At 36.9% G+C, this 72,089-nt stretch overlaps 2 protein-coding genes across 3 annotated transcripts in view; both read right to left on the bottom strand.

The window, feature by feature from the left end:
- Positions 1-24,786: 24,786 nt before the first annotated feature.
- Positions 24,787-56,213, bottom strand: LOC149800942 (long-chain fatty acid transport protein 2-like). The gene is made up of 10 exons (XM_089955012.1): positions 55,830-56,213; positions 47,780-47,890; positions 47,216-47,428; positions 44,634-44,792; positions 44,095-44,219; positions 34,849-35,040; positions 33,901-34,000; positions 31,469-31,670; positions 30,622-30,719; positions 24,787-30,192 (listed from the first exon to the last, which is right to left on the bottom strand). The coding sequence occupies exons 1-10, from the start codon at positions 56,194-56,196 to the stop codon at positions 29,882-29,884; spliced, it is 1,878 nt and encodes a 625-aa protein (XP_089811138.1). The 5' UTR covers positions 56,197-56,213; the 3' UTR covers positions 24,787-29,881.
- Positions 56,214-62,866: 6,653 nt separating this feature from the next.
- The window catches only part of LOC149800941 (BTB and MATH domain-containing protein 38-like), a 10,714-nt gene continuing 1,491 nt past the window's right edge, over positions 62,867-72,089 (bottom strand). The window contains exons 1-3 of one of the 2 annotated variants that reach the window (XM_089955011.1): positions 69,450-69,645; positions 67,130-67,248; positions 62,867-63,613 (exon numbers count right to left, since the gene is read on the bottom strand). In XM_089955011.1, coding sequence (XP_089811137.1) covers positions 63,162-63,613; positions 67,130-67,248; positions 69,450-69,460 — 582 coding nt within the window. In that variant the 5' untranslated portion in view covers positions 69,461-69,645 and the 3' untranslated portion in view covers positions 62,867-63,161. Of the gene's footprint in view, positions 63,614-67,129; positions 67,249-69,449; positions 69,646-72,089 lie in introns of those variants that run through there. The other variant, XM_089955010.1, reaches the window with a different exon arrangement.

Genomic DNA, 72,089 nt, shown 5'->3' with positions numbered 1-72,089 from the left:
ATCAAGAGAAACTTTCCAGTAAAGTGTTGCAGAAGGGTTTGAACTACTTTACGCAAGGATATATACACGAGATCAAAGTTTTGGAGTTTGAAAATAAGATTCGCGTAGAAACCAGATGCTGGCTTTCTATGAAGAAGAAGCAGCCTCATCACCATCTGCACATCGAAATCATGGAGGAAAAGTGTGGAGATGCATACTGTTCATGTAAAGCGGGGTAAGATTTAATGTTTTGTATTTTTATGAACTATTTTTAATGTTTGAACTGTTTAATACCCTGAAGTAATGGCAACTGTTATAGTATAAGTCATGCAGTTGATGTGGGCGTTCGATAGCAACTATTTAAGTAATGTGTGTTATTTATTGCAATTTGAGTGCACATACCTTAAAGTGGCGATTATTCACTTTATTTGGATCCTCATACATCCATATTTCTTTAGAAAGTCATTATATACACACTGTTCGAGAAGTACATTCGGCAAAAACAATTGTTAAATTACGTAAATGGATATATTTCGATGAGATCAACCTAAAGGTGTTAGCGTGCTGTAATCTCACAATGAAAGCTACAGCTGTTAAAAATAAAAATAGTATTGTCATGTTAGCTGTTGTTTTCACCCTATGTCCTTTCTTCTTGACCCAATTTAGTACCTGGCCACCTTTGTAAATTTCCACAGTGATCAATACTTTTAGTCTGAGGTCATCCGTACACGACGTCACGTAATTTGGGCGGATTTTTGTGTACCCCGTCACAAAAACTCAGCTCCCTCGTATGACGTTACAAAGCGTTGACACCCCCAACCAATAAAACTTTTCAAAATTAAAATTGGTTTGAAATTCCTTTTCATTAGAAAAACAATACGACACTGCATTCTAAATTATTTCTCCGGTAGATGGTGCTGGTGTTGGTTTTGTGGCGTCATATTTTTAAATACCTCAACCCCATCATCAAACTTGCTCGATCCGTCTCGGTGTATGACGTCATATATGGATGGCCTCTGGTAGTTTTTTGATGATATTTAATGTGCAAAGCCTTCATTGAATAGACTTTGCATAAACTATGTTACTATTCATTTTCAGAAAAATGAATATTTATTTTCAGAGGAGTAAATTCAATTGCATGAATATGATGACATACAGTATACTAAAATACTAAGCTCATATATGTCAGGAATCTCATGCAGCAGAACTAAAGACAAACAAAAAACAGTATCCGACATGTTTTATTTTTTATTTATGTCACTGGGAGGATTTACTAATTGCAGTTATCAAAATTGTAACTTCGACACTTGTTGTTTGGAAACCTAATAAACAATGTATAAACACTTCCTCTGGCATTTCACAGAGTGGTACAATCAGTATGTTTTGCAATATGCACCAATAAATTATTTTTTACTAACTAATGTGTATGATATCTGAAAAATGTATTGTTGCAGGGTCAGTGGGCATTGCTTCCATGTAGTAGGGCTAACTAAGTCCCTACAGGGTTTCAAACTACATAACTTCACCACTGTTCCTGACCAGTTGAGCTGCACAAGCATACGTCAGCAATGGCATGTGCCAAAGGGATGGAAAATAAAACCAGTGCCACTTAACCATGTCGTTGCTGCTAAACCGACATAGAGTAGGAAAAGGAAGCCAGTGGTTTACCAGACAGATATAAATATAAAGTATTAATTTAAAATAATAATGATTTACCAACAGAAATACTTGTTTAAAATCTTATTGTAGGTGGAACAAATAGTTAACTATATATTACTCTCAGATTAAAATAAACATAACAAACAATAAAGCTTTAATACTTTGTTTTATTCATCATGCTGATACGTAATAGAAAAATATTCTTCATGTAAATGTACAATACAATGTCATCAAATAGAACAAGTAATAAAGTGTGCATTGAGAATATGTGCAAAAAGCATAGATGTCTAAAAGGGGCACTGATATAAAGTAAACACAGAAACAACATTGTTTAACACGATTATTTCATTACATTTCTTTTACATTTAGAGTACCGAAAGTGGATGAAAAGGGCAGGTCTCATCTCTCTAGTCTGAATGGAGGGAACACCAAATATTCCTAAAGTATCAACACCTCTAGGAGTGGTGCAAATCGGGTCAATATTATGGTATCAGGTACTATCCAATCAAAGTATATTCAGTGTTCATCCTTAACAAAAACATCTTGAAACAGTGTTAAAAGATAACACAGTCCATATTAAGTTGGCCTTTTGAAACAAAGATGTAGGAATACAATGTGACAAAAGTATGTACATTTTAACTTTACATATGAGACGTTCTATCTGTACCCTATGGATGGCAATTTTGTTTGTCAAACGTGTCTCAGAAGCTGTCATTTGCCTACTTGCCGATGCAAATGGTGGAATGTTTATTTTCAAACCAAGTTTATTTATTTCTTTTGCAATGTTAACAACCTTATCTACCATTATGGCATCTCCTTCTTTAATCTAACCGATTGATTTTAGAGTTTTATTCATATAATAAAAAACCAGATTGTTCTGTAATTTATCCGAAATTGACCCTGCAAATATTTCTGAAACAAACATTACACAACCATTATGATCATAACCTATCAACCCCTTTATAATTGTTGCAGATTTATAATCACTATATAACTGGCTCTGTAGGCAAAGTGCACTTGGAATTTGAGTTTTAACTTCAGTTCCATCTATAATAATAATGGTAGAGGGAACATCTTTCCTATATTCAGATGGCATTTTTTAAAATTAAACTATCTCTACGTGGCCAAACTGAAAGTTGGCCAAGATTTAAATACAAAAGATCGAGCCATGTGTTAAACACAACACTAGATGACTGTGATGTGAGTCCAAACCGTGTCGCCAAATAGTTTAAACCAAAACCATGCCGAAAGTCTACATATTGTTAAAAAGAGTCAATCTTCCTGGCTATAGCTTTTTGTATCCCTTCGTCCTGGTTCATATTCGACTGGACACTCTATATGGGCTACAAAGGCCAATAAAGCTAAAAATCTTATGTATGTGATTCCTGAGTAATATTGAAACAGATTTTTCAGAGTGTTTTCCTTATATTTCACAATTGCTACACTCAATGTTTGTTTCTTGGCAATTATTTTCTTCAGATGTCAAATTTCTTTCAGCAGGAAAATACAGAAAAAGTTGGTCGAGCTAAATCTGATATATTCTTGACTAGATAATGTAGATCGAGAACAATCGTGCCGTAAGATTATATCTTGCGTTACATTTAGGATACTACGTCACCTTTTCATTGAGTTTTTACATAGATACTTCTTTGATATTTTATATCTTGGTGATAGAGACCACCCACAAGGGAAGTCCTGATGAATATCAGCGAAAGGAAACAGCGAATAAAGGGGCGTACTATCGGTACCGGGTATGAAAAATCAGGCAAATGTTAATATATTGTAATACTAGTTTGTACTGATTGTGTTCCAACTTAACAGGATTTTGATTTTAACGTCTCTTGGACAGTATCTAATTAGGGACCTGTTATTACTGTAGAAAAGGTGTAAAGAAACTTTTTCGAGCCATTTTCGAGTCATTCGCAATTGGAGAAAAATGGTCGAGTACAACATATACGGTCAGAAGATGCCATCATACCTAATGAGTTGGGTCATTACGTCCCATCTTAAGAATTTTGACATGGACCAGTCTTGGATTTTTTTATCTCTAGGGGATAGATCTATCCACTATGGAGGTCCTGACGAATTTCATCAAGAGGAAACTACCATTAAGGGATGTCCAATGGCTGTCGGGTATGAAAACCACGAAAATGTTAATAGATTGTATTACTAGTTTGTACTGATTGTTCTCCAGCTTTGAGGATATTTATTTTAACGTATCTCAGACAGTATCTAATTAGGGACCCGTTCTAACAGCAATCAAGGTGTGAATAAAATTCGTAGAGACAATTTTGAGAAACTAGCGGCTAGATAAACGAAGTCGAACAGAACACATGTTGTAAGATTATAACTTACGTTTACATTTGGGCCATTACGTCACCTTTTCATTGAGTTTTGATAGGGGCCCTTCTTTGATATTTTACTTCTAGGGATAGCGACCACCAACGACGGAAGTCATGATGTATTTCGTTGAGAGGAAACAGCGGGTGCTCCATGTATGAAATACACGCAACTGTTAATAGATTATATAACTAGTTTGTACTAAGAGTACTCCAACTTAGATGCTTTTGATTTCAACGTCTCTTGGTCGGTATTTAAACTGGAACCCGTTACAGCAGTATGAAACATTAAAGAAAATTCGTCAAACCGATTTTAGGAAATTCTTGGCTAGATAAAGGAAGTCCAGTACAACGCTTGCCGTCAGAAGATGAGATCATACATATATTGCTGGGTCATTACGTCCCCTATTAAGAGTTTTGACATGGACCTTTCTTTGATATTTGATCTCTAGGGGATATAGTCCATCCACGAAGGTAGACCTAACGAATTTATCAAGAGAACTAAATAAGGTGAACGGGAAGTACCTGGTATGACATGTTAATAGATTGTATCACTAGTTTGTACTGATTGTACTCCAACTTAGAGGATTTTGATTTCAATGTTCTTGGAGATTATCAAATTAACGGTCCTTTCAAACAGTTGGAAAGTTTTGAAGAACATTCGTCGAACCGATTTAGAGAAATTAGCAGCTAGATAAAAGAAGTCGAGCAGAACACACAACTAAAGATTATATCTTAGGTTTACTATTGGGCCAATATGTCATCTCTTTGTAATGTTTTGAAATGGACCCTTTGATATTCTATCTGTAGGGGATAGAGTCCAACTACGAAGGATATCTTGACGTATTTCGTCGAGAGGAACCAGCGAAATAAATGGCGCCTTGTGTGTCCACGGTATGAAAAATGCGCAAATATTTATAGATGGAATCTATAGTTTTAACCAGTTGTACTCCAGCTTACAGGATTTTGATTTCACCTGCTCATAGACAGCGTCTAACTAGTGATCCGTTCTTATAGTAGTAAAAATATAAGAAATTTCGTGGAGCCAATTTCGAGAAATTCACGGCTAGATGAAGGAAGTCGAGTAAAATACATGGCGTAAGAAGAGGATATCTGACATATTCAGTTGAGCTATTACGTCCCCTCTTACGAGCTTTGACATGGGCCCTTTCTTCGATATGGTATCTCTACTAGAGTCCATCCACGATGGAAGTCCTAACGAATTTCGTCGAGAGGTAACATGGAAGTAAACGGCGTCCTATGGGTACTGGCTATGAAACAAACCTCAGTTCTTAATATATTTGATTAATAGTTGGCACTAATTGAGTTTCTACGTTGAAGAGTTTGATTTTATTGCCTCCTTGACTTCATTTAGTTAGAGACCCGTTCTTAAAGTACGAAAGTTTTGAAGAAAATTCGTCGAGCCCATTTTGAGAAATTCGTGGCTTGAAGAAGGAGGTTGGGAACAACACATACGTTGGAAGATTATATCTTAAGAACACAGTTGGGCAATTACGTCACCTCTTTAGAGTTTTGACATGGACCCTTCTATAATATTCTTTCTTTAGGGGATAGACTACATCTAGGAATGAAGTACTGATGAATGTCGTTGCGAGGAGTCAGCGAAATAAGGGAGAGTATGAAAAAACGCAAAAATTAATAGATTGTATCAATAGTCTAATAGGATTTCGATTTCAACGTCTCTTGTACAGTATCCAAATCGGAACCCAGTATTACAGTATGAAATGTTTGAAGAAAAGTCTTCGAGCCGATATCGAGATTTCATGGCTAGAGACAGGAGTTTGGTTGATATGTTGTCTCTGGAAGGAAGTCCTGACGAATTTCATCGACAAGAAATAGCGATATAATGGGCGCCCAATGAGTGTCGAGTATGAACAATACTCATATTAATATATTATTTCAATAATTTGTACGATTTGTACTCCGTTCTAACAGTAGAAGCATTAGCAGAAACATGTTCTAGCCTATTTCTATAAAATCGTGACTAGATAAAGCAATTAGAGCTCTACACATGCTGTAAGATTATGATACATTTCCATTTGAGCCATTATGTCTCCTCTTTATTCAGTTTTTACATGGACCCTTCTTTGATATTTTAACACTAGGGAATAAAGTCCACCAACGAAGGGCGTCCTCACATTTTGTAGAGAGAAAACAGCGAAATAAGGGCGCGCCATATCAGCTGTGTCTGCGTAGATTCAAATCTCGGGTTCGGCCAATGTGGGTATGTGAGATTGCTTGCCAGTAGCTTCTCGTGGGTCAGTGGTTCTTTCCGGAATTTCCCCGGGTTCTTCCTCCACCATTTATACTTGCCGCCATGTATAGCCTATCGTGTGCTGAAAAATGGCGTTAAACCATACAATAAAATGAACAACAACATACATACGGCAAGTATCGTTTTGTATCGATATGTGTGTCGTTTCAGCAAATGTATCGATGCATCGATATATAGATGAATCTTTTCAAACCTAGTAAAGACCTTTGTAGTCTTCCGCTTGTTTTAAACGAACACTTTCAATAATGCTTTTGGTAAATATGAACCTAACGCGACAGATTCATCTGAATTCAAAGACTCTTTACACAGCCACAAATCCAATAGCACGTAAACCATTAAGAAAAGTATATGTACACAGGGCGGTGACAAGTTTCTGCTTGACTAAATGACTCATACCACCCCACCCCACCCCCCTGAAAAAAACCTACGTCAATTATTTTTTTACATGAATTAATAATAATCATGGGAAAAGTAGCCAAAGTAATGAATTTTAACAAGTCCATATCGCCTACTCATTACAATGTCCTTTTATGTACAATTGGGCATTAAACGAAGAACAATAAACAAGACTGTTTTTTCCTCTTTTGAACAGCAACCGTGGCTTCGATCTTTTATCAAGATCACGTTCAATATACCACAACGAAATTCAAAAACGATTTTGAGATGGACTTATTGAAATTGTTTAACAGCTCTTTATTCGGGAAAGACTTGGAGAATTTAGTGTAAACAAAAACCCACTTAAAATACGTCTAAATGCATATAAATTTCAAAATGCCAATAAGGGCTGGCAGTTGTTGGAGGAACAAGAATAGATAAAAATGTATTCTGGTTTGTTTAAAAAACAAGAAAATCATAATAACAAAACTAATTTACAATTAATTTACAGTGTGAGAGCTATAAAAGTGGCAAATGTTTGAATGGGACTGATTAAATCTAAATCATAAGTACAAGAACAAAATGTAGATACATAATGTATCCGTGATGAATCTGTTAACTTTTAGAAAGACACAGAAGAAAACACCAGACATTTTGAGACTTAATTTTACATGAAGGATAGTGTGATTGTCAAGATGGTAAACAAAAATGTTCCAGGATTCAAAATGTTCCGTGGAGTAAGATAAATCTCAATTCAGCTAGACCTGATCATGAAGAGATAAAATTATGGAATGGTATTAATAAGTGTTCAATAAAAATACAATTATAGATTTGAAATGAATAAAGATTGTTTATTCACCACAAGTATATTTTTTTATTTAAATGATTTGTTTAGGTCTTCTCATAACGAGACATATGGCATGAAGATGAACAATGTAGATTTGACCTTATTAGCATTAATAAGTTACTCGAGTTGAAATGTAGCATTTCAAGAATTCACTTTAATTTATAAAAGCAACTTGTAAACTTTATGAGGAAATAAATGATTGACCAAAATTGTAATACCATCAATCAAATGGAGCGGAGCGCAGCGATGGAGTATCGGCGCAGCGAGAAGGACATTCGTGCAACCGGAAAATAGTTTTATATTTTGAAAGAAAGGAAATATGTTTAATAATTATATCTAGTGGACCAGAACCTACCTTGTCTTCTTGCTTCTGTAACTATTAAGATTTATTTAGTTGCTTTTTATTTTAATTTTATTGTGCAACCAAAAGAGATTGTGCTTCTCAAGAAGCTAATGTCTTTCTTACTCAACAGTGATAAAGATGGCCTCGATAATAATAATGAAATCAGTTTGAAGCCAAACCCATGTCAAATGGGTAACCACTAATTCGGACCATGGCTAATTCGGACCAGACTTATTAGGCACAGAGTAAGGGCTGCGTCGTCCCAGATTACGGGCTGATTCAGAACATTTAACATATTAACAAGCTTCGTCTTTGATTTGATTCTGACATTTCAAGTTGTTTAACATGTTATATCTCTCTCAAGTATCCAAGCAGCAGAGGGGGCGAACCCTACAAACTGATAGAGGGTTCTAAACGTTAAAATAAGGCCTCCATCGAATCGAGAAAAGAAGTCAATTAGAGGGTAACGATAATTACGAGGAGAAGGCCCAATTTTGCTATCGCTGCGTCCTAAACAACTTTTTTGTTTCGATGGGGTTTTGGTTTACGCGACGAACCCAACTCGTTGTCGCCGCCCCCTCTGCTGCTGTGAATTAAAAATTTAAGTTAACAATAATGGCCAACATCGGAGAAGCACATTCTGCTAGACTGGCTCGAGAGCGACTAGAAGCAATAAAAAAATTTCTTCCTGTACGAGATAGTGTAAGACAAAAATTATAAGCGCGGCAACAAGCACAAGTTGAATTTGCAACAGGTGCAGAAGAATTATTTAAACCCGTCACAACAGCTACTGAGAAAGCTGCGGCGGTCACTGAAAGAGCTTTACTGGGAGATCCTAGCGACAAAACAGAAGGTATTCTTCCAGTGCTAAAACAAACCGTAGCGCAAACTGAAAAAATTGCTAGAAGAACTAAAAAAACAAAAAAACTTTTACGAGGCCTTCCAACTGATATAGCTGCAGCTCAACCTCCACCCGTCGGTGAAGAAATACTTAAAGGCATTGAACAAATTCGTACTGAACTTGCATCTAAACCAATAAAGGAAAATATTGGACTGATTGCAAAATTTAGGGAGGATTTTATTGAAGATCTTAAAAGTACTAAAAGGAAAGAATTGCCTGAAAAAATATTAACTAGTATATTTAATAAATCTAGTATCTTAAAATCCGGTTCTGAAAAAGTAGCCAACGACAATCTTATTAAGTGGATATATCGCATATATAAAAACAAAAAACAGGCCAGAGATGATGATTTAGAATACAGAAGTCTTGATGAAGAAGTAAAAAGCCTTTATGAACAGAAAATGAAACAAATAACGCGCTAGCAGGAGCCTTCTTATCAACTTCCTTCACCTCTGCAACAGATAGAACAACAACAGTCTCCTTCGCCGGAACTTAAAAAAGAGAAGTATCGTAAAAAAGCGAGATCTTTATCTAAGAAAGACACGGAGACAACAGAAGAATTTTTCGACGCACCTGACACTGTAGCTACTGGCAGTGGTTTGGGAATTACTTGTCCTGATAGTATCGTCAATGATGTGTCACGGTTAGAAGTTCTCATCGGAGGAAGACGCGCCAGAAACAACTCTCCAGAAATCATTAATGAAGCGGCTGATATCTGTCAGCGATTATTTCGCGGCGGCATCATGGATACTAGCATCTACCGAGAACTTATTGATGAACTCGCGGACAGCGATTAGAGAAATAACAATTAAATAAAATGATTGTACACAATTCTCATCGTAGACCAGTTATGGTCAGGGTTGTAAACTCACGACTACCAGTATACAGGATGACTTATGGAAATGGACTCGGCATGTTGTTCGGGGTTTATTCGCGAGGATGGCACCAAAAGCAATACCGATCGCAAAACAATTATCAATGAAAGCTATTGACGTTATTAAAGATAAAGCTACTGGCGCTGTTGGTAGCGCTGCCGGTAAAGCATTCTTGGCAATCAAGGACAGACTAGCGCGATTAATACGCAGAACCCAAACGGGTCCACCTCAAAGAGGTTCGCCGCTAAAATTACCAGCCACCGCAGACATGCCCCGGATGTTAGTAAAGTAATAAATGAAGCCGCAAATCAAAAATTAGCAGCGCTGATAAATCCCGGACAAATAAACACAAGTTTGGTGGCTGGAAGTGGTCTTCGTTTTAGACGATAGCTTCTATAATAAAATGTTTAAACGGGAATCCGACACAGCATTCGACATGGACGAACAGGTCCTTAAAAATGAATCAGTACGTGATTATCAGTATTATTCTTATGACGCACGAGAGCCGAATAAACGAGGACGAATTGAATTACAGGTTCAGGATACAAGTAGATATTTCCTGCCCGCTGAAGCGTTTATTGAAGTAGAAGGCGAAATTATAAAGACAGATGATACAGTATACGGACCTGAGGTTAAAATCGGTTTTGTCAATAACGGAATTATGGCCTTGTTTGATAGTGCTATCTACATGATTGATGGAAAAAATATCGAATCGATTCAGAAGGATGTCGATGTTGCTACAACAATAATTGGTCTAGCAAGATATTCTGATGATTATACAAGATCAGCTAGTCCATCAATGATGTTTGCCAAGGACACTTTTGATCGTCCTAACAGTGATCAGTTTATTATTAGACGACCACAAAACCGTGCTGTTCCTCCTGTTGATGCTGAAATCGAAAACATGATTATTAGCGCTAATGAAGAATTTAATTTAGGTTTCGCTGCACGTAGACAAATGTTGAAAGATAATCGTAGAAATTTTTTATGTGCCATTCCGCTGTCACACATCTTTGGATTTTGCAGAGATGTCAGAAAGGTAATTTGTGGAGCAAAACATACGGTCGTGCTTGTTAGAAAAGCCAACGATAATGATGCGCTATGGCGACCTATTGGTGACCCTGGTAAGGTAAACATAACAAAACTATCACTGTGGATGCCGGTAATGACTCCTGCACTTACTGAAGAACAGCGACTGCTTTCTTTTATGGATCAAGGCGGTAAAGCGCTGCTATCGTGGCTTACAACAACCACAGATAGTGCTCAAAGTACCAATAACGGTTTATTCACATGGCATATAGCATCACAGCAGGGGTTTTTCGCGCCGCGACACATTTTTATTGCTCTTCAGGATGCTGCACAAGTAGGTGATCAAACGCGTTCGCATATGATATTTAATCAACTTGGTATCACTGACGTTACTCTGAGAATAAACGGACATCAAGAACCGTCTGAGAACATACGTTTAAATTTTGATAATAATCATGTTGCACGTGCATATCAACGATTGACGAAATATCTAGCGCGCGATCTAAATATCGATACTGGTTTGCAAATATCACAACTGGATTTTATATCTCATTATCTAATCTATTACTTCTCGTTAAAGCATCTTGATTTAACCAGACAGTCTGTCGTTGATATACACTTTCGGGCTACCGTGAATAGAGACGTAGGAGCTATACCTAATTACAGAGCAATCGCGGTCATACTTTCCGATAAATCAATGTTGCTTGAAGGTACTGGCGGCCGAATGAGATTCGTTGATGCACCAGTAGAAAACATGTAGCATTGCTAAAGCAATGCAATTAGATCAATCGTGAAGTTATAAAAAATGTCATACAGTCACGTTAATGTTACTCTGACTCCTGGTCAGGTGAAAATATTACAATCGAAACACGCAAGCACATGTGGGACAGCAATAACACTAAAACACGATCAGCTAATGGGCGGTCCAAACAAACTGACATTAACTAAAACCCAACTAAAACATTTCAATAAAGCAAAGCAAGCAACGACTGGAACTCAGCTTGATTTCTCTCCTGCAGCTGTCAAAGATATGGTTAAAACAGGCGGTATATTTCCTCTTCTCGCAGCAATATCAGCACTGATAGCCGCTGCTGCCCCAGCTGTTGCCAAAGCCACCGCGTTAGGAGCTGTTGGAACCGCTGCTGGAATGGCACTAAAGAAAGCCACAGGGAAAGGATACAAAAAAAAGGGACGAGGGCTAAGACTTCCAGGAACTCCGCCATCATGGTACCCAAAACGGTTTTAAGTGTTTTCACACCAATGTCCAATTTTGATTTACTTGATGCTGCTAAACAATTAAATATAAAAAATTTCAGAGGCGTCTTTATGCGAGATCAATTGCCACAACAACCGAATAATCCAGAAACCGGAATTATTAATCTCAATAACAGCGATGGTCCAGGAACTCACTGGGTCGCTTACGCGATCGATCGACGTGGAATTATCTACTTTGATTCGTATGGGTTAGCACCGCCAGTTGAATTTCTCCGATATACAAAAGACGTCCCCCTGTCGAAGACAGGGTCAAAGACAGGCACAAAGTCAGGGACAGGGAAAGTTTGGTACTCAACGCTACCAACACAAACACTGGCCGATCCTCCGATATGTGGCCGACAAGTACTAAATGTCCTTGATGCGAAATCAGCATCGACCAAACCACCTCACAAAGTTGTGCACGAGTATACCACGAGTCGATTTAAACAGTTTCCTATCAAATAATGGTTGATATTTACGGAAGATCTCTTGTCAATAGAAAAGTAGCGCGCACTGACGGAGATTTATCAAAATATGCAACCAAGGATGAAATCGATGATCTTTTAAGTCTGACCGGGATAGACCCAGATGAGGTTGTTATTTTTCAGGACGGGCACGGAAAACTAAAAACCAGTGATATCAAATGGCATGAAATGATTCGTAGGGTTATTGGAGCCACTTCGGGTAACATCCCTGTGTTCACTGATAGCGGAAAAATCAGAGATTCGCTGATATCAATCGCGGCGTTTCGAGATGATACTCAAAAAGCCGCAGGGGGGCGTGTAGCGAAGACCGGTCATACAATCACAGGTGAACTCAGCATGAATGGCAACAAAATAGTGGTTTAAGAGATCCAACGTCCCCGGAAGATGCCGCAAACAAACAATATGTTGATGCGTTATTTACAACCGTCGGAGACATACTCGTTACTCGTTTAAGAAATACCGGTGATACAATGACAGGAGAACTCAATCTCGGCAACAACAAAATAACCGTGTTAGCGGATCCAACGTCCCCGAAAGATGCCGCAAACAAACAATATGTTGACGCAAGCGCTAGCGCCGTTGACGGTAAGCTAACCACGTTGCGGGCCGAGTATGATGTTCACGTGGGTGTTTTTACAAGACTTCGCAGAAATTATCAAAAAGTCGATGAGACCTCAGATAAGTTCTTTGGCACTCCGCTCGTCGTCGACATGAAACTTTCAGATATCAAGACCAACATTGACACGATCAAGCAAACACAGCAGGATATCGTAGCGGAGATTCCTGATATCGTTAACAAAACCAGTCTGATTAAAATTCCAGCCGGAATAACCCCCGGGCATATTACAAACATCGTATATACTGTATCATCTGGATTTGCAACATGGTCTCGACAAAATAATACTATCAGATATACAGCAACAGCCACTGGCGTGTACAGGTTGTCTGTGTTCAGTGCTGAAAAATTTGAAATCTTCACAACATATCCCTGGAGATATTCCACTGACAAGTATTCCGGGGTTGTGACTATCATATTAAACAAGGAAGCCGAAGAAACATTTATACTGGAAGCCGCCGACAAGAAATTAACCGCAACATCTTACTGGTGGTGTTTAGAATTTGTAGCTGAGATGCCTCAATTGTTTACTGCGTAAAATAATAAATGACAACGGCAGTGGCGCAGTCACCGACAACAGCGCAACAATACAGATATGATCAAGTGCGCGAATGGCAGTCAGAGTTAAAAAATACCATCAACGAATGCGCAACAAAGATAAAAAAATACCAGCGACGTGTAATTGTGTTAGACACAATAGTGTATTCAGTGTCTGCGTTAGTTGCATCCACGGGGGTGTTATTGTCTGCATTAACTCCGGTAACGACCGCAATCGCGATTACAATTACAGTTTCAACATCAACGACAATTGCAGGAGTTGCTAATATTATCGCCAAAAAAAATATCTTCGTGTGCGCTAACAAAATTTCACGAGTATGAAAAGTTAAACAACGCGGCCACGAGCACCTACTCGAAATTGTCGGCGCTGATATCATCTAGTCTCGATGATACAACAATATCAGATTCCGAATTCGCGCAAATGGCATCCGTGCACAACGATTACAAAAAGAACTTCGATTTGAAACGACGGCAGATAAATAATGGCGGAATTACTTCAACAGATAGTCGCAAATACAAGCCCGGCACAAACATCTTTGTTAACAGTAACATCAACTAAGTCAGAATTCAATATTAATTTTCCAACTGCGATTCCAGCAAGCGAAATCGCGTTAGGACAATTACGAGTATATCACAGTTGGCCCAATATCAGATCAGCATCGTTTGGTGGATTGCCAGCGAATAATTCGTTTGTAAGGCACCCCCGACTGGAACGTCATTGTGTTACCATCCGGGTCTTATCAGATCGAAGAAATCAATGAGGAATTACAACGTCGAATAAAAAATATCACCGGGAAGGAATCCAAAATAGCAATAACTGTTCATGAGCCAATGCTGTCGTCCGCGATCGAAATAAACACCCCAGACTACGCCGTGGATATTTACAATAGTTCAATCAGAACAATACTAGGATGGCCTGAAGTCGCTCCACCGCCGCCGCCAATACCGCCAGCCCCAGTGAAGTCTGATTATACAACGAACACACAATCATACCATGAAATTACACCGTCATACAAATAAGATTTGTCTGTCTTAAAAATTTCAAAATTTAATGAATATTTTATTGCTGCTAAATTAGGCAAAGAGAAGTGGGATGAATCGGACATGATATGGGAATTTAATTTGAGCCCTCCTTCCACATGGGAAACCACGGTGATGGGGGTTAGGGCAAGTGATACTCTGAGAACAGAAAATATTAAGAGGCATTTTAGAGAAATTAATCAATCACATCAAGCACAATTACACCGACTACGGCAACTTTTTCAAGAAAATCTTTTTGATACATCGCTACGCAGTGAAATCATCAAACATGTAGAAATATTAAATCAGCTTGTATTCGATATGGAGTATATCAACGAGCGATTAATTCAGATAATAATTAATGACAAGAGTAACAATAAGCAAAAATGTCTAACCAATTACTCGCTAACAGGAGCTACACTGCCGAATTTTAAATTTCCCGGGTATAATGCAGACGAACTCAAAAAATCTGTCACTGACCTCATCAACGAATACTTCGATGACATACTTGCACAGCACAGAAAAACACTACCGGAGCCAACTATCCTCAGACACAACAATAACCCCGAAGGGCAAGGCCGGCATGTATCCCCGGGCATCGTAAACATAACTTCAGAGGTCGCGGTCAATCTTGTGTGTGATGTCATTGATGGCAGTTACAGCACGGACACGACAGTATCAAATCAAGCCCAGCAAGGATTTATTCTTTACTCATTTACCCCGAAAGAACGACCTGGATTTCTGATTGTGCAAGAGCCAATCGATCCGGTCTATCTACGATGTCATAATCCGTGGCTGACTAGAATAAATTTCGCGCTGACAGACCAGCATGGGAATCCTCTTGATTTGCGAAATGAAACACTACATATTAGTCTCCTGGTAAAGTCTTAGGACTTTCAATCCTAAAAATCTTCGATTTTCAGGACTTTCAATTAATAATATTATATTATAATAATGTTCCTGAAGAAAAAGTGTGATGATGATTTCATTGATGATAGCAGTGACGACGACAGTGATGTCACCGACAACGATAGCAGTGATGTCACTGACGAAAATGATGATGATTTCATTGATGATGTCACTGACGACGATGTCACTGACAACGATAGCAGTAATGTCACCGTCAACATAAAAAATATTTCAATAAATTTTAAACAATAAAAAAATATATTCCACAATTAATCAAGCAAGTATCATATAATGTACCACCACATAAATGTTTTCGTGTATGACAGACAAGCGCTCGAGGAAGCAGTCAAGGCTGCATTTGCACAAGAAGAAATTAACGTTAAATTCATTATTGACGAATACGGAAGCGAAGACTTCTTACTAACACAGCAACAGTTAGATAGTCTCAGACGCGAGCATATTATTTCAATTGTATGCGACAGAGATCAAATTCTCAATTATGCACACTCCTGCCTTAAACCCCACCAACTTATCACGCTGATTTCGTCATCTTGATTTTGTTGTCCAGGAGACCTTGTTGTCCCGGGACTTTGTTGTCATCTTGATAAAATCAAGGGGGTAAAAAAAAGTAATAATTTTTTTTACTTTCAGTTTCAATTCGAAGTAAATCGAGGTGAGGTATTTACTTCCCTGATGCTCGACTTCATCGTTGACTCTGTCAAGGTGAGGTATTTACTTCCTCGTTGATTTCATCATCCTTGACGCTGTCAGCGGACATACAATTTTTTAACTTCCTTATCCGAGTATTTATTATATTTTTTCATTTCATACTCGGCCGCCAATGCCAGCCTAATTTTTTCAATTGCACGAGACAATGAAACAAATTCATTTATTTGTGCTTCTTCTACTATAGCCAGTGATTTATACAAATTATTTTGAATTCTTTTTATAAACCGATACTGAACAGGAGGAATATAACGCCCTGCACATTTAGCTTCATGTAAAGATTCAAAATCAGACATGATCGTTTCAGAATTTAGTGATATATTAAATACGCGTTCTTCTAATTTTTTAATAGCAGCAATCACATCATTGATATTTTGGTAATTCATATATATGAATATTATATATTTAAAAGAAAAAAATAGACACCACATCTCTTTTGAGTCTCTAGGGTGTCATATGACATCCTGCCAAACTCAGGAGCGGAAACACAACCCCCATGTGAGCTCCTAACCTGTCAAATAACAGTCTAGAGAGCCCAGAGGGCGTGTTTGCGAGCGACGAGACATTCCCCATGTGAATCCCTGGCTTACCTGAATGATATGCAAGCATGTTCATATAGGGACAACACAACATATAGTATTTACATTATTTACAATCCCATATATAACTTATCTTAGGACGGTACAGACACATAGTATTTACCGTATTTACAGTAGGACGGCACAGACAGATAGTATTACAGTAAGACGACTTATCCTAACGGAGTCATTTTCTACACTCAACAGCGGGATATACCATCCCATCAAAATCAACCCTTGGATGACGCAAAAAGCATCCCCCATGAGCGGATATGGCGAGACGCTATTGATTACTGTTGAACTTCGAAGACTCCGGCTTCTAATAGGATCGTATCGTATATAAACCGACTAATACTTGAAAGTTCAAAAATAGCTCAGCGTGATTTGTTTAAAATGTTTTATTTGTTTTTCTTAAATATGATCGTGTGGAAAATACAAATGTACCATAAACCCGAACAAGTGTAATAAAATAAAGATTTCATCTGTGAAAAAAAAAAGATGAATAGACAATTACGCCTTTGTCCACGATAAAATCATTCATGACTTTGTTAAGGTTAAGGGGAAGTTATTTACTTCCTTGTACACAGAAAACCGTCTGCTCGTAAACGATTTACCTCTGTAGTGGTAACAGACAGTTAACAAATTCTGAATTGAATTTTAAACACTGAATTGAAAAATACCTTTAAACGCGGAAGTGTTACCTGTAAATAATATGCCGCTAAGCCGCACTGAATAAATTTACCCACAATGACATGCACAAAGGGAGGGAACTAATTGCATGAGATATACTTAACGGAGTTATCTCCGTTTGGAAATCCTAGGATTTTAGTGATAATGAAAAACAATCTTCTGCTTATTTTTTGACAAAGCGGATTTGTATACTTTTTCTGCGACTTTTCGTACTGAGGGTATACAAATATCAAAATACTTACCAGCTGAGTTCATAGATGGGAATATTATTTCTTCATTCGTACTTATGTTAAAAGATTTAACTGCTCTGGGAATTTTTACAAATTTACCAGTGCCACCTCGTGCAGAATTCTCGCTCTGCGTGATGGCTTGTAGATTGGATAAATTATTATTAAGTCGCTGTCCATCAATGTGATCAATTACAAGACCGTCTTTGATCTCTCCATGGAACCACTCAAACACAAACCTGTGATTATAATACTTCTTTTTCCCAACAGTAAATCTAAGATAACCAGAATTATCAACAACACCAACTGGTTTTTTCAACCTGCTATTTCTGACTATTCCCTCGCGAGATGCTTCGTAATTCTTAATGGTTGGATGTGAGACAAATTCTTGGATCATTTATATAATAATATATTTGTCTAAATCATAATTTGTCTGAAAACTTAGTTAAATAATCACGCTCGGATATGTCGCTGGATTTTTTATTGTAATATCGCTTGAGTTCATGGTATCGTTTTCCTCCGCAACTTGCACATAACTGTGTTTTACTCCTAACCCCAATACCACATCGCAGACACGGTATCGGCCCTAAACTACCCCGCCTGACGCTTTGGGAATGCTTCCCGCAGAATTCACCTCTGCAGGATTTATTACAAGGGTTTGATGATTTTGTACCAAGCCACTTGCACCGGTTCATTGTTATATTAGTATTTCTTATTTAAATGTTTGCCTTAAATATAATATGGAGGAGTTTGAAAGATTATCTGCGTTTGGCACCGGGAGATTCGATCTTGACAGACTAACCCCTGATTCACGGAGACGAGCCCTGACTGATCTGTTTGATATTATCAGGAATGCCAAAAAAGAATTCCGCGACGACAGTGCATCTCACGTGTGGTCGTCATTTAAAATTATACGCGACGCCGAAGGTGTCATTGATCCTACAATGAATGATGCACGAGCGAAAACAATTACTGATTATCTCTTTGATGGATATCAAAGTAGTCGGAAATATTTTTTCAGAATAAAATTTATTGTGCAAGCAGATTCCGATACGTGGATTATCCGTGATAAACATGATCCTGTTCTTGCTAGCGGAAAAAACATTCTGTTAAGTAGTGGTTGTAGACCAGGAATGCTGACCGGGATTGATAAACCATATTACGCGAGAGCTTATCCTGTGACCGCGGTCATTTATGGAATTTATCCGATAAAAAAACCAAAAATTGATAAACTCACGCCGATGAGGACGTCGTTGGCGCTGAATTGTGTAGCCGAGCGAGTAATGGAACATTTTAAAAATGCGATGCGCGGAAACGGTCTGACTGCGTTAAGACAGTCCAAGATAATAGCGTGGGCTGAGCGAGTCAAACACACAGGAGCGTCAATAAACGATGTTGCCGAGCTAGAGCGGGCATTAAGATTTCCCATAACCGTAACAACGATAACAGAACAAGTATTATACAAATCGAAATATAATCGAAACGAGCTCCAATAAATATCATTGATGATAACGCTCACGCTTGGACTAACGCGGTTGCGATATTTCCGCGGGATCGTGTTGTAAAATATTATCACGGAAACATATTCGATGCTATCAAGCAGATAAGCAGCAACGACCCTGTGTCGATGTGGTTGTTTAACAGTTCCGAAGATGGCGAGTATGATCAATTTGTAAGACCCAACGGTGAATTATACCGAACGGACTCGTTGCAACAACAAATGAAAAAATTCGCAGAGAAATATATGAAAATCGAAAAAAAACACTGAGCAGTTATTGGTAATTGTTTTACAGTTCCAAGTGTTGCCGCTCACGCCGCCAGAGAAGGAAATTCGTGGAGACCAACACGAAGTAAGTTTCTTTCGGATATACAATTAAGTTGTGTCGAGTATGGACACGGCGGTTTGTGGAATACTCGATACGACCACCGGGATATGATTTCCGCGGATATGATTGCTTGCTACCCGGGGAGCTTTCTCGGGATGGGCGAGTGCAGCGAATACTTTAAGCGATTTGGACATCCCACGAACTCGATGACACGAGTTGCTATAAACGGTCCTTTACCCGATTTTCCGTTGACAGGATTTGCTCGTGTGACGTCGTTTGAATTTGCTAAAGAGCTACATCCATGCTGTTATGTTTGGTTTGGCAGACACTTCAGTGAAAAGCGTTGGGCGCCAATAGTGTTATTGCGATATATGCTTGACAGCCGAACACTGGTATCGTTGACTGTCAGTGAAGCAATTATATCATATCGACCGCAGACCTCAGTTTGGTTGCCAACACCCGAGCGTATCAGTTTGGATGAGGTTATTGGCGAGTATGCACGAGAGAGTCCAAATACTCCCATGGATGTCATTGTTGATGAGGCTCCTAAAGTTCTTAAGATCAAACTCAGCAACAGCGAAAGAACAACAACAGATCTCGGACGAAGAATAATCGGTAAATTTACTCAAGGTGGCGCATATGATCATAAACTACATCATTGTCGATTGATTATCGATGATGCTGAATTAAATTTTATAATTGCTGATGCCGTTGCGAGAAATATATTTTGTAATCGGGAGGACGCGCGCTTATCCGACGGGGGGAAGTTGGGCACAATTGTAAGTTATATCGACGGAGAGTCGCCTCAATACACACATTTAAGATCTTCGATGCTGGCTTATGTTTCTATAAATCTGCTATCAATGATAAATCGATTTCCTATCACCGCAGTTAGAGTTGCAACGGATTCATTTTATATCAGTAGCAAATACTTAGAATCACTGGCTCGTTTTATAAAGAGCGTCGAAGACCCTTGCGATGAATCATGGAGTTCTTCGAGAATAAAAGCGGAGATGTTACATGGATATTGTGAATCCGCTGATGTTACAATTAAGGATGATTATTGTAAATCAGAATTATCAGAAATGTCGAACGCACCATCTGTGTATGATCCAATCACTAGACACAAAACCGTTTATTTGAATGGACCGGGTAGTTCTGGCAAAACAACTCGAGCGATCTAATTATTTCAAAATTCAGATACACACACAGGCTCGCCAGGGAGATGAAACAACGAGGAGTAAATTCTTGTACTTGGCACAGCTTTTTCAAATACAGCGGTGGTGCATGGACTTCAGATCGAATGTTAACAAAATATATTCCTGAGAAAGTAATCTGGGATGAGATAGACACAGTGTCGTTAGATGTATTAAAATTGTTCCTGCATTGGCTGCTAACAGCGAATACAGCTGTGATAATGTGCGGCGATCACGGTCAGCCACCTCCGTTTGTCGGCGTATCCCCACATTCGTGGTTAAAAGATTTTGTTGATTATTATGAAGAAGTGTTTGATGATCATAGAGCACTTGATGCAACATTGAAGGAATTTAAAACATTAATCAGATTACAACCGAATAAAATTCAATGCGAAATTATGCGCGAGATGATTTCTGAAACTTCAATGAGCGACTTTTGGAGCGTGTGGAAACCTGACGATTTGATAGTAGCAAGTAGAAAGATAGTCAGAGACACACTTCAACAACAGCTATTTCAATTACAACAAGAAAAGTTTCCAATGTTGCCAGTGCCGTTATGTTATAGAACAGCTGATACAAGGTTAAAAAATAAAGATGTTGACATACCAGGACAGTCAGGGAAACAGAATTTAGTATTGAATGATATTGTGTTAGTTGATATTAATGCTGTCAAAGATGCACTGCTCATGATTAAATCCCCGTGGACGCTGGGATACGCAATGACAATTCATTCATCTCAAGGACTAACTATCAGTGATACAACTGTCTGGATTGTTGACGAACGCATCGAATGGTCAAACTTGGTCTACTTGGCTGTGTCCAGAATCAGAAGAATATCTCAACTGCGAACAATTGTCTTGGAAGAGTCAACGCTGTCAACGACAGCGGACAATGGAAACAACAACGACATAATAAGAAAAATCTCACCAGTTACAAACAGAGTGACAAAAAAAATAATCGAGAATTTGATCTTGATGTTGAATTTATTATTGAGTTAAAACAGCAGCAGAATAATCACTGTGCGAGCTGTAATTGTATAATGCTATGGCAGTATTCGAATAAAAACTCAAGACAATTCACCGTAGATAGAAAAGATAATAGTCGTGGTCATACACGTGATAATGTGATGCTGACCAGTCTTGAGTGTAATCGACGTCGAGGCGCCAGCGCTAGTTAAGTGATCGCGGCGGTAATTGTGTGTCCTCGGGAATTGCTTGTAATTGCTCACGTAAATCCACGTTGAGGAGCAGTTGAATCCAACCTGTAGATTGCTGGTCTGCCAGTGGATCTTGTTATGTTAGATATCTTGTGTGTAGTGATACTCCAAATAGGATCAGTCGCTCTTCGTTTACCACCTTCAAGTTCACCTGGTTCATATAAATATCTCATAGTGACATCACCCAGTATTTTTTTTTCAATATTTTTTCGCTGAACAGGTATAAATTTTTTGTGACCGCGCTAATGGGTTTCATATTGATTGTTCGAGTAATCTCATTATTTAGCGCAGCTATCACACTCGGTAATCTTGCGGCCCATTCACGAGATCTATCGTCTTGAATGAATTCTTTCGCGTATTGATATTCAGATAACCGCTCAGCAAGTGTTCGATTAAATTGCTCAACAATTGCCTGATCACGATAAATTGCAGTATGCCCTCGTCGGATAGCGACGTTATGTTGCTTCATTAACGATGATACTGCACCCTGAAATTCTTTGCCAGGATCAACTTGTAACAGCTTTGGCCATTGTAGAGGTCCTCGTTGATAAATTCGTTCAAACGCAGAAGCAACCTCAGATGCTGTTTTAGTCGCTAACGGTTCCGCATCTTTGTATCTACTTGCAACATCAACTACAGTTAACGCGTACTTGTATGTTCGGCGACGAATGGTATCATGTGGCAGAAATAATATGTCAGCTTGATGAACTTCATTTGGCATACTGACAATGAAATGTGCAAAGTGAATTTGTTTAGGACGCGGTAGATAAATTTGCCATATTGCCTGTCGGGATAACCAATTTTTAGCAGTAACTCGCGTAACTTTTGCTGCTTCAGCAAGTTTACTAACTGCTGCGCTACCTCTCCAGTATCCGCTTGGGGAATAATAAATCGACTCCATTATATACCAGCACCTAGCGCTAATTTACCTTTCATTGCAGATTTTATTAACCAGGATGCTAACTTTTCTTTGAAAGATTTATCAGTGATGGCATTTAACGCGTGAATTAATTTCACATCCGCGAGATGGCGCTGTTGCAAATCCTTACTCCGGTAAGCTACATCATGCGCATGACATGCACTATCGATAGCATTTATCGGATACTCACCTGGATTGGGCTGATTCTGGTCATTAAGTCTGATATCAAGTCGGGTTCCAGGGCCACAGTAATTATATCCCGGAAGATGTTTTTCTCCTGGGTATTTAGCCCACGGAGCTCCTGGTAACTTTGTTAACTTGGCTGCGATATCACCTCCTTTTTTTTTTTACTCGACGGAATAAATCTAAACTTTTTTGCACCGCATCGTTCACACTTGCCTGTAAGCGCTTGTCGATTATTTTTTGTTGTAGTGGTTGTTATGTCTGCAGTTGGGGTACGTGCTCTACATTTCACACAATATAACTCCATATTATCTTATAATATATCTAATGGAGATCACTGACTTTTCTGCTACAATACGATGAGAGCCAATCAAACGTAACTCAGTGCCACCAAATTCTGTTCGAATGATAATTATAGGCCCATCTGGGAGCGGTAAGACGCAGTTGTTACTTAATTTAATAATGAAGTGGATGAAGTGGGATAAACTGTATTTGGTAGCTCCATCTGTGGATGATCAGCGATGCTACAGCGTACTAAAAGATTTTAATGAGCGCGCAGCGTCGATAAGCGAAGGTGATGATATTATTGAATTTATTACTAACATCGATGAGTCGCCGGGTATTGATGATATTGACTCGAGTATTAATAATTTAGTCGTGTACGACGATGTGATGTTGGACAAACAAACAAACCCTGCCAGGATATTTTCACACGACAGACATAAAAACACGGATGTGATTTATGTAACTCAGCGATATACACAAATCCCGAAAGTGATCAGGGACAACTGTAACATCTTTGCATTGTTCAACGGCGTTGACGCACACACGCTACGAAATATACATCAGACTTGGTGCAGCGGTGATATGGACATAAATAAGTTTAAACATTTCTTTAGTCGTGCTCAGGCAAAACCACATGGGTTTGTAACGATAAACTTACATGATCCTCGAACACGGTATCGAGTCGGGTTAGATACAAAGTTTTAATTCACAGCAGCAGAGGGGGCGGCGACAACGAGTTGGGTTCGTCGCGTAAACCAAAACCCCATCGAAACAAAATAATTGTTTAGGACGCAGCGATAGCAAAATTGGGCCTTCCCCCCGTAATTATCGTTACCCTCTAATTGACTTCTCGATTCGATGGAGGCCTTATTTTAACGTTTAGAACCCTCTATCAGTTTGTAGGGTTCGCCCCCTCTGCTGCTATCCAGGTACATCGAGCAGTTCAAATGTGCATTTAAGGTCACTAAGTCCCGATTCTGTGCTAGAAAATCGCGTGGTTCTATATGATGAAATAATGTAAGACACCTTATATTGCATCGGAAATTTGATCGTGAACTGTTTCCAAGGTAGCTAGTGTATTTTTGTGAAAAAGTGAGATAGTTCAGATTATTCTACTGAGAAATAATACAATTACTAGCACTGAAAAAAACTTTCGTGAAAACAGGTCATATGCCGAAAACAGGTCGTATCCGAAAACTGGTCGTATGCCAAAAACAGCCAAAAATTATTTTCTTCGTCTATACATGTTGATCTGAGCATGTTCGTGATTCTTTTGGATTTATTTGGACTTTATACTTACTGTATATAATAAACAATGTGAACTGGGCTGCTTCAAAATCATGATTTTATTCAATACAATATAATACGTCAGAAGTAGAAGTTTTTATTCTGCTAATCTTGCTGGCCTCATGATGATTTAAATGAAGAAAACGATAACGTAATGAAAATGGCGGTGTTTTATATATGTTGAAAGAAGAAATATATAACTAAATAACAGAAAGGAGCCAGAACCACCTCGTTTTGTAAAATTTAACAAATACTTGCTTTTTGCTAGAATACAAAGTGAAAATACAAAACTGACAGTGTTGTAAAATAAATCCCCAATCGTCCTAAACGTTCTAACACAAGACCAAACGTATTGAGTTCCGAATGAATTCTACTGGTGTTTCGAACGAACTACAATTTTCAAATTGCAGATGTACCAATAACCTTGAATATTATTGATTTACTACCAATCTTGAAGTATCACCTTTATATAATCCAAAGGCAAATAAAGTTACCACAATCCCAAAATATGTATTTACCCCAAGAGACAAAAGGTACTTTGTTATTCCAATTAAATTCCATTTAATAATCTAAACGTGTTGTTTAATATAAAAACCTAATTCTTAATAAGAGAACCATGATAATGGTCATTTTAATGGAAATTTCGATCAAACTGAAAACAAAATTCTTTTCAGGATTATTCTAGATCAGACTACAAAACTTCGCCTAGAATAAAACCAAGTAAACATGTGTACTCTACATTACGTTAGCCATTTAGTCCCAAATTCAACACTGAATTATGGACAAAGGTCGATCACACAGTACATGCAGTAGCATTTATATCTATATCACGTGAAATAATAATATGGAGACAGACAGTCATGCATACAATTCTACATTGATAAAGGATAGAGATGTATACGATGTATCAATTCTTTATTAAACTATTATACAATTGTATACCATGCCTTGGCATTAAAGCTATTGGGATACAAAGTGTCTAACCTATGAATCCAGTAACTTTCTTGAATCAGTCTATTAATCTCTCCATGCACAATATTGATTGGCATCAAAGAAACACATGTAAAGACAGAGTATATGTATTAAAATACATTGAAATAGTTATTATAGGGGATAACTTAGGATCCATGCAATTTTCATATGAAACCGATGAATATTCATTCTCTTGGAAACCTGTTGAAGTGTCTGTCCAACATATTGCATGTTATATTGTTTACCGATTATCAAATAAAACACATCAGTTGACATGCAGTCCTTGTTATAACGTAGCGAGAACACTTGCTTTTATTGGATCTATTAAAGTAAGTACATTCTTTAATATTTTGTACATTGACAGCATCGAAGTCTGCCATATTTAAATGATGTAAAACATCTTTTTAATATTTTCTGTAATTTCAATTCTAGTCGAAAGATTCTTGCAAATGCTTACGTCTTGTATAAGTAAGAATTGGTTGACATTCGCAAAGGGTTTTTAAGCTTTTTTTAAAAGAATTGTGGAAACTATAATAGCTATTTATTACAAGCCCTATATTTGATAATACAGGTTTATATTATACAACGGAAGGAATTATATTTCTCTATGTACATTGCGTGTTTGAAGCCTCGTGTTGAGTTAGATTACTTTCTTTATTTAATGCCTAATCAAATATATGCATGAGTTAGTTTCCATTTTGGCAATATGTTTTTAATTCATTGAGATAATGTTCTAATTGAAAATCGTATTTGGACATCTGCTTGCAAGACAAGCAGTTCTTGAATGGAGAGAATGCACGCCTGACACTAAATCGAGATAGCACTTTGTTTCATTCAATGGCTAACACGAATACAAAACGAACATCGAAAAAGCTAGAATATGCGTGCGAGGTGTGGAAACCTTACCTAAAGTGGGAACGACACCAGTCAAACGCTGAATAGAACTATATATCCTATAAGACTAGTGAAAGTGAAAACTTTCACCACTGCCTTTGCCAAAACCGAATATCATAGTTTGCAAGGTCAGCTACCAACATATTTGCTCGTTGGCATCATGAGCAATACGACGCTTAAGGGAGCCATCAATCAAATTCCTTTCGAGTTGCAATTTTTCAACGTGTTCAAGATAACAGTCAACCGAGACGGCTAGACGATGAGAACCAGAACATTTAAACTTTTCATCACCCAGAGTAAGTACTTGGGATTGAATTAATTGTGTCTAAAGCCACAGGACATTTTGTACTAACAGCAGTCGTGGTCTTATGTACGTTGTTTATACACGAGGACGTGCCTCATAAGGATTTATTCACTAAAGACCAAGGCGGAAACGAATAACATGAACACTATAAAATCACCTCAGCAAGCACTCAACGTAATATTATATACATAATTTGATAATACTCTGGAGACGAATAAGCTGAGCTGATTAATCTTTGATTATCAGAAGACGAAAGAAGACACCTAGCAAGAACCCATTAAGAGAGAGAGAGATGAATAGAATGTTTCTACCCTGGACAAGAAGAAAACAAATAAGATCATTATGCGAATGTGTCCAGAACAAGTATATATTTAATCTTCCATATTGCTCTTGACATGGTTGTAATAATTACATGTCTAGCCATGGGACATTGTTAGATGAAACACAGTCATGCTAGTCAGAAACAACACGATATATGTTTGTGTATGAGTCAAGAAGAAATGTAGGAGAAGGCATGGTCTGTCAATCGAGAAGAGCTTATTTTCAGTGGTAGTGTAAGGACTTGCCTTACTATTGTCTACACCTATTGACATTTCTGTGGACCAAAGGCATGGAAGTTTTATTCCAACTGAATACGGAGACAACTCGATCATTGAATTGCTTCACAAATAATCTCAAGAGAAAAGTCAAGTGAGATTTGATGATTTATTCTTACCTTTAAAAACGAAATAAAAATGAATGCCATGAAATTTCATTCCTTTCTGACTCATGCTCATATACAGCTTCTTGGAATCCTGTGATGCGTGCTAAATTTCTTCATAACATTTATAGGTCCGAACAGTGCCTTATCATCTACACGAATGCCAGACATCTTCAAGAAACCTCTCCAGCTCCCACCTACCTTTCACTTCTGATTCTTTGGGTTAACCATGTCTACAAGTACCGAACCAGATAATGCTTTCTACATGTGCACAGACTATAGAAAAGAGAACATAAACATATTCATTTCCATTACCAGTAATTGGTGGCTGCGTTGATAAAATTGGAAATGCAAAGTTGGTCACCAAATGTGATCTTCTGAAATAATTCTGGCCAGTTCCACTGAAGGAAAATGGAAGGAAATTTCGGCGTTTGTGACTCCAGATGGACGTTATCAATATAAAGTGAGACCGTTTGGGATGAAGGTTCGCCTTGTACTTTTCAACGTGTAATGAATATGAAAATATATGCTCTAGATCATTGGGATGCTTACATCGATTATGTCATCGTTTACAACGACATCTGGAAAGATCACTTAGAGACAATTCGGACATTCTCGACAGACTCAGTGATGAAAATTCGACAATTCATTTATCCAAATGCGAGAATTGCCGTGTTTGTGTTACTTATCTAGGACATATCATGGGACATGAACAAGTTATAGATCCTAAGGTCAAAACTATCACTGAATTCACTTTATCAGTTAAAAGCAACTTGTTCTATTTTCTGTATGGCTGAGTAGGAAATTTGTTCCAATTTTTTCAGTATTGCTGAACCCCTGACAAATTTGTTAAGCACGAAAACCAAGTTTCATTGGTCGGAAAAATGTCAGGAGGCTTTTGATAAGTTAAAGTCCATACTTAAGAGGGCACCAGTTATTTCGGCTCCACATTTCAGAAAATCATTAAAAATGTCTGTTGATGCAAGTGATGTTATGGTTGGTGCAGTTTTGATTCAAGAAGATAAAAATGGTGCCGATCATCTAGTGTAATATTTTCTAAGAAATTAAATAAGTACCTGAGAAATGATTCCACGAATGAGAAGGAATATTTGGCTTTCATATTCGAATTGCAACATTTTCAAGTGTATATTAGTTCAGCACCTCCTCTGATTATTGTGTTTAGTGATCACAACCGCTTACTATTCTTTGTAAGATGTAAAACAAAATCCGAGATTTGTAATGTGGAGTTTGATGCTGAAGTAATGCAATACTGACATATAGCACATCCAGTATATAAAAAAAAAACATTCTAAAAGCAGATACACTTTCACATTAAAGTAATATTATATTATTTCATGTATATTTTGTTTCATTTATAAGATTTCATTACATGTAATTGTATCACATGTATATTTGCATTTATTGTTTTTAGTTCCTTTTTCCACTATACACTATTGCAATGTAACAGTGTATTTTGGACTTAACATTGTTCAAAATCGAGTTTATTTTCAGCATGACCTGAATTATTAATTATTATTCTGTTATCAACTGATACAATGCTAAATATTTATCTATGCGTATAGGTTTAATAATAGGATCTTTATTAATAGAAGTAAACACGTTTATTCAGGTTTGGGTCTAGGTTACTAGGATTGGCGTGGCGTACCTGACATAGTCCAAGTTATATATTATAATTATTGTAACAGACCTTCTGATTATAACTAACATTTTATTGTGTAAACATTAAGACGTTTCTAGAAGGTTATTTGCCTTAGATAATATTTTAAAGAAAATATTAATTGTGACCTGAGGTCAAGAAGGAAACTATACCATTTTGTTAATGTAAAGATTATTCATTCGTGATTTAACATTCGAGCAAAAGCAAGTAATTAGTTATTAGGACGTATGTCTGAAATTCTAGGATTATTTTTGGATTTAATTCGGATTACCGTAAGTTCCATTTTACATTTTCATTTTGGATTTTAGGGTAATAAACTGTTTGTTGAATTTTACAAAGCTTGCTGCTTTTTACTATTTTCTATTACTTATTTTAAAACTTTTGTGTCGTAATATGAGGATCATCTAGTTTTCATAATAAAGCATTATCATAACGTATAATTATAATTAAAAAAATCATTAACTTGACATAAAATTAAACCATCTCTTTTAAATAGCAAGGATACAAACACATCTAGTTCAACCGAGACTTGTCTTTGCCGACATTAATCATTATCTTCAATACATCAACAAATGCTTAACAAATTTTCAATTTTGCAAACGAAACCTCACAGTGGCCTCAACTTAGAAAAATGACAATTATTGTCAAACACAACTTTTATCATCAGTGTTTATTAGGAAGATGTTTCGGCAATATTGAATCATAAATCCTTGTTTCAAAGTTTTGATTTAATTCGAATCTGGTCATAGATTTCATGTGTGAGTTGAAAATAGTTTTTTCTAGAATCGTCTCTATAGTAAAGTGGATCTGTAATCAGCAATGGATCATATCCTTCCTTTACAAATTCTGTCTTCGTTTGTTTAAATGTCCCAGTTACCTTCATGTCTTTGGGAAAACGAAGAAAAAGGGGCTGCGCATATCGAGGAAGATTGTCTGAGCAATGCTTGTAAATATCTTTAAGAATTTCCGAAATGTTTACACCTTCACGTACATACAGCGCAGCCATTCCAGCCCGGCCTTCATTACCTGAAATAGTACACATCAAAATATTTCAAGAGAATGTAACATGCACCTTGACAGATGAACCTATTCTGCCTAAATACGCATGCGTGCAATGAAATGTATACCCATCTGCACCTTCCTATCCACAGGCATAAATACATACGTGTAAACGACAGATGGACATCTCTATATGAGAAATACATTGTGGCGTTATCAGGTAAATCCGTTACGAATAAAAGCTATAAAAAAGTTCAATAAACCTAAATAGAGAAGCATGTTTGTTCAACTGTGTTTAAAGGAGATAATTTAATCTACGTCATCGTGATAATAATGACGCCGACAATGTGATGATGACGATGATTTGTTAGTGGTAATAATGATGCTGGCAATAATGATAATAATGAATGTGCAGACAGTGCTGACAATAACAAACCTAAGTCAAATAAAACTGACCTGGAACCTGCACGCCGTAAACATTGGCATCTTGTATAAAATCCAGTCCAGAAAGAACATTGGCTACCTCACAAGTTGACACGGTTTCCCCTTTCCACCTGAGTACGAAAGTAGAATATCCAATAATTTATATCACTATCAATCGTATGATTACTGTTATTATCTGGACAATGTTTTCTCTATATCGTTCCATGTTGTTGCATGGGATCTAGCTCGTCCACTGTTGTTAGCGTCTTCGTTTAAATAGTCGCACTACTGTATATTGACAAATATTACAGGTCGGGTGCTGCATATACTTAACAATTGGAGAATTTTTCACATAAAAATAAAATGAAAATAAAGAAACAAAGACACAAAATAATATTAAAGCAATGGCAGTACAAACACTAACAAATGATAAAGGGTAGAAAACCAAAAATGCAAACGAGTTCCGTAGTTATGTTCGCCAAATATGTATGTAGAGAGAATTTCAGCGGCCGAACAGATCAGAATTATTACCTCGCGCTTCAAATAATATTAATACAAAATCTAGATGGCGTTCATAAAAGGCATCGTGGACCAGATGAATGTTTGTGTATCAGTAGAACTTAACAAAAGTCTTTATATGATGCTTGTTAATGAAGTATTTTAAATCAAGATTATTGCTAATGTTAAACGTTCCCTATTAAAAAGACAGCCATTACTAATCCAGAGCCAGAAGTAGGTAACAAATTACACAGATGCACATCATGGTCTTCCAGACTGATTTAAATTTATTTCCAATACAATGATGGACAGAACTAAACTTTGAATTTAAAAACAATGTCCTGACCTCAGTATCCAGACAATGAGAAAATGACGTTCTTACTTGTAGGTATCTCCCAACCTGTCCATAAAATAGATAAAGTAGTCCTTATCTAACCGGACCAAATCGCCGAAGTTGAAATAGGCATCACCATCCACGAAGACATTGCGTACGACCTTTTTCTCGTTCATATTCATGTCGCCGAGATAGAACTTAAAGTCCTGCATATTTTTAGGAATACCGGTGATAATGAGACCAGATCCTCCTGTCGAGCAAATGAATGTAACGTTTCTAAAAATTTCATTCCATGTATATTTTTTAATTAAATAGTAAAGGGGATCAATCTTTATTTCATCCAAAAGGAGAGTTTGTTTAAAAATATAGAGAACATGAGAGAATAAAGATAAATTATGCAATTTACATTAAATTTTCGGAAATTCAATAAATAAGACATTAAACTGGTAAATGCACAACTGGAATAAAAACGATTAGGAAATATAAGCAAGAATGCAGAATTGCACATACACGTATATATATATTAAACAAAACTCGGGGGAGGAAAACAGGTTAAAAGAGTTTATTATTACAATTCGGGTCTAATAATGATAATGACTTTGTTTTAAATATGGTATCATGTGCGTTAAATATCTGTCAGCAACTGATCTGGCAAGTTCTTCTTTTACATATGATTGGTTTTCAGCCTAAGAGGTACACTTTGTGATACAAGGACGAAAATCTCGAATGTACAGATCTGAAACGTGTGATGTGTTTTATCCAGTGTACTTTCAAGGTCACGTCTTAACAGTTCTCGTAAAGCAAACGTGAATCGTCGTTACCTTGATTTAATTTTTTTATTGACTTCAAGTCCAAACTTGTCAAGCACATACCAATGAAAATCGTTGTCAATTTGTCTTGTTAATATACATGATGTGACCACATGCTGAAGGAGTTCTGTATACTGATGACTAAATTTACTACAGTGCGTAGCATCAAGGCCTGGCATTAATACCTTTAAGGATGCTTTAAACCTGATTAATATGCATTCATAATTATTCTCCACAATGCATGACAGAGTGGAAGGGCAAATTTGTGACTCTAAGTCCGAAGTCTGGATAAATCATAATGTCTATTGATTTAGTCACGCCAATCAGTCTTTTCATTTCAAACAGAGTTGAACAATGGTTGTTGTTGTTGTAGGGTGTAATGCCATTTTTCAGCACAAGATAGGCTATACATGGCGGACTGTATTAATGGTGGAGGAAGAACCCAGGAAACCTCGGAAAGAACCACCGACCCACAAGAAGCAACTGGCAAGTTTTCTCACATACCCACATTGGCCGAACCCGGGACTCGAACCCACGCAGACAGAGGTAAGATGATAGTGATCGGTAACGGTGAGAGCTTTAGAACACTCGGCCACTCGAGGCCCCCTTGATCAATGGTTTCCACTCATATCTGTTAGGGAATCTCATTTACTATAAAGTTCAAGAGGATATCTGTAAGCTAGTATTTTTGAAGTTATTTCCAAATATCTGGAATAAAACCAGAGTGTACAGAACAGATGCTACCAAAACACTTATGAAGACCTATAAGGAATATTAGCTTGTAGATGATGTTATGGGACAGGGTGCAGAGTTTGCGTAGGAACAGACGTTTATGCTGATCAATATCAGTAGTCATTTGTATAAGCCCCAGCATTGACAGCATTGATGTAACGATAATGATTTTCAGGGAAAATCTGAATTAGTTTTCTAGCAAAGTGTTGCAATTTCTTGAGCTTCATTAGATCTCCGTTTTGAAGTTTATTCGAAACTTTGCAGCCCCATAGGTTGGAGCCACAGATTTCTATACAAACTGGACTATAAGTTTGAGTTAGATTTAGGTTAAACCAATTCCAACATATATAGGACAAAAAGCTTACGCTTGCCCGGCTTTTTGGCAAGCGTTGCTGGTGGCAACTAGTGCAACTATGTGCCCGATCCTGTAGTATTCCTAGGGGATTCAAGGGGTCATTTTCATAAAATATTTATTCACCAAATGTTGGAGACGTTAATTTAATTTGAATTGCTTCTTTTACCATAAGCTTACATTATATGACGTTGTAGAAACTGTTCTGTCGATTTATTTGTTGAATATTCGAAAATAATCTTTGGCATTTTAGCCTAGTTATCTGGATGATTTAATAGGCATGTAAGGTTATCTGCAAGCATAAGAAGCAGCTACGTAAACTTCCAATTGTCTACATTAGTTTGCTTTTTCTATGTGCTGTAGCAGCGCGTCTGTAAACATCAGATACAAAAAGAATGACAGCACTCCTCCCTTTCTAACTCCTCACTTGAATCAAACCATCAAGACGGGTAATTATTACATACATACATACATACATACATACATACATACATACATACATACATACGAAAATATTTAAAGACAGTAATTAAGCGAGTCAATCAATGACAGCAATGTCAGTAAAAATACCACTGTAATAATCTTACCTCTTTTGACTTGCTTGCAGTGGCCATTCTTGTCCCTCACTGGGTCTCCAGTGACTGGGTCCACCTCGATAACGTATTTTGGAATCAAATCAAACCTGTTCTGTTACAAATAGGGTAAATGTTAAATTAAAACCTGATATATATGCAATGGAAACTACATGTACTTCTTTAAAGTGTAAACATTATTCTTGCCTTTTGACTTTATATATATATATATATATATATATATATATATATATATATATATATATATATATATATATATATATATATATATATATATATATATATATATATATATATGCATATACATACATATACATATAAAGACAGGTATCTCCATGCAAATCGTGTTATATTACAGCTCAGTGTTCGGAATGTCTTTCAGTAAAACCCAAAATCTAATGATCTATCAACTACAGTTTTACTTAAGTTTCTTTAAGCAATCGTGATTTTTAAAAAATTACATTTTTTCCTGCGAATATTCATATTTCCTTCATCCGGTTCCATCACAATCATATGCAAAGAGATTATTGATATATTGTATAGTACCCATCACAGTCTAAATCTGGTCATAATTTCAAGGGGCTATATGGTTTCTCAAAACATCAAACTTCACGTTTCAGTGCCCTATCAACGTATGTGCTAGCGGCCTTATCTCATTTGTCATAGATTACAAGCGAAAAGTAACCAGCAAAAATAAGGTGTTGGTAGAGCGGTAAATGACACGGCGATGATATAAACTTAGAGCAGACACTCGCCATTTCTAAATCGATTTCCTTTTCGGCTGAAAAAGGCCAATATAAAACACCGATTACGAAAATGAAACAGACTGAAATGATGATAATGAGGAGGAGGAGGAGGACGAAGAGTAAATTGATGACAACGATGATAATGAACACCACAGAGTTACGCAAATGAATACATTAATAGAGAACAAGAACCAACCAGAATTGGGGAAATTCTCCCACAAGAGCCAACTCGATTGGACAGGTTCGCCGTGTTAGTTACCCCCTCGGTAGCCCCAAATACCTCACAGATCATAGGGACTCTAAACCGGGTCTGAAACTTCTTCCATATATCCTGACGGAGCCCGTTGCCCACGACTGCTTTCACTTTATGCACGCCATCTAGGGAATGCTGATGGATGATATCAAACAAAATTACATTATGAATTATTACAATATACTATTTTTCACCCGCAAAACTACCATTTGAACAATGACAAGAAGGAGATAACCATTTTCTGTAAAACTGACACATACAAATGTATATTTATTAAGGGACATTTTCGGTCAACAACAAAAATGTCGTGCAATTTATTATGAAAATACTACTTGATGATGGCACCTATTACTTTCACAATTTCATCATAGGTATGCGAATGTACCTGCATTAAGAATTTAAAGATATCAGTCTAACTACGATATCATAACCTACTATACCTTACAATGGAACAAATAAACCTATTGTCAAAGGCAGAAAGATGATTGCAGTTAACAGTCTCCTACCTAAGTAAAGTTATGTTTTACTGAAAGTTTGGCTAAATATAAAGTAAATAAACCTTCAACAGGTAAAATTGTATTGGTATGTTTACGCTAACTGTACTTTGACCACCACAACTGTACTTTGTGCACCATGAAAGATAACATGAGATTCTCGTGGTAATTCGTTTTCCAAATGATAATAATAATAATAATGATAATAATAATGAGGACTTTGCACAGCGCCTAACCTTTAGGAGCTCTAAGCGCTTTACAACATTAGACAACGCCTATAACATAAAAATATATATAATGATATTATTACAACAAAAAAACACCATGAAATTAGAAAACATAAAAAACATGCTGAAAATATTTAAGATATGAAACATTATTAGGTCTTTAAGTTTTTTCTTGTAGTCGAAGTAAGTGAGTTTTAAGAGCAGTCTTGAATGAAATCACTGTGTCTTTGTGTCTAAGTTCAGTGGGCAATTCATTCCACGTTGCTGGGCATTGGTATGCAAAAGAACGTTGTCCATATGACTTCGTTTTCATTGTGGGAATAATAAGTATACGAACTGTCAGATAATGAGCATAAGTATCTTGCTCGTGTGTACACATGGATGAGGTCGGATAGGTATGTTGGACTGGAGTCCGTCAGTGAAACGTAGCACAGAGAACAAATTTTGTGTTTGATTCTGGATCGAATAGATAGCCAGCATAGGGTACAGAGCAGCGAGGAGGTGTGTTCTGATCGTGGTACTCTAAGTATGATCCGACCAACTGTGTTTTGAACTTATTGGAGTTTCTGAAGCAGATATTGAGATGAACCAGACAGAATTGAGTTACAATAGTCCAGTCTTGAAAGTACTAATGAACACACAAGTGTTTAGTGGCATCAACAAAAACATATTTGCGAATGGAGCTGATGCGTCTCAGCTCAAGATATGCAGTCTTGCATATGTTCATGACATGTTGGTGCAATGTGAGAGTACTGTTCAGAGTGACACATAGGTTTCGTACTGACTGGGTTAATTTAATTTTGGTGTTGCTGATATTTATTGTTTGAGGTAAAAGATGTGACTGAGAAAGTCTTTGAGTTGTGATCAGAATGGCCTCAGCTTTATCATCATTCATCTGCAACTTGTTGCATGTCATCCATAATTTTACAACAGAAATGCACCTTCAGTTGGGTGGCTAGATTTGCATATTTGGGTGTCGTCAGCGTACAGTTGGTGAGACACTGCATGATGATATATGACACTTGAGAGCGACTGAGTGTATGGAATGAAGAGAACAGATCAAAGAAGAGACCCATGTGGAACACCACAACATAGATTAACTTGGCTCTGGGCTGGAGTATATTTCATTTACAGATACAATTTGTGTCCTGTTAACCAAGTAGGATTTGAACCAAAGTAAGGCTGCATCAACATGCCAAATACATGCTGGAGACGGTGAAGTAATATATCATGGTCTATTGTGTCAAATGCTGCAGACAAATCAAGGAGGGCGAGGACTGTAATGTATCAGCTATCCAGAGCAGAGGGAATGTCATTAACTACGTTTAGAAGAGTAGTTTCAGTACTGTGGCAAGGACAATATACAGATTGTACATTGCTAAAAAGACTGTTTGAATTCAGATGAGATACACAAGCTAGGACAAAACAACCTGTTCTAAGAGTTTTAATATGAATGGGAGATTATAAACTGAGCGGTATTTCTTTACATCGTTATGGTCGAGTGTTGGTTTCTTCAGCAGAGGCTTTACAATGGCAGTTTTTAAAACTGATGGGGATTCCCCAGATGAGAGAGAGATATTAATAACATCAATTAGCGAAGGCATTACTGGATCTAACCACTCAAGCAGCAGTGTTTTTGGAATTGGATCAAGTTCACATGACTTTAGTACACTCTTCATCATGATCGTACGTACGAAATCCATATAAACAGGTTCAAAAGCTGCTAACGGTTGCCGCTCAAATTCTGTATCCCAACTGTATGGTGACGACTGGTCAATTGAAATTGTTTTGTCAAGCTTATCTCTAATGGTTTGAACTTTGTTACGGAAGACATTTGCAAACAGGTCCTTAATGTCGACTAGAGCGAAGGTAGTTGAAGGTGCTGTAGATTTGTTGCTTGAAATTAGTTTGTTAGTAATCTCAAACAGCACTCTTCAGCTGAAACTTTCCATGATCTTAACACTGTAGTGGTCTGATTTCGCTGCATGGACTATGTGACGTTGTTTTTAGCGGCTTCGTATATTTGCTTATGAATAGTGAGTCTGGTGGAAAGCCAAAGCCTCTCAGCTTTACGGCGGTATCGTAGCAGTGCGAAGCTGGTCCCTAACACTACTATACCATGGCGAACACTTTTGAATTGATACTCTGCACTTGATGGCTGGTGCATGTTTGTCGAGCAATGAACGCAGGCAGTTATCGAGTTGTTCTGCTGTAGGAGGTAAGCAAGTTGTTCGGTTTGCTTGGATGTCATGCATTAGGTTGGTTCTATTTATCATATGGAGGTTTCTCTTAGTAGCAAATAAAGGTGGAGGGTTAGGGATGGATACGTCAAGGTGGCATATAGTGCAGAGGTGATCTGATGCAAGTTCGTGGGATACCAGGGAGGACAGAAGAATATTATCATCAGGTCTATGAAGAATCCAGTCTAAAATGTGACCATGTTTATGGGTGGGTTGATTAACTGACTGTTTGAGGTTGAAAACAATAATGGAATCTAGGAGTTTTTATGTGTTTACGTTTCCGGGATAGTCAAAGTGAAAGTTGAAATCTCCAAGAATACAGTCAAAGTCAAAGTTGAAATCTCCAAGAATAATCAGGTTGCCACCTATCGAATTTCCATACTCCAGGGGATTCGGAAACTGCTCCAAAAAGAGAGGTTCGGTCGGTTTGTTTTTTCAACTAGGAGGAGGGCGGTATAGGCAGAAAAAAATGGACTGACCTTTGCTCCAGTGTGATTGTTGTTTGGTCTATTTCAAAAGATGTTTGGTTGAAATTGATAGTTGTGGTGTGGTTAGGACGTTTGATCATGGAGTATTTTGTGATGACAGCAATTCAACCTCCGCGAGAATGGCGGAGTAACTACTTGCTGGAGTAACCGGTGGGTGTTAGATCCGCTCACTTGGGCTGATCGCCTGATGTCTTAGCCATGTTTCTGTCAGGAAAAAGGCGTTGATATTCTGATTGTTGATAAAATTAATTATTTCTGTTCGCTTTTCCGGTGGTTCTATTGATTGGGCATTGAATAATGCAATGTACAGAGGTATCTCTTGGATAGTTGAAACAAAGTTTGTAGATTTAATAGGGATTTGAATTAGGTTATCTATATTAACGGTCGAATCTTAAATTGTTGAGCCGGAAAGGGTATAAGGGAGATAACTGGAATCGTTCTTTCTGTTCTACGCCGGCCAGCTTTGAAACAACGTTTCTTTTGTCGCTTCTGTTTACATTTAAGTAATGATGAATGAAGCCCCAGTTCGTTTAGTCTAGAGCACAATGTGGTGTGTAGAGCCATGGAGTGGTTAATTAATGAGGTCCATCATAGCATAAACGAGTTGACTGGCGAGTATCATGTGATGACGGTTTGTTCAACAACAAAGGAAGTTGTAGCAGTGGAGCAAGACAGCAGAGAAAACGTCTAATTGTTCTCATTTCCAAAACAAGGAGATGAAGAAGCACATACGAACTGAACAGTCAATGCATGATGTACACAATAACGTAGACGAAGACAGACAATAAGCACATATATCATGAAAAACGGCAAAAGAAACGGAACGGCTGTTTCAAACCGATGAAGCGATAGTCGCCATCTTTACAGCACATTAAATAACGCTTGCTGTGCCATATCTGGATGTTTTAGGATACTTTATTGAATGTATCCCATATTTACTACGATCTGTTTACGTTTCCAAATAAGGCAGCAATGTCCTTATATGGCACACTAACACAACGAGGCTGCAAACGAAAATAGTTATCCGTTGAATTAATATGGCTGACGATTTAAATGTAACTATCGGGTAAAGAAGGTAAACAATATTTACACGTACTTTGATAGTGATACACAGTAAGTCTGGTAATATATATAAAAACTATGATATATCTTTCAATATGAGTAGTGAACATGTTCAAAAGTTATGATAGTCGACTGAAAAGGCGCCGGATGAGAATCACTCCCAGCTGTTAAGTTGATACACATAGCCTCTTGATAGTACCCCGTCCACGAAGCAGAGCTGATAATATTAGTATAAATATCAGTCTGCTAAAAACATGGCAAAAACTGCATCACCTCGCGAAATGATTACAAACACATACACTTTGTCTCGACCCGCCAAGTCTGGAAATAAAGGTAAAATTGTGCCTTCCAGCAGATGGCTTAAATCAAACGGATACATTATGATCTTATCCCAAGAGTAAGTAATGACATCATCCAGGTAATGGAGAAATAATTTGCATTCCGTCATATAATCACATATGACTATCTCAAGCTCAGTTAATCCAGAAACAACATAACAGACTGATATAAATTTTACTTCCATTTACTTTTAAGATGACATATGGAATGCTTTGCTTTTATTATCAAACTTCTCGAACCCCTGCCCTGGTCTGGTCTTCCATCCCATAGCGACGAAACCTGAAGAGAGCCTGATGACTCTAGCTATCACTCAGAACATCCGCGACACTTTCCAATGCGGATTAAATAACTTCTACTGATGACATCATCCCTGGCATTCAACCAATAAAACACCTCTATCAGACTCATTTGAGGTGGTGAGTGTCTGAAGTTTTATGTTTTTAGACCTTTTTCTTTAATAGCAGAGAAAAATCCTTGTAGCCTGCTATTTTGTTTTAAAACTAAATAATTATAACCAATAACATGTCGAAATATGTTAGCAAGATTCATTTGCAGAAATTATATGAGGACGAAATTAGACACTTGTAAGGCAAGATGAAGGATAATATCTGAGTAAGCAAACTGGTATTACCTACCGGAACTGGGTGTCAAGCCGGATGTAGCTCGTATGTAGAAATTATAAATTCCCTAAAAGAGACTCAGGGGTGATCGTAGTGATACTTCGCAAAATAGTAAGATTTTGGCGGATGAATATCTGGTTAAGTATGCGATAAAGGATTCTTATAGAATGATAGGTGCTGGAGATAACCCTGTGCGACGGGAGCTGTGGAAATATGCGTTTACATTTATGTATGGTTTTTAGTGTGACCCGTTCTCCTATCTTGCGTCACATTTCTTTATTCCTTTGTAGTCTCATACATAAAACAATAATTGCTTTAGATATTTCGTTTTTGCACTCATTCAAGTAAAATTTCAACTTTCTTTGTAAGTTTCATCTTATCCATGAATTATTGTGTGTTTTTAATTTGTTACGGGAAACGTTGTTCTTAGTTGGAAGAAATTATGCCTAACACTTTTGCTTTTCCTATATATGTTTGCGGCAAACACAAAACAAAAACAATCAATCAAATACATTCGCTTTTAATATTTTGATATCGCTGCAACATTATAAGGGAAAAATCAATTACATCATTCGGTTTAAATAACCTTAATTTATTGCTTACTTATGAAATCATCTAGTCATTTTAAAGTCAACTAAATTACGAGATAATTACAACCACATCGAAGTTCAAACCGACCATTACGCTGGTCTACAACCAAATTGCTTCCGAAATAAATATAGTCACACTTTACTAATTCTGGGTCATTGAGAACGACATTGATGCTTACAATTGTTGATTGTCTCTAGTTTTAAAGATATGATACTGGGTCAGTATATACGACCCTTGAGTTGAGAATGGCGGAGGATAAGGGAATTAAAAAGGGAGGGGATCTCAAGTTACACCAGAAATGAATAAAATACATCTATGAATGGATCTATGAATAAATCTATCACTGGGTTTGGTCAGTACTTGCATTTTAAGCAAAACAATTTATGATGCAATCTGAAGCTGGTATTGCGTCATACATGATATGAATTGCATCATGTTATTCCTAGAAGTCATGGATAATACAATTGTAAAGAAGCGTACGTCACTCTGCTGAACAAATTGCCCTATATGAACCCTTAGAAATCATAGTGTCGAACTCTCTTATTTGTCAGTGTTTGATTTTGCAAAGGGACACACTTCCGTTTACCCAATGTGAGCACAGATGTCTTGCACTTGTGTGAACAATGCAAATAACTTCTGCTATGATTGTGTTCGCAAAAGTGCAGTATAACCATTATGATTAAGAATGCCTATCACCTTCATTTTGGCTGCGAAATTGGACATCAGGACAAAATGTGGGCACCACACATATGCTGCAACACTTGTGCAACAAATCTTCTCCAGTGGTTGAAAGGAAAAGGAAATATATGCCTTTCGCAGTGCCAATGATTTGGAGAGGGCCAACATATCATATCAGCAATGGTTACATCAGCATGGCGCCTCCACTTGGGAAAGGTGTTTCAAAGAAGAAAAAGTGGACTGTGCATGACCCAAAAACATCTCATCAGCTATATGCATGGTACCCCAGAGAGATGGACTGTCGGTTCCTGTTGCATCATTCTCACTTGAGTCAGAAGAGGAATGTAAAGAGGATGCAACTTCTAGTCCTGAACCTTCAATTTCACATGACCCATATTTTCTCCCATCCTCCACCTCATAACACAAGGTGAACTGAATGACCTTGTCAGAGATTTATAACTATCCAAGAGTAATGGATAGCTGTTTGGCTCGAGGCTACAACAGTGAATCCCCTGGCAAATGATGTTAGGGTTTCCGTGTTCCGTGACAGTCAAAAGGATCTTGTCCCATCTTTCTGCATGGAAGGTGATCTTGTAGCCTGTAACAACATCGAGGGTGTGATGGCAGCCCTTAACATCTTTCATGACATCTATAAAGTTACTCTGAGTTAACAGCAACCATGGAAAGAGATCGAGTACGCTCTAATAAATGTCAATAGTGGCCACTTTGGACTGCCCTCGAGCCTGGGCTTGATTTATCAAGATAATTTCAAGGACGTAACACTGACTCAATGAAGTACCATCACAGTAGCAAAACTACGATTGAACTTTATGAGTGTCACAATAGCAAGGTACTATAATTGGGGCTACTAAAACTGGAATATACCTTATATGTTTGTATTCAACACTTGCAGGAATACCATTACAAATTAATTGTGGACGCATTGTATTGACGGCAGAAGCGCCGTCGAATGTTATCTTTAAGAGGATATTTTCTTCACTCATCAAGCTGGATATTCGTCTGCCGAAACCTTATCAATCTGAGGACAATCAGTTGGATTGTCTTTGAGCCTCTTGCAGGTACTCGATTCATATCAAGGGCGGACGTGTGATATAATAAAACAAATATGACTTTATAATGTACATGAATTTAGGTTATTAACTTATTTGGTCTTTCAAATTTCTTCAGAACATAAATTACATTTGTCAAAGGAGTCAACTTGCATGCAGCGTTTCCATCATTCATTTAACTTTCCTTAGTACAAATTTTATATTACCGTCTTGTGCACTAAAACTTAAAACCAAGGCCTGGTTTGGCTTTCCACTTCATGGCGATGAAAGCCGACACCTAGCGGGAAGCTCAAACTAAATTTTCTCCTGTGACCAGCAAACTACCCCAATTAAACATATGTCTGACAACAAAAAAGGCTTTATTGTCTAACAATCTGGACCACTGGACCATTAAATTGTTTTCTAAATATTAAATGTTTAAACCTATTTTTTCAAAGAAATAAACACAAAATCTTTACTAAATAAGATAGCAAAAACCTTTTGTAAGCATGATTGTGAAACCATTAATACATCAAAATTAAAAAATTCCTACTCTCACACAGGCATCGTTAGTAGACTCATCACTCAGTAGTAATGAAAGTTATTAAAAATATGCCGCAACAATTAAATTACCATTGAAAATTTGAGTTATTACTAATCTTCTATATGCCAAAGTGAAATCTTATGACACACGATACTCAGCTTACTGTGCCTGCATAAAAATCTTTTGCCGGTGTTCGGATACGTTACAATAGCTAATAGAATACATCCTGCTAACTTCATACTGCCAAGAATTATGGTTAAGAGATCCTTTATCCAGCTTGGACAATAAACTGTTCAGCTCTGCTCTCTAAAATCATATTGTACAGTTTACTGAAGTAAATCGTTCACACTAGGAATTTAATTACACATGTTAGGGCGTTGGCCCCCACATTAACTTTATTCCCATTGGTGTTCATTGTGGAAATGAATCGCAGGGACCTGGAAGTTAAATAATTCCATAATTCCGTACAAGTAAAATCTATACCACCGTGTGAATAAGCAATATATGATCGACTGGAAATACGTGCGCTATCGTCAGGAACAGATTGTAACGAAGACAATTTTAGGAACACAATGAAGCAATTAAAATGTACTGTACCAAATGCATGATATTTAAAACAGTAATCTTTAACAAATATTCTCATACATTGGTAGGGCTCAAAATCGCGCAAGTCTTTGTTGCACGTCATTTCGATCTGGAATTTAAGAAGCCGATCTCATTCTTTATCAGAACCGAAAGCAAAAGTAAACCAGATGAAACGGACGGACGCTTGAAAGGACAAACGATGATAATACCACGGACATAGTGGGTTATAAAAAATGCAACAAACGGAAAATAAAATTCATTTGATATGCTACCTGTGGCAAGGCCAATAGATAACGAAGCATTTCCCCAACATACTGGATATACGTAACGTCGTTCTTTCGCACATCTTCCCAGAAGTGGCGTGCCGAGAATTTTCTACGCAGTACCATTGTGCCACCTGTAATTTTTAGAAGATATAAAGACACACGTAAATAGTTTGTGGAAAATGTTTATAAAATTGCTAACAACTATCTTTCGTCGGAATAAATCTCAATTTGCCCCCTTACATCAAAACGAGATATTCCATATTCAATAGACACCAGGAAAACAACTTAAAAAATTAACCATTTAGTGAAAATGAAGAACTTAAATACTGTAGTCTCTCTAGTATTTGCACATTACAGTTGTATAACAAGAAAATAGTCGTGATACTATCTCAGTACATCTAAATCAAAATTACACATCGAAGCGTTTAATGTTTTATTAAAAACAGCAAATATACTTGGTTTTTTTGTCTATTTGCTTGAGTTTGGGTATGTGCATTAAAGGTTCTAAAGATTAGATTGTAATAGCCTTCAGAAAATTCACCTACCTGCCGTTATGGTTCCCATGAGACCGAGTCCCCCTGCCATAGTGTGATATAGAGGAGGGGCAGAGTACACGATATCTTTCTCCCTGAAGCCTATGAGTAGGAGTGCTGCAGCAAACGAGAAAACCTTCCTGTGTCTAACAATCACAGGCTTTGGAAGCCCTGAAGTAAATAAGAAGAAAAATCTGATTATCCATATTATTTTATGGAAACGATCATTGTCTTAGAATATTTTCAGGATCAATGATTCGAAATGATAAATACAGAAGAACTCGTTTTATTGGTTCTTTTAAGATGATTTTGAGTAGAGGTGAGGTGGATTTGGTGGTATTAATTACTTCCATATCAAATAGTTGTGAAATAAATCGAAATTATACATATTTAGGAATTGTATGAATATCCAATCACAGCCCCTAAACAGACTGTATCAATGCCATTCGAGTACATTTAATACATCCATATAAATTATAGTATAATCGTCTGAAGAGATGGAATGGATAAGTCTGTACTATGATGACATAATTAGGGAAGATGTCATGTTCCTTTCATACATTGAGTTCATACAAAATAATTAATATAAATAATACTTTTGTAGAATTCTATGGATTTTCTGACACAATACCAGGATCTTGGAAAACACTGTTAGATATACCACGTAATTAGAATCCCCACTACATGGAAATATAATTCTTTTTAGCTAAGATGATTACATGGAAAATCAGTTTACACGTTACATCTGAGGAAAATAAAGAGACTTCCAGTTCAAATGGAACATAAATGGAAATATATTTTAAATAAAAAATATTGACACGTAGATTGGGAGTCCATATTTTTGTATTTCCTTATGTATTATTGAGAATACAGAACTTCGTGGTTTTTAATACAAAGTTCTCCATACTAAGAGCGGATTGTCGGGGCTCCAAGTTACGAGTAAAGTTCGACGAAAACTTCTAATTGGCGAGTAAATTGTGCATAACTGTCTATGGCTGGTGTTAAAAAAGACCACAAGCTCTTTAATATCACTCACGTAGACTCGTATCGTTGCTTACAATTTACCTAGTAGTAATACAGTCAGCGTTCTACCCGTTTATCTCGACATCATCAGGCCCGAGGTAATATTGTCAATATAGACGTATGTCAAGACAAGTGTTGGGTGGTAAACACAGTCTGATTAAAATCAGATTTCCACTGTCGTACGTGGGGATATAACAGCGGTCGCTTAGGGATCATATTCTGCAGACCTTATTAATTACCATAATCTCTAATTTTATCAGCCAGTCAGGTGAAGTTTTTATCTTTGCGTTTGGGAGACAAAGCAGTATGATTGAAGAGCGTAAATGTGTGCCGAACGATCTGATTCACTTTCAGATTTCAGCAAGCTGCATTTCCATTGTCCAGTATACATTTCCATTGTCCAGTATACATTGCCATCGTCCAGTATGCATTTCCTTTGTCCAGTATATTAGTCCTAGATGAAGCCATGATTGCTTACAATAAAAAATCTCTGAGTTATCGTGCAATGTTTGCAATAAAGCCGAAAATACTCAACTCCATTTATTGTTTGGATTTAATTGAAACAGTGATGTATTGTTCATATAGACAAATATTATATTGAGTTAGATTTAACATAATATGTGATATTATTTGGAACTAAAACTTTCTCAGAACAAGAAATCATTAATATATGCTTAAATCTAATAAAACGTATACCTACATAGAATAAAAGAATTAAAAAATGCAGTCCAAATCTTGTGGCTTGAATGGAACAAATAAAATTTAATAAACATGTAGAACTGTATTATACATACTTGTACTCCTCGGCAAGGGGAGAAACGTAAGAGGCGACAAAAAATTAAAGCAGCAAAGACGACTATTCCATTATGATATATGTATTTCTGCAAGTATACGCCTGTGTAACGTGTACATGTTATACATGTATACACTCTATGTTAAAAACTAACAACATACTTTGTACTTGTATATGTCTATGACTTGACCCAATTAAAACAGTTACACTTACTATTTGAAACATATCAATTACTTTTTATTACTTGCTTCAAATAGTAATGTCCTTCGCAAGAATATACTTTTCATTTTGCTATTAGTATAGGTAAAAGATAATAGCAAAATGTTCCTGAAATGTCCGAAAATAAATATATATTGTACAAGTATCCAATATTGTAAACTTCTAACAATGTATCCTAAAGCAATGTCATGGGGGGGGGGGGTCAATGCAGAAAACTGAATGACATATTTATCGCAAATATAGTCTAACCTTGTCTGTAAACTTTTCATATGTATCAATTTCCATATGCTGGGGAGCCGTGATAGTTTAGTTGGCGAAGCTTCTGACTCGTAATAGAAATGGTTTAGTGTTCAATACTCGTCCATACCAGCCCGAGTCAGCTGCCTCGATGTGTCCTTGGGAAATGCATATAGTTCCCATTTTATAGGGGTGATATAGCCAAGTATGTGCTGCGAGTGCCTCTGAAATGAAACACCCAAGTGCTCTCTAGTTGACGAGAAAGCTTAAAGTCCAATACTAAATTGAAAAACTGACTTTAAAGCCATGGCATGAAGTGTACCTGTTGTTCCAGATGTAAAGATGAAGCAACTGGTGGTTTCATATGTAAGGCCCTCTCGTGCAGACTTTGTAAATTGTGATGGCAAGGCTGCCAAAAGCAGATCGTCCCAAGGGAGGTAGTCTCCACTGTGCCTCATATCCTTACCCTGCACGTACACTGGAGTCTCAGAAATTTCGTTTCTAATTTCATCAACAGCAAGGAATATTTCTTCATCTATAAAAAAACAACGTCTACATTAAATACTATCGTGTGAACAAGGATATTCTGAACAGTATTCACACTACTCGGAGCTCTGACTTTTGAAATAACTATTTTCTGACATTTTCGACTGACATATAATAGTAAATTGCTCTAACAATTAAGGATGCAAGCTGAGATTTATAATAGCCGACGAAGATATACTTGAAAACTATATATTCAGTTATATCGCACGGCATAAGCCTGTCAGCGAAAACATGTATACGGTTGTGTTCGTGTATGGCTTGGATCAGAATCTGCTATAGTTGCAGTATGGCATCGATTTATGAACTCAGCAAGAAGCTTGAATGAGTAAATCATAGTTACCTTTTCCAAGAATCAAAACTTTGGCATCACATGACTTGAGTGAGTGAACTAGCGCCTTCTTTTTAATGTTGTAGTTAATGAAGGCTACAGCTATTCCAAGTTTCTGCAGACCTGTCGTATGAAGGAAGGATAGTTTTAATCATACGGATTATATAAGAATCGTGGGCTTTAGCGACAATGCTTAACCTTGGTCTATATGTAAATATAATTATTATCTGTAGAATTGATCAGAAACATGTGTTCCACTGCCTAATATAAAAGTAATACCTAACTTAATCCATGGGTTCTAACGCTTCAGCGGTGAATTCTATCGCTTCAAAAGCCAACAAATGTGTCCCGTATAAATTAATTAATTCTAACCATTCAACATTGAAAGATTTTGAACCTAATACTTCAGTTAATTCTAACACTTCAACGTTGAATTCTAAGAAGTCAATAATATAAGATTTTGTCCATAAAATGTCAGTGAGTTTTAGAGCTTCAAGAATGCAAAGGTTTGTAGCTAATAAATCAAGTAGTTTTGCTGTTACCACATTAGAAGAGGTTGGATAAAATACACCAAAACCTTTTGTTTTCCTTAACAGTGAAACATTTTAGAGTTAATAACTCAATTTTAACTCTTCAACATTGAGTACTAGTCAGTTCACGTATTTAGCCCCTGCTGAAGACTCATGACGCACAGAACAATAAATTTGGTCCATATAAAGGATGTTACACTTCTGCAAACAAATTACCACTTGATATCAAATTGTACTTTAGTGAACGATCCTTTTTTGGATTCAAATATATACTTTTATACTCTGTTGAGATAGAGAGATCAGAGTCTGCGAAATTAGGGTAGTGTCCCGTGTTACTTTTGCCAGCACATGTCATCTCAGCGCTAGCAATTGTGTAACACTGGTTTGCGTCGTGAAATTCAACATCACTAATAAAATTCATGTTTCCACATGTTTGCAAACAGTTTCAATACTTGTTCAACTGTACTTAGTGTTTTCTAATTATGAAGTTTGTATATGTCTCCTTTGCTTTTGAGAAGATCCAGGTAAAAATCGCATAGAATCCAGGAAAATATTGCATCATCAAAAGTTGCAAAGTATGTAGGTTGTTTCTCGTTTAAATAACCTCCAGTAAATTAACGATCTTTTGTTTCATTTAGGGTATTTTCAGAGAAACGTTTGGTTCTTTCCTTGAGAATAGAATTCCCTCTTCTGAACGGGAAGCAAACTGTTTGGCCGTATTAACAAAATAGTTTGGGGCCCCTAGTGGCCGAGTGGTCTAAAGCGCTCTCCGTTACGGATCACTGCCATCTCACCTCTGTCTGGGGTCCCCGAGTGGCCGAGTGGTCTAAAGCGCTCACCGTTACGGATCACTGCCATCTCACCTCTTTCTGCGTCGGTTCGAGTCTCGGATTCGGCTAATGTGGTTATGTGAGAAAGCTTGCCAGTAGCTTCTCGTGGGTCGGTGGTTCTTTCCGGGATTTTCCCGGGTTCTTCCTCCACCATTAATACTGGCCGCCATGTATAGCCTATCGTGTGCTGACAAATGGCGTTAAACCCTACAACAACAACAAAATATAAAGTATGTAAAACAAAAGGTAACAAACATATCTTGCAAGGAAAACCAATGTATTCAAAAAGAATTAGAAAAATAATTTAATAGTATAGCGCATAGAGTACGTGAAGAAGAAGAAGAGAAAAAACCAAATATAATATAAAAAAAAACGTACTCGAAAGCACACACACACACACACACACACACACACACACACATGCACAACACATAGCGACGAAGAAGAAAAAAACCAAAATATAATATCCACACAGAGGGAAACGGGGGAAAAACTCAAATATGCTATCTACACAAACGTATACTAACGCATACAATCCCCACATATAATATCCACACAAACGTACGCGAACGCATATAAACTCACACTTTACTATCCACACAAACGTATGCGAACGCATACAAACACACACACATATACACACACCACAGAGGAAAGAAGATAAAACAAACCCAACATATATTATCCACACAGAGGGAAGACGAAAAAACCCGCAATATCTACTATCCACACAAACGTACGCGAATGCATACAAACCCTAAAATCTACTATCTACAGAAAAGTACGCGAATGCATACAAACACACACTCAGCTATACACAAAGGTACGCGAACACATACAAACCCCAGATATACTATCCACACAAACGTAAGCGAACGCATACAAACAGACGCTCTACTATCCACACAAAGGCATGTGAACGCATACAAACACACAAACAAGGCCGGCGCCAGACCCGGCCAGACTATCTGGCGCCCTAGACATGGTTAGATTCTGGCGCCCCCCCCCCCCCCCCACGAAAATATCAATTTCCAAATTTATAAACAAACAAAAAACAAAAAACAAAAATGCGCCCCCTGAAATCAGCGCCCTAGGCGGCTGCCTAGTTTGCCTATATGGTAGCGCCGCCCCTGCACACAAATACACACAATGTGGATAAGAAGAAAAAAATGGCCCAAATATCTGGGATGACCTACCCTGGAAGAATTGGCCAGAGCCAGAGTTTTCTACTTGGGTGGATTTGGATAATGTCAAGTGCTTTAGTTGCGGTATGTCACTTCACGGGTGGGAGCAGAAAGATTCGGCTTACCCGGCACATGCTCGATGTTCTTCGCATTGTCACTACCTACCATTAGTGGGACGACCTTAGGAATCTCTGGATGGATACTTTACAAGACAACATTTATGGTTTGCCTGAGGAGTTGAGAGAAGGCATATACCGAGAGCTGGTCAACATACAAGTGAAACGCAAACTCAAAATCATTTCTCCATGTTTAAAATATGCTCCTTTCCAAAGTACGAAGACTGCTTATGGGAGGACACTAAGAGACTATAAGAATATTCCACACTGTCCCTAGGACACCATTGTTACCAAAAACATGTTGTACAGGGACTTGTTTATATTCAACGTTTATCGTTTTGATGTGTATTTTATCGCTGTACTTAATCAATGGGCTTTTATGTCTTTTTATCTTTTGTTTTGTTCCATTTTAAACATGTGTTGAAATAAACGTGTCCTGAAAAAAGTACAAAACTCGTGTATTGTTTGTTTTCGTGTCAAAAGTTACATTCCTTGCACTATGGCTACCTCTTCTGTCTCTGCTCCCTCTTCCTCGACTTGCAAAGTCATCGACGAACACTTCGATCGTGCTAGTTGGGAGGCATTGTATCTGTGCCATCCCTTTAACATGTTAATGGCCGGACCTAACGGTTTAGGCAAAACCGAATTTGTGAAACGTTTGATCGAACACAAACATCATTTAATCGATCGTCCACCTTAACGGATCGTGTGGTGTTACAAAGGATGGCTTTCGGCGTACAGTCTCTTCCGAGAAAGTCAAGGCGATTATATCGTGTAGAAAGAATTCCTGGCGAAGACGACGGGATCGTGTCTGACCCCAGTCAAACCCATCTAGTCATCTTCGACGACAGGTTAAGAGAAGACGAAGACGACATTAAACTGTGAATTACTCGCAAAGGACATCGTCGCAATGCCAGTGTCATTTACATCACCAAGAATTTATTTCAACAAAGTAAAGTCGTTCGCACCATCAGTCTCAATGCTCATTACATGGTCTTGTTTCAAAGTCCTAAAGTTAAATCGCAAGTGCAAGTCTTAGCTAAACAGTTAGGAACGCCTTGGCTGACTCGTGCGTACGACGATGCCACTCCAAACCACACGCATATTTACTCGTGGATTTAAAAGATACTACCCCCGATTATTTACGATTTCGTACCCATTTGTTTCACCACTGGTGCCAAGACGGAGGGCCTGTCGTGTACACGTCTCCTTCGTCGTCGTCTTGACATATATATATATATATATATATATATATATATATATATATATATATATATATATGTGTGTGTGTGTGTGTGAGTGTGTGTGTATTTGTATGCATTCGCGTAAGTTTGTGTGGATAGTAGAGTGTTTTTTTCCCATTCCCTTCTGTGTGGATAGTAGAGTGTGTGTTTATATGCGTTCCCGTATGTCTGTGTGGATAGTATAATTGGGGGGTTTTATGTGTTCGTATACGTTTGTGTGGATAGTATATTTGGGGTATGCTTTTCTTCCTCTTCCCTCTGTGTGGATAGAATATATTGGATTCGTTTTTTCTTCTTCCCTCTGTGATGTCTGTGTGTTTGTTTTTTGTGTGGGGGGTGGGGGTGGGGTGTATTTGTGTGTTTGTTTGCGTTCGTGTGGATAGCAGAGTGTGGTGATTTTCCCTTCCCTTCTGTGTGAATAGTAAAGATTGTGTTTGTTTGCGTTCGGGTTCGTTTGTGCGGATAGTATATTGAGGGTTTGTATGCATTCGCGCACGTTTGTGTGAATAGTATATTTGGGGTATGTTTTTTCCTCTTCTCCTTGTGTGGATACTATATTTTGGGTTTGTTTTATATTCTCCCCTCTGTGGTGTGTGTGTGTGTGTGTGTGTGTGTGTGTGTGTGTGTTTGTTTGTATGCGTTCGCGTACGTTTGTGGGGATAGTATATTTGGTTTGTTTTTCTTCTTCCCGTGTGTGGATAGTATATGTGGGGTTTGTATGCGTTCGCATACGTTTGCGTGGATAGTATATTTGGCTTTTTTTTTTCCTCTTCCCTCTGTGCGTATTAGTATATTTTGGATTTGTATGAAAATAGAAGAAACCCAAAGACTCTTTTTAAGGATCACTCATATGCCTCGAAAAGATTTGCTTTCTTGGCCAAATGTATTTGAGTCGGTTGTAAAGTTGTTTGTGTAATAGACTGAGCTCACCAATATATGTCTATGTGTTATTTATATATGTGTCTCTACTGTATTTGTCTCTACCTAGAGTAGCCCAGGTTGATTTTAAAATTTTTGTCGCTATTCATTACTAACATTATGAACCCTAATATGCAGACGCATATGCCATGGCAGATTAGGATCCTTGTTGTTTGCAGTTTGACTAGACATATAAGCCATTAGATGCAGTACCATTTAAGAAGTCTTTGGTATGACACAGCCGGGGTTCGAACCCGCGACCTCCACATCCGAGGCGGACGCTCTAACCACTTAGGCCACCAGAACGTTATAAATTTCATAAAAGGAAATTGTAAATAAAATGGCATAAAAACACTCAATTTAAAAAGTCCATTATTAAATGTATTAAAACATTTATATATTTTCATAATGTTAATTTTTTTCAGCATATATTTTGCAAAAATCAATAGCTCATTCTTACTGATGTAACAAATATCTCTAAACATACCACTTAGAACAAGGCTTTTTAATTCTATTTTAGAAACAGACATCTTTTCTTTAGTCTTATATATATATATATATATATATATATATATATATATATATATATATATATATATATATATATATATAATTTTTGGTTAATCCGGTTGTAAGTGGATTGAACTGAGAAATATCCGGAAACTGCTATAGTCCAAATTTATCTAAGCGTTTGAGTAACTTAAATTTAAACCCCAACCCACGCCGACTACCGAACACGTGACTTGACAACCTCTTAACCTCCGACAAACATTCTGTGAAAATGGCGGGCGTGATAACATTAAAAGATATACCAGACGATATTGGTGAGCAATATTTGCCATATGAAACAACATTGAGACAGAGACAGAAAGCGAGAAAATTTATCCATCGCTTGCACTTCCCTAAGTTACGTCGGTATGAGGAGAACTCGCCCCATGGAGAACTCGCCCCCACGTATCTGGAGAAGTCGCCCCAGAGTGGTTGGAGAAGTCGCCCCAGTTGGTTGGAGAAATCATCCCAAAACTTGTCACCCAAGTGACCTTATTTTATAACAGAATTAAGTCATCTTTTACGTGATTCATATTTATAGTTTTATATATACGCGATCACAAAAGAGATATTAACTAAATTAAGCAATATCATAGTAATATTTATAAGGACGAAATTAAGTCTGTATATAACCTAATGAATGACGACAGTATAGTGATTAAAAAGGATGATAAGTCAAAAACTATTATTATTGTGAATCAAGATGATTATGTTAAAGAAGTTGAACGTCAATTAGAAATTAAAGGCATACAACCTAAGTAAAAACGAAAAAAATTATATAGTTCTTTTTTCAGTTCATAATTACTTATTTAGATTAATAATTATGATTCGTGTTCTTACCGAGGCCGAAATCAGGCTAGTATCGGAAATTTTGTGATAAAAAACGCGATTCTTCATTATTGTCTGGCAATGAGATCGCTAAAAATAATAATTCTGTGTATGAGGAATTTGATATTTTCCCTTTTAACATACGCACCCCTCAACTCTATATATTACTCAAAACTCGTACAAATTCTGACCATAATTTACCTTTAAATTTTCCAGGACGACCCATTATATCAGGTTGTAATTCATATACTGAAAACCTATCCAAATTTATTGATAGTGTTTTACAACCTTTAATGAAACCACTTCCTTCATACATTAAAGATACAACTACTTTCATTACAAAGTCGAAGTCTATTCCACATCTATCTGATAATTTTTATCCTGGTATCATTAGATGTAACATCACTATATACCAACATTCCGCATGCAGATGGTATTGAAGCGTGCAAATATTTTCTTGATAACAATCCTAATAATAGCACACTACCTAGCGAAGATATTTGTAAAATAATAAAACTTATCTTGGCAAATAATTATTTTCAAGTTAATAATACGAATTACATACAGATAATGTGTATTAATATGGCTCCTGTATACTCTTCCCTTTCAAGGGTGAATTAGAAAAGGATTTTATTCAAAACGAAAAGTGTAATCCATCTCTTTGGTTCAGATTTTTAGATGACATATATATGATCTAGAAGCATTCAACTGAAGAACTGAGAAAAAAAAATTATCGATCGCTTAAATCATTTTCACCCGACGATTAAATTTACTTATACTGCATCTAATACGCATGTTTCGTTTTTAGAGGTAAATGTAATAAAAACTATTGATAACACTATCTCTGCAAATATTATTAAAATGCATTTAATGATTTGAAGAGCAGAGCAAAAGGGACAGATAACACTTATTTTTCGTTAAGTACAGAAGCGGATTTGATCAAATGGAAAAGTTGAAAAATTGCAAATTTTATAAATTTAATAAGTTATTAAGTTAAAGAAAAACAACAATAAATAAAGCCTTAACCATGTGGCGACATCTCAGAATTACTATATATGATCTTTGGGGCGACTTCTCCAGGCGAAATGGGGCGACTTCTCCGACCACCATGGGGCGACTTCTGACATCTGGGATCAGTTCTCCCAGGGCGAGTTCTCCGCTATTCAGTTACGTCTTGGTTTCGGTAAGGGAATAAACTTAACTCCTCCATTTTGACGATCTGGATAACGACTATCAGAATTGCAAAGCCCCCATTGACACCTCTTCACCATCGTGAATCGAAAAATTGCCGAACCTTTGCTAAATTAGTGAATATATACAATAGCCGAGTCGATATCAACAGAAGCAGCTTGTCGGAGCAAAATGGCGGACGTAAACAGTGCCTGGAGGTGTGTATAACAGCCATCGCTGATTGGTCAATCGAGCAGAATGATCGACAACTGGCGATAGGTCAGTTAAGAGGGCGGTAGATGAATAAGAACCAGATGAATATGAATTGTTGAATAATACGATTTTTGTACTTTCTTTAGAAAAATTTGTAAAATCAGTTCTGGAACAATAATGTTAAAACCGATTGATCTGGTTCATATGAACAAACCTTGAGGGGGTGTACTAATACATAAAATACGAACTATTATTCTCGTGTGCATATCAACAAACCTGTGTGTGTGTGTGTGTACTAATACATACAATTAGACTCATTATTATCGTGTGCATTTGGGGCTTTGAGTCATATACAAATGCTTAGAAAATCAGAGAAGAGTTTCTGACGCCGTTTCCTTACTCTAGCACATGCCATCACCTGTATATTTTAAAACCTTACAGTGAATAAAGTTGAGAACAATTTAACTTAGTGATACTTACCGAGATAAGTCCAAATGAATGCTGGTTCATTGCCTATCATAATTGCTACGGTATCGCCAACCTTCAATCCCCACTGAGACGCAAGGCTTGCCACTCGATTGGCTTGATCATTGACTAGCTCATACGTATAAGACCCATCTTCGAATATGATGAATGGTTTTTTGGGAGTTCTCAGGACATCTTCTTCAAAAAGGTCAACAATCGTCTTTCCATCTGCCATGTGCTTGTTGGTTATCGCTCTGGCTTCATTGGATTTCCTCAAGAATATAATATCGTCGCCAATCCAAGGAAACAAGGTCCGCCACGCTAAAACAGAAGTTCCAACAACCCCAGCTGTTCCAAACAAAACTTTGTCTATTGGGGGCATGGTGATTGTCTGTTAATCAAAATCTACAATGTATAGTGATTAGATATCAATGATTTAGTGCAAACTACACTCAGTCTTATTATGGCGATACTTTTTCAGTTTGAAACCATAACTCCGAATCATAAATATTTTCCAGTTCTGAATTTTAAGTCAGCATCGTGGATATAGTCACTTTCTTTATGGTACAAAATGGCATTCACTTTAATAAATGTGTCGCCCCAATGACATATATGATCAGAGGTTTTGAGTACACGCATGGTTTGTAGTGTAAAAACTTTTAGAGTATGCAGGCACAAATTCTAAACAGCCGATAAATACCTTTATACCTAAAAGACGGACTGGAAACGAGGCGAACTTCCTTCTGCTTTTTATGTTAGAATGTCAAAACAAACTTTACAGGACGTTTTTTTTTATTTAAAATACAGTTGTCTAGCCTTACCACTGAAAACATCATCTTACGGAAAACTGCCAGTGAAATGGATAAATATATATTGCATATCATGCAAGCCTAATTTGAAAGGATATTGCATTTAATGTCGATTTTAAAATTGGAGTAATTTATTATATTTTTTATAAAAACACAGATGAAAGAGATAAGTGTATCGTAATCGGGCTGGACATTTTATTAACATATACATTTTCAACTATGTAGACAACACTGGGAAGAAGGAAAATGATTAACGTATTCATATCCCAAGGTGAAGTGTCCGGGGTTGTGTAGAACGTTCTGCAACAATGTTCAAAAGGAAGAAAAGTGCTAAGAAGACTATAAAGGAAAACTACTTTACTGCGCAAGTCAAATAATATGAATATATTGTTACAATAACAGTATTTGTAATAGTCGTATCTCACAGGTACAGACATAAACATACAGAGAATATAAATAATACATACTCACGATAGATGGCACAGCAGTGAGACCCTGTACTTGTAATTTTTATATTTATATCCAGGTCACTCCTTACAACAAGATCAACAGGGCGTCACGTATACGAACTTAAATCCACTCATAAATATACATGTCGACCTTTTTATATTGCAGGAAGCGGACATTTCCAACATTTTCTCATTTTCTATATTAATTGTCTTGTTTGTTTGCTTGTTTGTTTGTTGGATTTGTTTTGTGAGTATTCGTATTTGAGAAAGGAACTCGCAAGTCACGAAAGCGTGACCTTTATTTTGCGCTGTGTTGAGCTGTTTCTTGCCTGTTTATGTATATATATAAATCATCTGACACGCGTGATCTTAATGATCCAGTGACTCGGTCAACGACTCTAAGTCCCATATAATGTGCTACTAAGCCCGCTGGATTCTCAAATTTTTTTATTTTTGTTTTTTTTGTTGGGTTTTTTTTTTGTGGGGGGAGGGCGTAACGGAGAATGCAAACCAGCAGCACGAATATTATATAATGGCACCAAAAATTTACAACTGTGCAATAAACAAGTTTCCATATGCTTCTATCTAAACATGATAGGCATAATGAAAAGAAAGAACATACAGTAATAGCACATACGAATTGTGAATGATTTGATTAATATTTTATCTTTTTTATCTACTTTTAATAATGACAAAATGTAGGCTGAAGTGGATGTCATGTCGCATAGCTTACCTTGGTTGAAACTATAACGTTGCTGTTCCAAAACGCTGAATTGTAACCGAAGGTGAGACCTGTTCCGTTATAACCCGAACACAATGACATTGATTAGTTACCTTCAACAGAATATGTGTCCAGTGATAGTCTGGTTTCTATTCCTACATCTAAAACCTTGACCTTGACGCTGATATTGATGTTGTGGTCGTCAAGGTCTTACAGCCTAACTAAGGGTCTCACTAAACACCCCCAAGACACCCCAATACACCATAGGACACCCCAAGACTATCAAAGAACACATCAAGAATCAATAAATTACCTACTTTAAATTTCAACAACAACACAAACATAGAAACAAAAAAGTGTGAATATTTAGCGATTGTTTATTTAACGGAAAAAGTAGCGAGGTCAAAGAGTTGCCAAGGGACATAGCTCCCATTTCGACGAAGAGTGTTCGGGTGCCGTAACGTGAATATTTATCAACATTTATAAATAAGTAGCAATACCACATGGGAGAAAAACATTTCAACCCCAAGAAAATTCCCAAGACATTTCGACACCAAGACACTTCAACTCCAGTCAAGAGACAATTCGCCCCCAATTCATGCATATTTAAAATAATAATTAGCGCTAATATTAATTTCCACTAATCACGCCATTATTAATTGACTTATGCAATTAAAGAAGATACCAACACATATCTAAGTCGCCGAAAAAATGTCAACAGTTAATTATAATTCAATTCACGTTTATTATGTTAATGAGTGCACGCTAATCTGAATGAAAATAAATCACATTTACTGCACACTAGAAATTTGCATTTAAAATATCAGATTTTTTATAGAAACAATAATTAGCACACTGCTAATGGCCATTCCCACTAATCACACGGTTATTCATTGATGTCTGCAATTTAAAAGAAGATGTAAACACTCAATTATGAAAAGAAAAAGGTTTGAAAATTAAACGCACCGCACGCTTTAAATTTGTACAAAAGAGCCAAACATGTGGATAAATTTTGGATTAATTTATAGTAATTACAGTTTATATTGTGACATTTTGATCGGATATATTTTGGTACGACATGAACTGAACTGTTTTATTGTGACAATGACATTTTGTCCTTGTGTACACCATCATAATCATGTCAGGCCTCGCCAGCTTGCTTTGTCTTGTAATATGTGCGGGACATATCAACAGGTTAGTGTAATGATTCATTATTCTTTTTTATTCTGTCAGTGTTTGCAGTAATTGCGAAGTATTAGATGTTTGACTTTAAATACCAATATATCATGTTCTGTAGTTTTGAATGTATTTTATTTTTAAATTAATTAGTACCGAGCATGAAGTTAGTAGCGAAATCTTCTATACAATAAATCAATACTACGATTACAGATACAGATACATGTAAATTCTTAATAATATTTAACTTTCCAAAACACAATATCTATTTTATAATTAGCAGTATATAATAATAATAGCTTTATTAATTACAGTTAATTCTCCATTTTGTGATTTCATGTACTTTGATTTCTGTATACGTTTAATATCCTTGATGACGTTTGCGAAAATCTCTGTATTTTGCTTTTCGGATTTGCAACTCCAGACTCTGTCATTTCAGGCACTCTTACTACCACGGACTAAACACCTCTATCTAGCTATGTAGCAATATGCTCCAGAAAGCTCTTGTAAGTTCTGTAAGAAGCGATTGTGTACAGAAGGACAGGACCAACAACAATCGGATGTTCGTTTGTACTGTTTCCGACAACTCTTTGATACGTTATACAATCGTTTTACTCATCAATAACTATTTGATATCGTTTTACTCGTCAATAACTCTTTATGCAATTTGTTTTGTAAATATAATGCGAAGAAAACACGATTTGCTAGAGAGCTAAATAGTCAATAAATATGCATTGCTGTTTGATAGTGTTGATAATGGCCTGATTTACTAAAAGTTAATTTTATAATTTCTTTATGGAATCTTTGGAAAGTTATTTTGATAAAAATAAATGTAAATGCGATCGCTCATATTTTTTTTCTTCTTCTGATTTCAGCTAGAAACTTGCTATATTAAATAAATTTAAAACGATGAAAATCTACCTTTCATATTCTATTACTATGCTTGCGAAAACATTAATAACTTCTAAACCAAACCAGTTATGTGTGTTTCATCGTTTTTCTTCTTTTAATCAGTCTGTAATTTGGGTAATATTTTTGTCATGTCCTCTGGATTCGCTATTAAGACAGAGTAATTCATACAGAGAATTAAGCGACTTGGTGGTTTGTGAGTTATTATTGATAATCAATTGTCTATGTGACTGTACCAATCGTTAAATGGCCTGTATAATCAGACAGTTTAGATAAATTACATTTGATATATCAAACATGACATTGATGTAAAATCGAAAGGAATTACGGAGCGACTTGCCTTCACGGCTACTTCAAATCAAGGGAAATCACTCGTGTGCAGTTTGTAACACTTTGGTCATGTACTCTAAACGTCTGTCAATAATGTTGATGCATGATTTAAAATGAAAATTTGTAAATAAACAGTTTATAACAAAATAAATGAGAGAAGTATGGTGCATAGCCATTAAATAAGGAAATTGTTTAATAATGTTATAAAATTAAAGATATTTGATGTATAAGAGTTAGTTTCTGTAGGTTATTGGAAATAGGGACATCAATACTATTAATCACTGATGGTAACAATGTCTGTATGTGTGTTTGCTTTTTATTCCTGCTTCTTATTATGTTTTTGTAATATTGGGGTGTTCTTTGAGAGTCTTGGGGTGTACTGAGGTGTGTTGGGGTGTTCAGAGAGACCGGCCTTATTAACGGCGCTCTGTAGCGTGTTTTGATGTCAAGTAACATCGTTACGAAAGTCAAATTTTCAGGATTATTTCACACAACTGACAACTAAAATAACGACGCTTTAATACAAAGTAAAGTCATAATGTTTTAGTCAAACTTTACTTGCTCTAATGTATTTTCTATAATAAATTCAAAGTCTCACAAAATAAAAGGACCTGTTTTCAAATTTCGTAGGCCTACATTTCAGTTGGCTGGAAAGCGATGAAAGCCGGGAATGCCGAAATCGGGTTACGTTGAAATATTATTCTTTAACGAAACGAATGAAAAATATATTATGCCTATTGGAACTGTAAACAACGGTTCGTTTCGTTCAACAAACATATCCCCAACATGGCCCTACTTCAACTTACTTCGGCATACCTCGACTACCGTCGCATTGCAACAAATTCAAATAAATGTATGACAACGGAACGTGAAAATGCGACCATTTGCTAGTATCAAAATTTTGAAATATAAAAATAGGTAACAATTACTGAGAGAACTTATGTTTGTAAAGAGGATATAACATTCTTCCACTGTGTAAAGCTGATAGCGATTAGTTCCTGATATTTTAATCAAAATCTTTAATTGCTTTGCTAACTAGTTAGTCCGTTTGTTCACGCCTTCTCGTCATTTAATTGTTCAACACTGCTTGGTCCAGACCGTCTAGGTCTTTTTGCAGTCAATGAGCGTCATATTTTAACTGGAGAAAAGGCTATTTTGTTCGATATTGCTCAGTCGATTTTATAATTTTGTTACCGCGGCTTCTGTTTTGAACGAAGTCATGCCCAATACTCGGACGAATAAAAAACAATGGACTTCAAACTACCGTTGGTAGATCTCATTTGAAGGACATACACCTACCCATCTTAGAAGATCGAAACCAGATTACATTCACACAGCCATGTAGAAAGCGAAAACATACTCAACAAATGAAAGAATGTCAAATTTGGACGAATCCCACGCACTCAAACAAGCGGTCTATACTGAGAAAGGATCCCACCCTCAAACTGAACTTACAGCTGGTGCAGAAACAGACAATCCCGAAGGCTCTCTAATGAGATCGGAGAGTATCCCTGCCATCTCGGTGTCTAACGGTAAAGAACGCGTCCGACGTCTTTCGGGCAATCAGCTATAATCAGACTTGACTGATTCGTAGCAATTAACTATAACAGTATTAAAACAATATTTTAACTGAAACAACCCATTACACCTAAATAATGATCCGAATTTGGATACGTTTTGGTGAATCGAATGGGAAAAGGTAGAATTAATCAGCATGCACGGTGCATAAAGCATACAAAATTTGCGTGCAGTAGAAGAGGCATATTGTATTAAGAATTGTAAACGCATTTGTACTGAACTGTTCCAGACTCTATTCAGATTTCGATTTCTTACTTTACTAATCCTGCTACCGACAGTTGTACAAAATTAATCCTCTTCTCACAGAGTCACAAAACAATAGCTAAGATTGAATATATGAGCATGCATATCTAAACAGGTCGTCACCATAACGTAATTCTATATATGTGGAAAACTCAAGTTCCCAGCTAGGTGCCATTTTTCAGCACACGATAGGCTATACATGGCGGCCAGTATTAATGGTGGAGGAAGAACCCGGGACAACCCCGGAAAGAACCACCGACCCACGAGAAGCTACTGGCAAGCTTTCTCACATACCCACATTGGCCGAATCCGAGACTCGAACCCACGCAGAGGTGAGATGGCAATGATCCCGTAACGGAGAGCGCTTTAGACCACTAGGCCACTCGGGACCCCCGAACTTTTTAGTATGTGCTGTAAACGTTTCAACAAATATTAACACCTAGACCTGTTGCATTTTTAAAAAAAAAATAATCACTTTCTTCTTCCAATCGTTGATAATGACAATAAGCTTGAGTGATTACAGCATACTTGTAAAATGTCGCTTACATTTGTAAATATGGGCTTACTTCTAAGATAATACAACTGACTGAATTGAAGTTCGACGAGCAATCTTGATGTAATATTTTGATTTAACTTATTCTAAATTAAGTAGGTAGAACGTTTAATTTCAGCGTTTTGAAATGCACTAAAAGTCAGTCACAACACAACCAGAGAAGAACATATGTTACAAATTGCTAGTAAGAAAAGTAAAAAGGTTATTAGGTCAGACAGAGAGAGGGGTGTTAAACACAAAAGGTTTGCGTGCATCTTGGAAGGTATTAACAATGACCTCTAGCGGAAGTATATAAGAATTTTAATTGAAACTTTAATTGTCACAAAAATAAATTTATTCCGTTACAAGTATCTGAAAGTATTCTTGTGCACAGATCAGTAAGTATTCGAGTGAGAAATGGTTCGTAGAAAACGTTACCGTAAATCAAATGAGAATTGGTTATTGCGTGTTTGACGAAGAGTTCATTTGTAGGATAATGGAAAATCTTGTTCTCATCTTTTTAAAAAGAGCTTCGTTTTATGTTTGGTATTGCATGAATTACAATTCTTTCCACTCGAAACTTGTTTAGAATTTCATCCATCACATAACTAGTTTTAATTCGCTGACGGCAGTTTTACCAATACACGCAAAGCATTTGACACATAATGTATCAGTGCTTCTCTCTCCTTTGTGATACAAACTGCAGTGTGTATTGACTTCATTGATTTTGGAGCGGATATTTTTGTCACAGTTCTCCAAGAGCTTCAGACGGCGGATGAACACACTTGTGGTGGTGACATTTGGAAGCTCCCAGAACTCCTGGACATTTTCAAGTAGTTCCGATTCCGTTTTGGCAGCGCTGTCGAAGCTGGTCTTTCGTAATGTTTCTAACCCATAACGCTCGGCGATACACAAACAATTTATAATTTCTTCCGGATGTGGTCTGGGGTTACCGTTTTCAAGCTTCCTGACAAGAAAGTCTTCACATTTTCCCATCAATTTCTTTACTCCGAATTCGTCACCAAGCTGCAACATGGCCTCGACATTATCGTCTAAGAAAAAAGAGTAAATAGTTCAATATACGATTTAATCTATCTCCAGAAATAAAAAAATTGTTAAAGGAAGCTATACATACAGATCTACTATGTGTTATTGGTTTAAAATATTTACATTTGCCCATTCTTCTTCCCAAGTTTATCAAGATTTTTTGTGGGTGTAAGGGTATGTATTACCAAAAAAAAATTGTATGTTCTTGAATTAATGTGAAACATTTGTCCAGGCTTTGATGGGGACTTGAATCAGCACTTCTTTGCATTTTAGGATTATATATTCCGCTACTTTATGTGCAGATATTGGGAAACGCCTTCGAATGACTCTCGACTTTCACGTTTGTTCGCCTATTTGTTTCCCTGTATTTGCTTTGATGATTTCAATCATTTGCAGTTTTATTTGTTATTATGATTAATGAAAACCATTAGCCCCACGAGAGCCTCTTGTACCAGTATTGCATTCCTTTCTGTCTATATCCTTGTAGAGAAAGAAAAAGACAACAGAAGGTGGCTCACACGGAACTAACTACAAGAAATGTTAGCTAGAACTGGTAAGCAGCAAGCGCCTATGATACGTATTATTGCTTAGTGTTACTTGAAGCCATTAAAAATATTATCGCGTGCACAGTAGTCAGGAGTCATGCCTAGTAGACGATTTTGACCCTCTACTGCGATCCTATTTCACACAAAGTAGCAACCACGTCCCGATTTCCATGATCATTTAAATATTCTTTCACAGTAATCAAGATAAACATGTATTGCAACACATTTTCGTACCAAAGCAAATCAAAGCAAATCAAAGGATACTCCAAACGAAACATTAGCAATGGTTGTAAACCTTATTTTTTTAAAAACATTTTTAGTCTCATTATTATTTCTGACGGCTAAATCAATTCTAAATCAAAGACAAATCGAGGACTATTTCATTATTTATGTCTGCCACGATTACTCTTACTGATAATAGTGGAACTTTACTGATTTACATGCTCTCATCTGTATCATTGCGCAAACTATCTATCTGCGGTACGCAATTCGGACGCTGCGTATTTGATGTTAGCATGGCCATTTTAAACAATGTTTTATTTGCAAGCAAAGATTAGTTAACAAATCTGTTAAAGTTTACAATGAATAGTTCAGTTTAATCTAACTTTTTAACCTAAATCTGGAGGTAAGGAAACTTTCCATGGATATTTTGCAGTTTGAAGTTACTTCAGTATTCACAACATACCATTTTACCTCCACCTTCATTTTCGTTCAGAATCCATTATGCTTCAGTTTAGGATAGGAAACTTCTACCCTTGGGATCCAAATTTTACGTCAGGCACTCGGCAAACCCCAATGTCTGACACAAAATTCTGACCATCGGGCATAATTTTCCTATTCTGCACCGAAGCACATGAAAAAAATCTAGTAATCCTTTTCGAGGGACGGTGTTCTTCCTGTACGTGCCTGCATTCAGTTTCTGCGCTGAATTCATTCAAGTTAAATAACTGCACGTGCAATCGCTGAATCTAATGGGGTACATTTAAACTCAGGCGTGCTACTTAACTTGATGCTTGCAAAAAGCAGGTAACGGTGACTAATTTTTCGCTCAACAGTTACTATTTCTTTTTTTTTTTATATACTTCTCTTACAGTGATGATGCGCAATCATGAAACCCCATCAGTGCATACATTGTAAGGACTAGTATTTACACCTTTTCAACGTAGTTTTAAACGATCTTCCTCGTTGAGTCACATGATCATTTGCTTGTTTGTTTAATGCAGCGCGTAACAGGTAAGACAAGATATTGCAACTCAGTATTGTAGGTGCTGCCTATCTCACACCAGTCATCAAGGACGACGATCTGTGTTAGGCATTGGAAGTTTGTTTGGGTATTGAAAGCACTGGACTCTTACTCCAGTGATTGTAAGTTCGATACTAGCCCAGGCCATCTCTGGTCTGCTACCTTGATGTGTCTTTGGGAATGGTATTTAGCTCCAATTTTCTCTATAAGCTTAAGCTAACAACTTGATAAAAGTGCCGTAAAAACCAACAGAAACAAAACCAAAAGCATCCCATCAACTACAGTCACACAGACACTACCCGCGAACGAATGGGGTGTGCATGGCTTTTAACTAAGGTGGCGCTCTACAGTTTCGTATTTTGCATAGGTTAGGATATTAAAGAAAAAGAATTTCCCCGGCTTTCCTCACTGGTTATACTGGCTATTTATAAAGGACCTTGTATATCTTAGGTATAATTAAAAGAACCTTTAATTCCCTTTTTTATGTATGAAATGATGGGTGTACTATGGGTTATAGTGTATACAGCTTGGCCTTACTTCAAATGTGAATCTTTCAAAAATGTGCTAGCTCTACTTGGTCATTTTTACTTCCTGAACTTCAGAGGTAAATTGTATAAAAAAAAAGAGCCGATAACTTGTATTACATTTTTACATGTTTGGTAATTCATTCATTGCACTTTCAGAAGCTGGTATTGTCTAGTCTGGCAAAATTCATTTTCCCTATTTTGATAGCTGCTATGTATAGTGTACTTTAGACTAATTCAGGCTGATTTTTTAACACAAGGGAGCAGTAATTTTAGTTAGCAGTGTGCTTAAATCATGTAAAATTTCCAAAAGTACAATATCCAAAAGAAATATCATCCACATTACATTAATGTAGCATAGAGGTATGCCAACATTCTCTCCATTGTGCATGTTTTAGATGCGAACTACTTCACCTTGCATACGTCACTCTCTCAAAAGTACATATTATCTGGTGAGCGCCCCCTAAGGCGTTTTGATCACTGTCTCTGTCTCTCTGTCTGCCTGTCTGTCTGTCTGTCTCTCTCTCTCTCTCTCTCTCTCTCTCTCTCTCTCTCTGATACGCTTGTCTCCTGTCCTTCAAACTGAAAGTGAAATGTACACATTGAACATTGATGTCAACGCCAATATATCTCATTGAAGGGTCGATTTCTAAGACAAATATGGGCATATATTCGTCTCAACTCTTGTCGAAAATCGGTTAAAACGGAATATGACTGGGGTATGTTTCATGTAAAATATAATACCAGATTTGGTTCCAAAAATTCACGAAAAACGTTATTGATCACAAATGAAACTCGTATATGACGATACGCGGTAACACTACATGTTCCTTTCTTGGATAAAGTTGGAACACATACACCATTTTATTTAAAACCACCAGTACCAGCACAAATCCCTTCATGTCTCAAAAGTATCGATTGCAATCTTAAACAGGGAATACGGCGTTGCAAACTTGAGATTTGATTAACGTGCGAAATACTACTGCATTGAGTTTCATCAATGAATCCTGCAATAATTAAAAGTTCATACTTCATAACTTGCCCAATAGTTTTAACTAGTTTTGATGTTGCATTGAGATCTTAAAAGAGCTGTTAGGGTGTACATCTAAATTATACATGATTCGTTTATTTTAGGGCTTACACATTGAGTATCTAAGTGGAAGACTGCAATATATAAATAAAGAACATACGAATGTGCGAATTACAAACCTGTGATAGTTTTTAGTATATTGGGGTAGACACAGCATAGAAATTCTACAATATCTTCATAACGCTTTCCAGGCAGAAGGAACTCTACCGTGTCCTCGCTCTCTGAGGAGGAGAATAGTCTGAAAAGGATGAGACTTTTTACTTAAAATAAAATATTTACTTTCTAAAATAAAATATAAACAAAAATTGCTTTTAGTGCAATACAGCTGCGAAGTCTCGGAGTGGTTCGGTTCAAATTTTCCGTTATTGTGTTACTCAGATTTTCGTTTAAATTTATATAGATGTAATACTAATTAAGTAAATGCCAGATATGATTTATTGATTGATATCTTAATAAATCACGTGATAATAATAGCAACAACTCTTTTCTCACAATATTTTCTTTTGACAGAATTACATGTTGGTGGCCGATGTATTGAAACTATAAAGACTCCCATATAGCATGATTAGGTACAAACTGACGATTTTTTAAAATACAAAACTATGAACAAAGTTAAAGTATAATGACTCTAGTATTCAGAATTGTATTAGCCCTACATTGTATTAGCCCTATAGTAACAGTCTCTTGGTAAATGCTTCAGCAAAGCTGCAGTGTAGTTGTCACTATGCAATGACTTGCCAGTAACATCATTGGTCTAAAGTCAGTCATGGTCAGCAATAAACAGTGTTTGATTGACAGATGGTGATAGTTAAATTATTCTTAAGAGGGCCTTCATCAATATTAAGGGTGGAGGGCAACGTTTATTCGAGGTACAGTGTATCAGGATTAAATTGATATTAGTACGAGATTGATTGTGAAGAAGAGAAATGGGTGGGTGGGTGGAGTTCAGCACTTCGCTTTGCGATTCAGAAGTTTGTGCATATTTTACGATGAGATTTGCATCGTAAACTCTTAAGTCAATCTGTTTCCAAACATCGAGAGAGAGAGAGAGAGAGAAAAGAAAGGAAGTTCAATCCCCTTGAAAGAGGTGTCACTTCATGATGTTGTAAATACAGCTACATGTTTGAAAATCTCGGCTTGCGAGGGTAGGGGATCGAGCTGTAAAGACAAAAGTCTGTTTGAGCTTCTGGCCAGCAAAACTGGCGTCAGCCCGTGGCTGGGGCTTTATATACCAGTTTCTTAAGACAACGCCAAATATGGCGCGCTCCTAGCTCTTGCGATGGCTAGAATCTCAAAGTGAGGCTTCGTAGTCTCTTATAGATTATCGTCGAGATCTATGTACGTCATTAGACAGACAATTCTACAACGTCAGCGCGATTAGCAATAGCTTATGTTTTTTTTTTGTGCGCCGACCCTAGGATACAAGGGAAATGAATCTATAGACGGTTCGTACTTGATCATAAGAGCGCAATCTGTATTAAGTAGTATATAATTGTAATACCGAAATAAATGGATTCAAACTCAATATATTTTAATAAAAAATTACTTTCAATATAATTTATCAACTTACTTGTAATACCATTTAGAGAAAATTTCAATTTTGTTACTTGTACTAAAAAATTCTGTCCTAATAATACCCTCCGGTTCATTTGAGCCGAGTCCTCGAGGCTCGAGAGAAAAAAATTACATTCATAAATAGAAATGTAAAAAGTGACAGATCAAGACATTCAATAATAAAAAAAATTGTGAGACATATTTCAAAAATACGTAAGAAAAACACTGCAAATAGAGAGTAAAATACAAAATATACAATGAGAAAACAATGCAAGTATTCAGTAAAATATAAAAGGCAAAATAAGAGAAAAAAAATAACCCACTACAAAATATTCAGTAAAATATTTAAATTAGAATGAGAAAAATTTCTGCAAGGTACTCAGTAAAATACAAAAATTACAATGAGAAAAATCACCGCAAGGTACTCAGTAAAATACAAAAATGACAATGAGAAAAAGCACTGACAAATACTCAGTAGAATTATACGCAATCTACTTTCGATTAGTCTTGTTAAATAATTATACACTAATATTAACATGCAGTTCTTGTCATCTTTAAATTTCTTCTCTTTTTTTGTATGTTATTTTGCTCTTTTTTTTTGTTATTTTTTTTTAATAAATTTATTTTGTATAACATCAGCATAACATATTTTTGGGTGACTACGGTTATTATTTTGCTTCAGCCAAGTGTGGTGAAAAGAATTCCCGTTCTTATGGATAGTACTAGTGAGCCGATATTGAGTGCATCTTCCTATTGCATAGATAATATCAACAAAGAAATACCAGCAACAATAAAGTAAAAATGGTTGCGAAGAGAATGTGATAAGAATTTGGTATTAGCCAAGAATAAGGAAAGTAACAATTTTAATGTTGTGTTATGTCCTACCTTATAACCATAACGTCTATTCACTTGCAATCAAACCTTGAACTGCGTATGTATGAAATAGAAATCGCATCTAACATAAGAGCAAAAGTGAAAATATCATTATAATCGTAACACTGGTTGGTGTGGTCAAGTACAACTTGAAATGGGCGAGTATTACCGAAGTTACCTGTGACGTAGCAAAGAGAATGTATCGCCGTTATCGTTTCAAACAAAGTAGACGCAGAAGTTGACCGTACGTAGGCCAATAACTGCTCATGTCTTATGAGAGCTATGCAACGTGGAAAACTCGGTTTCGAGTAATCGCTCTGACACTTTGACTAATTTATCATTTTAGCATACATATTTAATGAACAACACGACAACACCTCTTCTGACTGGTTTGAAGGCATTAGAGCCGTTTCTATGGCGTTATCGCCGTGACACAATACCATAAGGTATACATTCATAAGATTCGTATGAAAACATAAGAGAAAACTCTCAATAGCATTATCGAATCCCATTGGGCTGACACAATAAACATCTGCATCAATATGTTTGAGAAGGCTAGGCGGATATTACAATTCTCGCTAAGATAGGCGAATACGGTACGACATTGTTAAATGTGTGCAGGCAGCGAAACGTATACGGTGGTTTCAGATTTCAGTACGAACAGGTTTGATGTAAAAGCTTGGTCTGGGATGCAAGTTAAAGTCGGTAGATTCATTCAATCTCTGTAGTGGAAACTTTATCTAGCGCGATGAATGTTACTGAAGTAGGTAGAAAGTGTTATTGTTACTAAATAAGGCAGTAAATACAGCATAAATTAGATCATTTTGTTTGGAAATATTTTGAAATTAACGCACAAATCTTGTATTGTTTTGTAATTCAAGATATGGTATAGCAAAAACATACCTGTGTGAGAATTACCACAGTCCAGAATTAGTCTCCTTATGAAATGAATTGTATATTAAATGAATAGTAAACAATACACTTATTGTCTTTAATATAGAAAGAGTTCAAATCGTAAAAGTTCAAGTCACTATCACCGGAAAGGAAACTGTCATTGCTACTGTCGTTGACTTGGGGCCCGGCGGAGATGTCGCTGTTGGACCCATGAAAATCTGTTTTTGGCATGGATAGATGTATTTCAGACTGGGTTGTAGGTAGCTCGACTTCGGGGCTGGAATATGTATAGTATGCATTCGACATGTCTGGAATTTCAGGTGTTACTGCAAGAAGAATTCTCACCGGCAAGGTATACATTGTATACTTGTAATATGTTCCTTGCCTTTGTAATGTTTCTGGCGCTGATGTTTCAGAACAGTGGCCGAGTGGTCTAAAGCGCTCTTCGTTACGGATCACTGCCATCTCACCTCTGTCTGCGGCGGTTCGAGTCTAAGATTCAGCCAATGTGGGCATGTGAGAAAGCTTGCCAGTAGCTTCTCGTGGGTCGGTGGTTCTTTCCGGGGTTTTCCGGGTTCTTCCTCCACCATTAATACTGGCCGCCATGTATAGCCTATCGTGCTGAAAAATGGCGTTAAACCCCACAACAACAACAACAGAACAAACTCTTCTTGTGTGCGAAAAGTACGAAAATCACAGAAGAGTTGTCAAGTCGTTCCGGAGTTCATGTAGCGTAGCTGGGCGGCGTGACGTCTGATGGTCGCAAAGGTTTTGGCGCGAGTCTCTCTCGTGAATCATCATTATGCGGAGTGACACCTTTATCCATGTTATCCTCCCTTCGTTCTATTCTCCTCCAACTTTTACGAAAGAATTTCTTCACCAGCTTTTACGAAAAGATTTCTTCACCAGCTTTTATGTGAAGATTTGTTTCGTATACTCTAAGTCAATCTGTTTCCAAAAATCGAGAGAGAGAGAAAAGAAAGGAAGTTCAATCCTCTTGAAAGAGGTGTCACTTGATGATGTTGTAAATACAGCTACATGTTTGAAAATCTTGGCTTGCGAGGGTAGGGGATCGAGCTGTAAAGACAAAAGTCTGTTTGAGCTTCTGGCCAGCAAAACAAACGTCAGCCCGTGGCTGGGGCTTTATATACACAGTTTCTTAAGACAACGCCAAATATGGCGCACTCCTAGCTCTTGCAATGGCCAGAATCTCAAAGTGAGGCTTCGTAGTCTCTTACAGATTATCGTCTAGATCTATGTACGTCATTAGACAGACAATTCTACAACGTCAGCGCGATTAGTAATAGCTTATGTTTTTTTTTGTGCGCCGACCCTAGGATACAAGGGAAATGTATGTATAGACGGTTCGTACTTGATCATAAGAACGCAATCTGTATTAAGTAGTATATAATTGTAATACCGAAATAAATGGATTAAATCTCAAAATATTTTAATAAAAAATTACTTTCAATGTAATTTATCAACTTACTTTTAATACCACTTAGAGAAAATTTCAATCTTGTTACTTGTACTAAAAAATTCTGTTCTAATACATAAATGCACCGTTGTTCTCTTGATAAATGTGAAGTCCATACAACTGAAAAAGGTTTCTTCCTTGCTCTGGATAATTCATGATCATTTGTAATTTCCCACACTCAGTGCATAAATATGTTCAGGATTCACAATTTTCGGCAATGTCACACTGCTTTCATCAGCGACTGATGTTGACATAGGACATGGATGAGGGGCTTGAATAAC

The sequence above is a fragment of the Sinohyriopsis cumingii genome, chromosome 4 (genome assembly GCF_028554795.1).
Source record: "Sinohyriopsis cumingii isolate HCF-2022 chromosome 4, ASM2855479v2, whole genome shotgun sequence".
NCBI classification, from domain to species: Eukaryota; Metazoa; Mollusca; class Bivalvia; order Unionida; family Unionidae; genus Sinohyriopsis; species Sinohyriopsis cumingii.
The sequence above is the reverse complement of the archived record's forward strand: the minus strand, read 5'-3'. Positions and strand labels throughout refer to the sequence as shown.

Bases quoted from the DNA above. Each gene is read 5' to 3' on its own strand.
- LOC149800942 (XM_089955012.1), bottom strand. From the start codon at position 56,196: ATGCCCCCAATAGACAAAGTTTTGTTTGGAACAGCTGGGGTTGTTGGA. The intron at 47,429-47,779 runs GTAACTATGATT...GTTTTTTTATAG, and splicing joins AGTTTTGATTCTTGGAAAAG to ATGAAGAAATATTCCTTGCT. The intron at 30,720-31,468 runs GTAAGAACGTCA...TTTCGTACTCAG, and splicing joins AGGTTGGGAGATACCTACAA to GTGGAAAGGGGAAACCGTGT.